The 68,120-nt window shown below is 49.1% G+C and overlaps 10 protein-coding genes across 12 annotated transcripts; 6 read left to right on the top strand and 4 right to left on the bottom strand.

Annotated features, from left to right (window-relative positions):
- Positions 1-1,468: 1,468 nt before the first annotated feature.
- Positions 1,469-3,570, top strand: LOC117863906 (vacuolar iron transporter 1). Its single transcript, XM_034747810.2, has 4 exons — positions 1,469-1,863; positions 2,551-2,636; positions 2,750-2,864; positions 3,154-3,570. The coding sequence occupies exons 1-4, from the start codon at positions 1,484-1,486 to the stop codon at positions 3,452-3,454; spliced, it is 882 nt and encodes a 293-aa protein (XP_034603701.2). The 5' UTR covers positions 1,469-1,483; the 3' UTR covers positions 3,455-3,570.
- On the bottom strand, positions 2,430-6,652 carry LOC117863903 (uncharacterized). Its single transcript, XM_072294838.1, has 2 exons — positions 3,873-6,652; positions 2,430-3,787 (listed from the first exon to the last, which is right to left on the bottom strand). The coding sequence occupies exon 1, from the start codon at positions 6,099-6,101 to the stop codon at positions 4,281-4,283; it is 1,821 nt and encodes a 606-aa protein (XP_072150939.1). The 5' UTR covers positions 6,102-6,652; the 3' UTR covers positions 2,430-3,787; positions 3,873-4,280.
- A 146-nt stretch (positions 6,653-6,798) lies between these two features.
- LOC117863905 (protein FLOURY 1) lies at positions 6,799-8,209 on the bottom strand. Its single transcript, XM_034747809.2, has one exon. The coding sequence runs from the start codon at positions 7,949-7,951 to the stop codon at positions 7,064-7,066; it is 888 nt and encodes a 295-aa protein (XP_034603700.1). The 5' UTR covers positions 7,952-8,209; the 3' UTR covers positions 6,799-7,063.
- A 22,044-nt stretch (positions 8,210-30,253) lies between these two features.
- Positions 30,254-33,002, top strand: LOC117862762 (probable inactive receptor kinase At3g02880). The gene is made up of 2 exons (XM_034746271.2): positions 30,254-31,894; positions 31,986-33,002. The coding sequence occupies exons 1-2, from the start codon at positions 30,538-30,540 to the stop codon at positions 32,648-32,650; spliced, it is 2,022 nt and encodes a 673-aa protein (XP_034602162.1). The 5' UTR covers positions 30,254-30,537; the 3' UTR covers positions 32,651-33,002.
- Positions 33,003-34,858: 1,856 nt separating this feature from the next.
- On the top strand, positions 34,859-36,059 carry LOC117865719 (prohibitin-3, mitochondrial). The gene has a single exon (XM_034749959.2). The coding sequence runs from the start codon at positions 34,966-34,968 to the stop codon at positions 35,818-35,820; it is 855 nt and encodes a 284-aa protein (XP_034605850.1). The 5' UTR covers positions 34,859-34,965; the 3' UTR covers positions 35,821-36,059.
- A 3,246-nt stretch (positions 36,060-39,305) lies between these two features.
- LOC117863409 (uncharacterized) lies at positions 39,306-43,626 on the top strand. Of its 2 annotated transcripts, XM_072295427.1 has the most exons (4): positions 39,306-39,538; positions 39,662-41,288; positions 43,189-43,296; positions 43,381-43,626. In XM_072295427.1, exons 2-4 carry the CDS (start codon positions 40,563-40,565, stop codon positions 43,396-43,398), a joined length of 852 nt encoding a protein of 283 aa, XP_072151528.1. In that variant the 5' UTR covers positions 39,306-39,538; positions 39,662-40,562; the 3' UTR covers positions 43,399-43,626. The 2 variants fall into 2 exon arrangements, with proteins under 2 accessions (XP_072151528.1, XP_034602990.1); XM_034747099.2 differs by having other exon boundaries at positions 39,315-39,538; positions 43,189-43,626.
- Positions 43,627-44,237: 611 nt separating this feature from the next.
- LOC117863410 (14-3-3-like protein GF14-6) lies at positions 44,238-47,600 on the bottom strand. Its single transcript, XM_034747100.2, has 6 exons — positions 47,446-47,600; positions 46,341-46,785; positions 46,183-46,261; positions 45,932-46,054; positions 44,705-44,821; positions 44,238-44,600 (listed from the first exon to the last, which is right to left on the bottom strand). The coding sequence occupies exons 2-6, from the start codon at positions 46,745-46,747 to the stop codon at positions 44,541-44,543; spliced, it is 786 nt and encodes a 261-aa protein (XP_034602991.1). The 5' UTR covers positions 46,748-46,785; positions 47,446-47,600; the 3' UTR covers positions 44,238-44,540.
- A 3,357-nt stretch (positions 47,601-50,957) lies between these two features.
- On the top strand, positions 50,958-53,533 carry LOC117863150 (lysine histidine transporter-like 6). 2 transcript variants are annotated; one of them, XM_034746747.2, is made up of 8 exons: positions 50,958-51,110; positions 51,273-51,403; positions 51,505-52,282; positions 52,445-52,550; positions 52,627-52,718; positions 52,810-52,878; positions 52,998-53,112; positions 53,194-53,533. In XM_034746747.2, the coding sequence occupies exons 1-7, from the start codon at positions 51,081-51,083 to the stop codon at positions 53,094-53,096; spliced, it is 1,305 nt and encodes a 434-aa protein (XP_034602638.1). In that variant the 5' UTR covers positions 50,958-51,080; the 3' UTR covers positions 53,097-53,112; positions 53,194-53,533. The 2 variants fall into 2 exon arrangements, with proteins under 2 accessions (XP_034602638.1, XP_034602637.1); XM_034746746.2 differs by having other exon boundaries at positions 52,998-53,533.
- Positions 53,534-54,454: 921 nt separating this feature from the next.
- On the top strand, positions 54,455-56,413 carry LOC117862739 (uncharacterized). The gene is made up of 5 exons (XM_034746245.2): positions 54,455-55,097; positions 55,313-55,406; positions 55,499-55,536; positions 55,632-55,767; positions 55,866-56,413. The coding sequence occupies exons 1-5, from the start codon at positions 54,768-54,770 to the stop codon at positions 56,273-56,275; spliced, it is 1,008 nt and encodes a 335-aa protein (XP_034602136.1). The 5' UTR covers positions 54,455-54,767; the 3' UTR covers positions 56,276-56,413.
- On the bottom strand, positions 56,379-57,427 carry LOC117862740 (non-specific lipid transfer protein GPI-anchored 15). The gene is made up of 2 exons (XM_072295116.1): positions 56,962-57,427; positions 56,379-56,802 (listed from the first exon to the last, which is right to left on the bottom strand). Exons 1-2 carry the CDS (start codon positions 57,302-57,304, stop codon positions 56,558-56,560), a joined length of 588 nt encoding a protein of 195 aa, XP_072151217.1. The 5' UTR covers positions 57,305-57,427; the 3' UTR covers positions 56,379-56,557.
- Between the last annotated feature and the right edge of the window lie 10,693 nt (positions 57,428-68,120).

The raw sequence follows: 68,120 nt of genomic DNA, 5'->3' as shown, positions 1-68,120 counted from the left end.
ATTGATTTTTTTAGTGTGCCTTATAAATTATGTTTAGAGACTCTACTTAAAATCAGTAAAATAAGAGCATGGCTAATAATTTAGCCAGCCAATGGACAATCGCTCTCAAATCTCATTCGTATAATAATTGGTTATTGATGTATACTACTGCACTATGCACTATGCACTATGCACTATTAGTATACCGAATATGGCTCATCTCATTGTGTTTTAAAGTTTTTTTGAAGCGTGTGTCTCGGTTTCATGTAAATTTGCAGTTTGATTATTCGACACTACTGGCGCCCGGACATCCGATGAGAATTTTCTCATTGGGCGCTCCATCGCAACATCAAAATAAAACAACTTCAACATTGAAAATCTATGGTTGCAACATTGAAAAATATGTGAAAAAATAGCTCAATGTAAACATAATATTCGTGAGGAAAAATTCCCACCACAACATCACACACATGTTTCATACAACATTTCCAAAATAAAATCACCATATGTTAGGTTGAGGTTGAGCTAGTTCGGGAACAAACATTGCAACATGAAAAATCAACAGATGATGAGCTAACCGTTGCAACATCGATACATCTCAGAATCGTGCAACATCACAAGATGCATTCATCTGTAACACACCGCGCATCTATCTATAGCACTTGCAACATCCAAAAATCTCTATTGCAATACCAATATGTACCTATTGCAATATGACCGTCTGCAGGACCCCGCGGCGTGACGACTGCGACAGCGCGCTTGAGGACGGGAATGGTGTCGGCGTGCCGTCCTAGGCCGCAGTGGATGGCTGCTGCGACATGGAGGCTCCTGGCGAGCTCGAGCTCGGTGCCCTCCCCGTGTCGCTCGAGCGCCCAGGCGGCACGCTCGGCGAACTCAAGGGCGCGCGGCGTCGCCGCCCTTGAAGACCATGGCGTCACGCGCCTGCTTGAGGAGGAAGGCCCCAAATTCGGGTTGTCGAGTGACTCGTCCACCCTGAGGGCGCCAGCGAGCGCGGGCTTCCTGGGCTTGGCGTGCGAGGAGGTGGATGGGGACGACGATGGCGGGACTCGCCAGGGCAGCGGCGATGAGAGGCGGCGTGGCGGGCCGCCGCTAGGGGCGAGTTGTAGTTTGTGGTGAGGTCCGGCATGGCAAGCGATGGAGTTAGGTGGGGGAGTAGCTTGGCTAGGTAGTGGAGAGGAGCCGATTTGGAAAGAATGAGTGGTCAAACGTTAGGAATAATATCTGCTGGGCAGATGTGGATGAGGTAGCGTCCAATTTTTTTTCCTTCACCTGGACACCAGTGTCTAAGCATTATCATTGATTATTTTATCTACTCCATCTCAACACTAATATGAGGTATACGTCCTATTACACGATCATGTTCTTTATACTTGTCTCGATCATCAAATGATTCACGATGTGCACACGATGACACGAATGCGTTGTCTGGCCTTGGGCCAATGACACCACGGGCCCGTTTCAGGAGGGAAAAAACCAGGGCTCCATGGACTCCTATAAAAACAGAGGCGGAGATTCGGAATTCACAAACCAGCAGTCCCCCGCACACCCGGACTCTCGAACAAAAGGGCAGAGCCCGTCCGCTGTTCGCCACGCGCGCTTCGTCTCTACCGGCGTCGGGCGATCGATGGACGGCGACGGCGCCTCTCGGGGCCAGCCGATGCTGGAGAAGCGGCCGAGCCACCGGGAGCGTCACTTCACGGCGGGGGAGGTGGTGCGCGACGTCATCATGGGGGTGTCCGACGGCCTCACCGTGCCCTTCGCCCTCGCCGCGGGGCTCTCCGGCGCCAGCGCACCCTCCTCGCTCGTCCTCACCGCCGGCCTCGCCGAGGTCGCCGCCGGCGCCATCTCCATGGGACTCGGAGGGTAACCACCTCATCAGAATGCGTCTCTCTCTTTTCCTCCCTCACATTCATTAGCGCCTGATCTAGCCCAAGTTACCAGCGCCTTCTGTTTTGTCTTTTACGTTGAGTGCCTACGTGGTTTTCAGTTTTTCTGGACAAAGTTTTCAGTTCATGCGTGCATATATTTTAGGTAATTGGTTGGTAGATCGCTTCTTCTTTTGCAAACTAAAAGATGCTTAGTTTGGAGTTGTTTCTTCACCAGTCAACATAAATAGCGTCTTGAATTTTGCGTGCGTCTTTGACTGCAGAATCAGAGACGTGTTGTCTTACTGAGACCTGAGCATAGCACTGGTACCCATAGCATACGAACACTGAACTGAGAAACCATGAGCCTGTAAATCTTTGCATTGTTCAGCAGATATTGACATGTGCTCTAGCACCAACTCAACTTGTGAATTGCCCTCATCCAGACCCAAAAAGGGAATCGTTAGGAGAAAAGCTAGCTCGTGATAGACAAGTGTGCGGCCCCTCTTCGACTTGCTACCAGAGCACACTTTGTGTTATCACAGCTTTTAGGCACAGCAAACAGGAGAACAATAATTTAATCTTCTTTTTCTGAGGAAGACAAACACCACATTGTTTTCAACTCAAAAAGTTTCCACTAACGCATGATTCCGAATTTCTGATCCACGCCGGCGCCATGTGGTAGGTACCTTGCAGCCCAGAGCGAGGCAGATCATTACAAGCGGGAGATGAAGAGGGAGCAGGAGGAGATCATCACCGTCCCGGACACTGGTACATGGATGTCACATGAAAAACACTTCATGAGACATTGTTGCCACATTCATGTGTGTGTATGACTGCCATACTGAACGTTGGTGTTTTTGAATCCTTGATTGATCATCCAGAGGCTGCTGAGATTGGAGAGATCATGTCGCAGTATGGGCTCGAGCCACACGAGTATGGCCCTGTCATAGATGGGCTCAGGAGGAATCCTCAAGCTTGGCTAGAGTTCATGATGAGGTACATCACCGGTTCAACCTTTTGAATAGCCTGCTCACTCATTTTTGTACTTGGAACACAAATGTCCATGAATCCTGATGGATAACTTGGAATGCTTTGACAGAAGCGGAATAGCTTTGCAGTAGTTTATAAGCTGTCAGGAATGAAAATATTTATATTCAAGAAAAGAATGAAAAACATACTACTGTTATAGTCGTTAACCACCCTATGAAAGATGAAGAAGAACTTACAAGTATCATTAATGGATGGTAAATGCTTTTCTCAAGTAACTAGAGCAATATGTATTCAGGTTTGAGCTGGGATTGGAGAAACCAGATCCGAAAAGGGCCCTGCAAAGTGCCTGTACAATCGCACTATCTTATGTGATCGGTGGATTGGTCCCTCTCCTGCCCTACATGTTTATCTCCACAGCTCAAAATGCCATGCTCACATCTGTCGGAGTCACACTGGTAGCGCTGCTTTTTTTTGGCTACATCAAGGGTCGCTTTACTGGGAACCGCCCATTCACCAGCGCTGTCCAGACTGCTATTATTGGAGCGCTTGCTTCAGCTGCAGCATATGGGATGGCAAAGGCTGTTCAAGCTAGATAGTTGTTTGAGGCCTCAAGCACATGGATACCAAAGTTTCAGTAGGATGCAATAAATTAAGCAAAGTTGTAATATTTCTCTTTTGGAACATCTCTTTACATTGTCTAGTTGCAGATGAAGCTGATGATAGTCTACTCTACATTTTATTTAATTATGAATAAATATTGGGGAAGATAACAGTAAACAAAATAACTCTGCGTGGCACTTCAGTCAAGTAAAGATTGAACATGACACCTCACTACATATTCAATCGTGATGACAAGCAAACTTAAATTACCACAGACGCCTACGTGAGCCATGAAACCAAGATGGATGATGATATCACACGTTTAGCTCCTGAAAGGGAAAAAAAATTATTAACCATAAGTAGGTTTAGACAGAGATAGGTACTTCAATAATGTAATAAGAAGAGACACCTTACTTGCAATAATCTCATATCTGCCCACGTTGTGAAAATTGGCTGTGAATTGTGATTTCTACATTTTAAACAGACGCAAATCTGCTACTTGTCATGTTAGCATGACTGCAAAGTAGTTTGAACCCAACAGGAACAAGCACATCCATGCACCAGGTAGACCAGTTGCTTAGACATCTCAGATCTTGGCAAAGTGCCATCAAGATACATTGACTGAACAGAGAATCATGAACGTATTTAGTCCTTGATTTGCCACTTGCCAGAACCTGTTTGCTCATCCCTGACAGCAACCTTCAAGGCTTGGGGTATCTGTACCAAACGATGCAAAGTATATTCATCCTGCATTTTCAATCTTCAATATCTGAGGTTGTTACAGGTAGGGAGGTACAAAATAACTGTATCTACCCAGCAAAACTATCTATTATCATGGTAACTCTTAGTTGGCTTCTTCTTGACAACTTCATTGATTAGTGAAGTATAAGCCCCAAAATCTGAAACCATTCCTTTCGCATTCTTCAGTTCTTCAGCATCTCTAACTTTTCCATACTTGCAATGTCCATCCAAAAGAATGTTGTATGTTATATCATCTGGGGCCACCCCAATATTAAGCATCGCATTCAGAAGCATGTCCGCATTCTTCATCTGGCCCAACCTACAGAGCCCATTCATAACCACATTATATGTCACAACTCCCAGTTTTCGACCCTTATTCTGCATCTCTTTCAGTAGCTTAAAGCCTGTCTTCACATCACTATTCTTACAGAAAGCATCAATCACCATTGTGTAAGTCGTGTTGTCAGGTTCCAAACCAACCTCCATCATCTCGCACAGAACCCTTTCTGCTTCAACAGCACGCCCTGCCTTGCTCAGTCCCGAGATGAGCGCCGTGTAAGTGACCTCGTCCAATGCAACCCCTTCATCCGACATCTCCCGTTTCATCTCCATTGCCATGTCCAACTCCCCCTCCTTGCAGCATCCATCAATGAGAGTGGTGTAAGTCACCTTATCCGGCTTGAGACCCGTATTCCTCATCTCCTCCACAATGTCATTGGCAGCCTTCAAATCCCGCGCTCGACAAAGGCCATTCACCAATGCATTGTATGCCACCAAATCCGTTTGGACACCCCTTGCTGCCATCTCCCGGTACAGCTCCAACCCAGCTGCCACATTTCCCTCCTTGCAATTTGCGTCTATCAATGTCGTGAACACTACAGTGTTGGGGTTCACACCCCTCTCACACATTTCCTCAAACATCTCCAATGCATCTTGTATCCTCCCTGCCATGCACAACCCCTGCATCAAAGCACCGTAGGTGTACACATCTGGCGCGACACCTACCTTCGCCATTAGCCCTCGCAGAGCGTTTGCGCTGTCCAGATTGGCCGCCTTGCATAGTCCTGATATCAAGGTGTTGAAGCTCACAACCGTCGGCCGCACACCCCTCCTCAGCATTTCATCGAACACGTCCCGCGCGCTGGCAAGCTCGCCCGATCTAATCATGTCGCGCATTAGCACGTTGAAGAGCTTGGCCTCTGGGGGCACGCCCGCGTCGAGCAGCTGCAGGTAGAAGGCGTAGGCTTCGGGAGCAGTGGGAAGCCGGCTCATGATGCCAGACCAGGCGGTGACTGGGACACGGACGCCGCTGCGGAGCGCGAGGAGGACGAGGGAGCAGGCGTCAGGCAGGAGGCCCTCGTCAGCATACGCATTGGCGAGCTCCCACACGAGAGGGGCCGGGTCATCGGGGGAGACCGTGGAGAGGAGCTGCGTGAGGAGCCGCTGCGGGGAGTCGCGGCCGAGGCGGGATACGAGCAGACGGAGGAGGGGGAGCGCGAGATGGGGGAGACGGTGGCCGTGGAGGTGGTGGGACACGGAGAGGAAGGAGGCCGGGGTGTGGCGGAAGAGGCCCGGAGGGGAGGCGAGGAGGACGCGGAAGAGGGAGAGGAGCGGCAGCGGCGGGACGGAGAGCGGGTTGCAACGGAGGAGCGAGAGGAAGTGCGCGGAGGTGAAGGCCGGGAGGAGCTGGAGGAGGGGCGCGGGCGCGGCGGCCGGGAGCGGCGCGGGGTGGACGGGGAGGGCGAGCGCGACCTCGGACGCGGCGACGAGGAGGGGATCGGCCTCGCCCGGGGGCGGGAGCGTCGACCGCGGCGCGGCGTACCATGGGGGAGAAACGGGCGGCGGGGGTTCAGCGGCCGGCGGGCGGCGCTGGATGGGGCGGGGGCGGAGGGCTCTGCGCATTGTGGTCGCCTGATCGGTGGGGGAGAGAGAGCGCCAAGTTTAAAGATGTCCTTCAACTTCCACCGTGGTGCAGAAAACAAACCGAAGGTAAATACTGGTTCACTTGGTAAATCTGCAAGGCAATTCAGAATAATTAGCAACTACTGGTTGCTTTCAAGAACAAGGGGCAATTCAGATTTGGCAAAATCATTTAAACACTTCCTCTTAAAAAAACCAAGACAAAATCGAAACTATCTGCATTGATCACTGAAGTTACTGAAGCCTTTGAAGACAACACAGGAGCAGGAATTTTTGCAGTGAACTTTCCACCGCACTGAGGTGCTTGAAGATAGAGGCAATTATACTGTGGCCAATATGCAAACAGATGGCAGAGATAGCTAGTGAAGTTTATGCAAGTTTTTGCAGCATACTGTATTAGAAAACTACAGATTGAGAAAAAAATTGACGGTGCTGCTGCTGTTCATTATGGTTTGCTCAAACACGGTATGACAGGTATCTGACAATCCTAAAGCTGAAACCAAGCATCCAGTATTACCAGTGTAATGATTTATGTTCCAGTATTCTGATATTCAGACTCTATAGTAACAGAACTACAGAATTTTCTTAGTGTTAATTCCACCATCTTACTCCAAAATCTGATAAATACTTCTTCAGAGATCTCAAGAACAACAGACAACAGATGATGTGGCTATGAGCATTTGCAAGGTAGATCGATCTAGTACCGGTTTTTATCATATTAAGTAGCTAAACATCTTGTAAAAGATGGTATATATACAGGTAGATATTACAGATCTCTCAAGAGTTTGGCATAGAGCATCCTCCCTGATTTATCAAAACTTGGCATTATGCCATGTTTGGCTGCTGAAAACTGATCAGAGGACAAAGAACTCAAGCAGGCAATGACTTCCCCAGCACAGTGACTTCCTCACTGTTACATCCAACTACTAAGAACCCGGGGCCAGCTACTTCCTATCTCTGTCATCCTCGCTTGTTTCCGACGCAGCTGGATCAGATGCAGCTTCGGGCTCCCAGCCTTGCATTCCAGATTTCATGATCACCCATTGGAGCGACTCAATCACCTGTCGATCATACAGCTGCTTCTGCTTCGCCATCTCCTGTAACTGCCTCGCCTCCCTCTCCACCAGCGCCTTCTCGCTACGCAGGCAGGCAATCTTGGCCATGGCCTCATCAGCAGCAGATGCCGCCGCCAGCCTCTCCTTCTCTAGCTCTTCGAGCGCAACCTCCTTCAGCAGCCTCTCCTCCTTGAGCCTCCTCCTCAGATACTGCACATTGCCTTCATCTGAATCGCTGCTTTCGCCTGCATTATCCTCTTCATCCTTGTCAGCCTCCTGCTCGAATTCAGCAGCCAACGACCTCGAGATCGGCTTGTCAGGGTAGCCGTTCGAGGAATCCGAGTGGGTACGCTCCGCAACACGGCGGCCTCTCTTCAGGGCCTGAATCTTCGACCCACACACGGCGCACACGACACCCCCCACGCGCAATGCCCGCACCGCAGAGTCCGCGCTGCCGGCGAGCCCCTCCACGGCGGCGCAGCGCTTGCCGAGGCGCCAGACACTGGCGGCTAGGAAGAGAAGCGAGATTGCGATGAGCAGGTGGTGGGCGCCGACCGAGTCCGCCAGTTCAGCAGCCCGCCGAGCAGCCCCCCGCGCCGCGGAAGCCCACTCGCCGCCGGCCCCCTCCGACTCGGATGCGTGGAGCACCGCCACGAAGCCGAGCGCGGAGCCGACGAGGAAGAACACCGCGCCGGCTCCGGGCATACGGGCGGGGGAGACGCCGCCGAGCGGCTTCAGGAACCCGGCACCGGAACCGCCGTTCTTCTTGCGGCCCATTGTGACCAAGCTAGGGCGAAAATCGCTCAAGATTCAGGTGAGACTGCACCCAAAGACGCGAGCATTGGGGGGTCGTGCCGCGGTTTCGACCGATTCGGTTGGAGGTGGAGGAAATATTGGCGATTGATGCGGGTTCAGGAGGGGCGTCGTGGGGGGATTGGAGACGAGGCGCTTGGGTTGGGAAGCTAGGGGAGCAGCAGCCGTAGGGCTTCAGTTGGACTGTTGCCTGTTGGAGCCTTGGGGAGGGGAGGGAGTAAACGAGATTTCCGCGGATAAGTTGCGGGAGGTGTCGCTGGCGTGCGGGTCTGATAAATCTAGTGGGCCTATCTTGTCAGCGTATGGGCTTCGGTTTGTGTGGGCCCGGAGAAAAGGATGGGGCATGGGTAGTCGACAAGTCGTCTCGTCTTTTTTGAAGAAAAAAAAGGGCCCGGGTACTTTGTGGCACTGGATGACAGATGGGGTCATGTTGACGTGGGTCCCTCGTGTACGTGACGTGGTACTAAAGGTATAGCTACCTAGATATCTGTGGGAATACCTGGGCGAGCAGAAAGGCATCGGAAGCAAACGGCCAACGTATTCCGTGGATTTTTGTCTACCTGAAACTGATGGCTTTGTGACTGTGATTTGCGAATAGTCCAAATTGGCACACTGCGGGATAGGAGGTGAAGGGAAGGTTGTTTGAAAAAAAAAAGGAGGTGAAAGGAAGACATTTCCAATTACCAAGTTCCATTGGAATTTCCATGGAACTAATCATCTGAAACTCGATGCAATTTCTGAGATTTCAAGCCGATTTCATATGGTTTTCACAAGTTTTGTGGGTTGCAAGCAAGTTTCGTTCCTTATTTGCATATTTAAACAACTTCCATAGGTTGCAAATATATATAGAGTAAACTGTATCCACCAAACAACAACTTGTTAGGTGGGTGTAGATTGGTCAAACAACTTGTAAACTGTTCAATCTAGTGCAATAACTTGACAGGTGGGTGTAGATTAGTCCAACAACTTGTAAAATGCTCAATTTAGTGCAATAACTCAGCAAATAGGTGCACATATAGTCCAAACATTACATCAATGATGTATTAAACAAAGTAGATGTATGTGCATGTGAATTTTCCTCCAATCAATTATTATTATTTTTTTGTTGATAAATTCATTAATCGTGACCAGTCTGTTACTTCTGAATTGTGTACATAACTTATTTGTTCATTAGTCAAAATTGAATAAAATTTAGAAGGACATCATTGGCATCACTGAGAGACTAAAGTACATACGAGAGATCGTGGGACCTTAGGTTTTCTTCTTTGCTTCTGCTCATGTATTCAACAACTGTAGAGAAAAATATATGTTTCTATTATTTAGCTTATTTTTACTTTCTAGTCAAGTACACGAGGCTCTAAAAAATATTTATATCAAAATTCTAAAAGGTATTGTTAGTATATGTTAACGTATTGGGATTTTTTTAGTTGAAAAAACAAGTAATCAAACATGTAAAAATATTGATGGTGAACTTATTAATATTGAATATGAAATCAAATATTTCTAATTAAAATTAAATCATTGTATAAAATAATTACTACGAAGGCATAACATTAATTCCTAAACATCGGAGGTTCTAGTCCTAACCGAATACGTTACCATTTCGACATGAATATCAATGGTCAAATAATTTTAATAACTTGTCGCGAATATATACTCTGACCTTGCCTTAGCAAATATGTGGCTTGTTATATCACTTTGACTATAGAGCACCAATTTGCCAATTTATTACACTAAATTGAGAATTTTCAAGTTTTTTGGACCAATGTGCACCCCAACTATTAAGTTCTTGTACTAGATTGAGTATTTTACAAGTTTCTGGACCAATATGCACCCACCCAACAAGTTATTGTACTAGATTGAGCATTTTACAAGTTGTTGGATCAATCTGCACCCACAAGTTGTTGTATATTGGGTGCAATCTACTCACCACACACACGCACGCGTGCACACACACACATATCATTGAAAGGATCAGGATGCGGGGTGAATTAGGCTTCTACAAATTTTTGTGGAAATTAAAACCTAACATCAAGCCTAACCACCCCATGTACCTATATCATTAAAGAGTGTCTATTCTAGTCACATAAAAAGTTTGCAACCTAGCTCTAACCCTACTCTAGCATGAAAATTCTAGGAATTGAAATGCAGAAAGTAAAGAGAGGGTTAAAATGCTGATTTTTTTCCCCGAGGTATCGAAGAGTCGGCACTCTCCCCTATTCCTCATTGGAGCACCCGCGCAAGGGTATAGCTCCCCCTTGATCCGCGAAGGGACCAAGTGCTCACTAGTGGTAATCCATTCTCCACTCCGGATCAGCAGATTCCAAACCCAGCACAACACTTCTTGGGGCTTCTCACAAGTTACCTCCTTGAGAACTCACCAAGAAACCCACCACCAAGCTGTCTAGGTGATGCCGATCACCAAGAGTAACAAGCAAAGACCCTCACTTGACCTCCACAAAGCCAAAGAGGTGGATGGATGCGCACTTGCTACTCTTCAAGCACTAATGATGTCCTTAATCTTCTATTAAGAACTTCTCAATTGACTTCTAGTGCTCAACATGCCCTTGACCTCAAATTTATCCTATAAGCTTGACTGAGTGCCAATAGAGTTGAAATGAACCAGCCCAAGAGGTATTTATAGGCCAAGGCAAAGAAACTAGACGTTGCTTTCACGTGCAAAAAAAACCCATCACCGACTGATCCAGTAATGGTCCTAAGGAGGCACCGTATCAATCGGTGCAAGCAGCTAATACAGCTTTACAATGGCTACTAAGAAGTCGCCGACTCATTTGGTGCACAATCACTCTTTCCACTGTATCAATCGCTGCAGCCTTATTTATCATCCAAAACAACCCGATCTGATTTTGAGCCGATCGCAACCCGAGTTGACCGCACCGACTCATTTGGTGGGGCACATGGGCACCCACAGTATCAGTCGGTGGTCACAATGTCTCACAGACAGCGTGTGATCATTTGGTGGAGCACATGGGCACCCACCGTATCAGTCGGGGGTCACAGTGTCTCACAGACAGCGTCTACCTAGCTACTATCCACCGACTCATTCGTTGAGGTATTCCTGTAGCCACTGAATCAATTGGTGGGCCTGTGCATCCCTCTGCATGTGGCTTGCGGTCACCGACTGATTCAGTGACACACTGGGTGATCATCAAATCAGCCGGTGACACCCATTTCTCCAAGTTAACTGTGGTTACTCATCGAATTCAACTTCTTTGAGTTCCACTACTTCTTCATCATATCCCAGGGCTTCAACTGAGCTACATAGTGCCTAGTTTCACAATTGTGCATCCACTCAACTCAAGAACTCACCTAGGTCAAGCTACTACTCTTCACCCCCTTTATAGTACGGCCAACGGAAAATAAAAGACCTATACTAATCCAAGTGTCTCTCAACACCAAACGACACTTGGAAGTTGCTTTTCGTTAGTCTTCACGCTAGTCCTTAGAAATGATACAATTTTAATCACATGATGGGGACCAAGAATACCATGAAAACCCATAACTTATTGAATATCGTTGCAAAACACATGTTAGTCACAATGATCATGTTATCATTAATCGTCAAAATCAAATTAGGGGTCTAGATGCTCCTTCAACCATCCTCAAGCTAAGGATTAACCTATTGAGCCTATTTCAGATTTTAATTAAAAAAGAGAAACCTATTCACATTGTGAACACAGCCTGCCCCCACACTAGCCAAAAAATCTTGGTTTGTGCTCAGCCCATGAACTATTCATGGCGGTTCTCAGGCTTTTTTGGGCCCATGAACTACATAGGTAGGATCCAAAAATTGCTAAAAGTTTCTTCTTTGGCCCAACAAGCATATTTGATCATATTTTTTTTGAAACACAGCAACATACGCTCACATATGATGCACGTTGCCTATGCCCCAGATGAAGAAAGCGGAGGCCTAGGTTTCTCCTGGGGTTTGGCAACTTCGGAGGCGATCGTCACCGACAAAGGTTCTAGCCCTTGTCCCTACACTGCGTCTCCTACTTGTCTTCCTGCTCTGGCTGAACAAGGAGCTGACCGGCTCAACTACCCGGCCTTGGCAGGACACAGCTCTCGGAGCTTGTGGGTGTGTGCAGATTGGTTTTCTTCCCCAGGCTCAAGCTATTTGCAATAGCGGCAGCAGCAAAGGCCAAGCAGGGTGCTTTTGTTGTGAATGAACTCCTCCAGTGAGGGGCGCCACTAGTCCCAATGAGTTGCCTCAGTTGGAATTGTCGTGGACTCGGCAACACCGCGAATATTAAGGAACTTCAAGAGCTGGCGAAGGATGTTGCCCTATCGATGGTCTGTGTTCTTGAGACTCAGGTGCACAAGACACGGGTGGAAGGACTCAAGCAGACTCTTGATTTTGATAATTCCTTTGCTATCAGTAGTTCGAGCCGCAATGGCATATTAGGTATTTTTTGGAATAATAAAATAAGTGTGACTTTATTGCCTTACTCTCAGTACCACATTGATGCATTAGTCTAGGAAGAGGACGGTGACCCGTGGCGCTTGTCTTGTGTTTACGGGGAGGCACAAACAAACGAGAGGCACAAGACCTGGGATATGTTGAAACATATCAAGTCATCATCGCACCTCCCATGGTTGTGTATTGGTGATTTCAATGAAGTGTTACATTGAATGGAACACGCGGGCAAGAGAGAAGCCATGCTTAAATTGCCGAATTCCGTGAGATGGTGGATGTATGTGGCCTAAATGACTTAGGTTATGAAGTTCATAGTTGGACATATAAAAACAAGATAGCTAGGGGCTCCTATTGCTGGGTGCGCTTGGACTGGAGCATGCGTTTCCCTTTGGCAAAGTGCAAGCATGTGTCGGCAGCCGCCTCGGATCATGTGCTGATCTTGCTGAGCTGGAGGTTGGAGGAGCAGCGGCCTCGAGGAAAGAAACGATTCGAGTATAAAGTTATGTGGGAATCCCATGTTGAGTTCTCTAACTCTCTGCTTGAGTCATGCGGGAATTACAGAGCAAACTGAAGAAAGTTTCCAGCCACCTTGTCAGGTGGGATAGGAACACATTTAGGCATGTACGCGAGGGTTGCGCGGGCTGAAACAAGAGCTAGAGCGGCTACAGTCTGACCCATAGAGGATGGGTCTAACTCATGTGGAGCTTAAGATCAAGGAGAAAATTTTGGAACTGAACCATAGGGACGAAATAATGTGGAGGTAATGTTCCAAAATTATGTGGCTTTTTGTAGGTGATAGAAATTCTAGGTTTTTCATATCCGAGCTAGCAAAAGGAGGAGGAGAAATAGGATCACAAGGTTGAAAAAATCGGATGGATAGGTGACAGAAAATGTCCAGGAGATGAGCGGTCTAGCAACTAGCTTGTACAAGGAGTTGTATACTTCTGAGCGCACCAATAACATGGAGGCAGTGTTGAGTACAGTCCTAACAAAGGTTACTGCAGCAATGAACAACAACTTACTTGCAGCCTTTTCAGAGAAGGAAGTCAAATAAGCTTTGTTTCATATGCTTCCGAGAAAGTCCCCGAGGCCTAACGGTTTTCCGGCACACTTCTTTCAGCGGCATTGGGACTTATGTGGAACTAAAGTTACCTCAATAGTGTTGAGGATTTTGAGAGGGGAGGAGGACGCTACATCAATAAACGATACTTTTATTGTTCTAATCCCCAAGGTGACAAATCCAGAGGAGTTGGGCTAGTTTAGACCTATAAGTCTTTGTAACGTTCTGTATAAGATCACCTCGAAAGTTGTTGCAAACAGGCTGAAGCAAATGTTGCTTAAGGTTATATCAAAAGAGCAGTTTGCATTTGTACCTGGGCGTCTTATTACATAGAACATAATCTTAGCATATATATGTCTGCATTTTATGAAGCGGAAAAGGCCTCATGAATTGAGATGTTGTGCTGTGAAGTTGGACATGAGAAAAGCTTATGACCAAGTTGAGTGGGACTATCTGCGAGCGATCATGCTCCGATTGGGCTTCCACCAATGTTGGGTTGAGACAGTGATTCGCCTGGTAACTATTGTCTCTTTTTCAGATCTTTTTAACGATGATAGACTTGACAATTTTGAACCGTCGAGGGGTATCCGACAAGGAGATCCTATCTCTTCCTATCTGTTTCTGCTGGCAGCAGAGGACCCTTCGTGCCTGCTAAAAGATAGGAATCAGTCATTCGTACTCAATGGGATTAAAGTGGCACCGTCGGCTCCGGTGGTGTCTCACTTACTCTTCGCAGATGACAACCTACTATTTTTCAGAGCTCATAGGGAAAGTGCAGAGGAGATCAAGGAGGTACTCAATATTTACTGTTAAGCTTTTGGACAGAGGATTAATATGGGCAAGTCCTCAATTCATTTTGCGAAGGGCTGCAGACAATCTCTTCGTGAGGTAATCAAGGGAGCACTTGATGTTCATAATGAATCTCTGAGTAAAAAATACTTGTGCATGCCGACAGACGTGGGTGTTTCCACTAACAGGGCTTTCAAATACATTAAAGATCATGTGTGGAAAATGGTCTAGGGCTGGCTGGAGCAGTGCTTGTCGTCGGGTGGCAAGGAAGTACTGATTAAATCAGTTGCACATGCTATACCTATTTATTCGATGTGCTGCTTTAAGCTCCTTAGAGATTTATGCCATCACATCAATGGTTTATTGAGGAACTTCTGGTGGGTAGCAAGAATTGAAAAAGGAGAACATGTTGGGTCACTTGGGATGAGATGATCAAACCAAAGTGCATGGGTAGCCTGGGCTTCAAGGATATTGAGTTGTTTAATCTTGCATCCTCATGGATGAGAGCTCGTTAAGTGCGTGAATTTTAAAAGCAGTTTACTTCCCAAATGCGGATTTCTTATATGCTAATATGGGCTCATCTCCCTCTCGGATATGGTGATCCATATTTGATGGCAGGGAAGTTCTGGAGCGGGGATTAATTAGGAGGATCAGAACCGGAGAATCAACACATATATGGAATATGAATTGGATTTTGGGAGTAAATTATCTTCACCCCATTAGGATGGACTTGACAGATCTTCCGCAGATGGTTAGCAAGCTAATAGATCACACGACGGTCTCATGGGACGTCCAAAAGCTTCGTGCTGTTTTCTTTCCGTCTAATGTTGACGCGATTCTAAATATACCCCTCTACACTCGGAAACAAGAGAATTTTTGGGCATGGCACCATGAAAAGAGGGGTATTTTCTCAGTTCGTTCAGCTTACAGGATGTTGGTTGTAAACAAAGAACGAGCTACAGTGTATTTAGAGAATATTGCTGGGAGATCAGATTTAAGGTCTGAGGAAAATGAATGGAAGTCGCTATGGCATGTTAAGGTACCATCAAAGATACATGTGTTCTTTTGGAGGCTTGCTCATCACTCCTTGCCGTCAAGTGATGTATTGCACCATAGGAACATGGCTACTCGAAGCACTTGTTCGATCTGTGGTATGCCTGATTCTTGGAAGCACTCATTGATAGAGTGCAATATGGCGAAAGGTGTGTGGGCTCTGGAACGCGAGGAAATTACACAGCTGATGAGTGAAACTCAGGAGACTGAGCCTAGGGGATGGTTAGCAGCTATTATCGGCTCACTAAAGCATAAGGATCTGATGAGGATGGTGGTCACTCTTAGGGCCATCTGGTACGCTCGCAGGAAGGCGATCCACGAGAGCCTTTTTCAGAGTCATTTATCTACTCACTATTTTGTGAATAATTTTATAGCTAACCTGGAGATGATCAAGATGGTGTAGTCAGCGTCAGTGAGACGTATCCAAGGTGTCCCACCTCAGTGGATCCCTCCACCACTGGACCTTGTTAAAATCAATGTTGATGCAGCCACTTCGAAGAATTCAAGCAAGGCAATGGTGGCTGCCATTGCTAGGGACATTGCAGGAAACGTTCCGGGAGCGTCGACGCTAGTGATTCGTGGACTCTTAGATGTAGAAATCGTTGAGGCTATTGCGTGCAGGGAAGGCCTGGCATTGGCAAGTGACCTCATGGTTCAACACTTCAGGCTAGCCTTAAACAATGTAAATGTGATCGGAGGAATCAAGGAGGGAGAAATGGTCGCTCATGGCCATATCATCAGGGAGATAAATGCTACAGCAACGAAGTTTGGCACTGCTGATTTTGTTCCTAAAAATAAGTGCTCCAATGTGGATTCTCACACCATTGCAAGCAGTGCGATTTATGTTGACTTTGGTAGGCAAGTTTGGTTGTTAAATCCGCCTCAAGGTGTTTGTAACTCTTATAACTCTGTTGATGAATAAAGAGTTTTGCCCCCCTAAAAAAATAGACGCTCACATATACATACGCACACTCAGCCCTATGAATACAAGTGCGCAACCTTACTTATAAAATAAATTTAGAAAAATACGAGTACCCATACCGAATTAAGGACTTGAATCCAGAGTTTGGCATTTTCCACTACAAAGAACCTTCTTACTAACTGAGCTACACTCTGTTTGCATCACTTTAATTACATGGGACATAACCAAATGTCACAAGAATAAATAAAAGTCGATCTGAAGTGTGTGTATTTTTTTTCCTGCGTCAAACACAAACAGTTATATGTGGTATTATTGTGGTCAAAGTTTGAAATGTTGACATGTGGTCAAGTTTTCCAAGATTATCGGAAAGCAGATTACGGTAGCTCATGAGATTGCTCGTCTCGCTAAACATATGGTGCATTATGCTTTTGTGCAGAGATAATTATTCACCTTCTTGTGATCCTTGCTGCTAAAGATGACGAGCACCGGGGTTCAGGCCTTGTTATGAATTGGATCCTTAGAGACGATTGAATGCATCGGTGATCGGAGATACCGACGAGATGGAGAAGGAAGATAAAGACGACAGACAGAAGAAATTTAAGATGGTAATAGAGTTGCAGTCACCACGCTAGCCATCTCAGACCGGCCACCCCCACTACTTCATTGTTCTCCACTGACCACCGGTGGTAGCACTACCACAATGCACACCAGTACAACAGTACAATGACGAAATGACGATATGATCAGATCTGGGTGCCGCCCGAACCTGCGGTGAAAAGCGTCCCAAAAGTAGCTTCAGGACAAGGCACCCGCCGGCATGGGCCTGAGCGCGAGATGCCCCGGCAACAAATTGTGCTGCACAACGCGAGAACGTGCAAGCTGCAAGGTGATCAACTCCCGTACGTCCCGTCGCCACCCTACCTGCCAGTGAGCGATGAAAACGGACGGGAACGGGCAGGAAAACCCCATAACCGTGTCCCGTCCCATATTTTTTCACCGGGAATGGGAACGGGAGCGGGATAGTCGGGAGCGGGACAGGAAGCGGGATAAACGGGTACACGGAAATGAACAAATGTGGGTGATAATATAACGGAAACGGGCAGGAACCGGGACCGTACGTTGGGATGACTTAACACGTTCCAAATCCAGCAGCCACCCAGGCTGATAGACAACATACAACAAGCTAAAGGTTTTAGTTCCTCCACAAATCAGCCACAAATCACAAATGAAGACCACAAGTCCACAAATAGTTTTAATTCTAGTCCACAAATGACAAATCAGCCACAAGATAGTAGACAACTACAAATTTCTTCCAAACTGTCACGGCTCATCCTCTTCATTCATCTCGTCCGGATCACTTTCCATTCCTTATTCCTAAAAGAATCAAGATATAGTATTTAGCAAGCTGAAATAACAGTTCATCACTATGAAGCATTCCAAACATAAATCGGATAAGACATACCTCATCATGCAGGGGGTTCTCAAGTGAGACAGGAGTGGTCTCTGGAGGTTGTAGATCAACCAGAATAGAAGGAATATATTTGGCATCTGAAAAAACACATCACCAATATGAATAGTTCAGTGCATTGCAATTTGAGTAAATAATAGCAATTGTTGCACAATTGAAACTAAAAAGGGGACTACGATCAGTACCTTTTCTTGCTGCATGTATCCAATCTTGGGTGCATATCAAAGCTTGTACCATCTTAGGATCGAGACGATTACGATAAGGATCAACAACTCGACCAGCAGCACTGAATGCAGACTCCGATGCAATTGTTGACACTTGTATGGCCATCGTTTCATGAGCAATTCGTGAGAGAATATGGTACTTATTCATCTCATTCTTCCAGTATGATAAAATATCAAAGGGATTTTGCTTCTAAAGTGATGCTACCATGTACATATCCAACTCATTTGACTCATTTCCATCTTCCCCATTCTCATTGTATAAGAAGTTGTTAAGGTCAGCATCTACATTTGCTTCGAGTGGATCTACTAGGCTGCTAGGATCAGTCTCATTCACAACAATTTTTGCCTTAGAAGATGCAGATTTAGAGCTAGCATAAAACTAAAACAAGTTCCTTACAACACTAAGAAACTCTTCAAGTTGAACCTGATAGTTGTCACCATAGAACCTTCTCATGTAGTACTCTACAAGTTTATACTTATACCTAGGGTCAAGAAAGCAAGCCACTGCAAGAGTAGTACTAGAATTGGTCCAATACTTGTCAAACTTTTCTCTCATAGAAATTGCCATATTTCTAATAGTGAAATCATCACTAACATACCATCTGTCAAGCATATCTTTTATGTCACAGAAACCTTTGTAGAACAAATTCGCAGTAGGATATGAACTACCAGATAGCAACTGAGTAAGATCATAAAACTTTCTCAAGCACTTAAAAACTTTAGTAGCCATGGCCCACTCACCATTAGTAGGAGAAATAGGCATGCACTTACGGCGATTTGAGGTTTTCAGCCTCATGAAAGCAGGCTTGTAGTGCAAGACATCCCTGAACATCATATAGGTGGAGTTCTACCTAGTTGAAACATCAAGTTGAATACTGTTGGTGCTAGAAATCGGTCAACCGAATCCCCAGCGTCTGACACACGACCCGGATAGATTGGATATGAATCTTCTGATGAAATTCACCTTGCCGATTAAAGACTGCAATTCAGTTTTATTCTGCGGGGCCACGACTTTGTTGATAGCCGCTATAGTCTTTTGATTGATTTCTATTCCCCGCTCGTGCACCATGAATCCTAAGAACTGTCCGGCGGACACGCCGAAGGCACATTTATTGGGGTTCATCTTCAGCCCATGTTTCTTGGTGCACTCCAGCACTCTTCGCAAATCGGCCAGATGCTCTTCGTGACCTTTGGACTTGACTACGACGTCGTCGATGTAGATCTCTACCAGAATGCCAATGAGTTTGTGAAATATGTAATTCATGGCTCTCTGATACGTAGCGCCAGCGTTCTTCAAGCCAAAAGTCATCACCACCCACTCGAATAAACCAAGGTGGCCTGGGCATCTGAAGGCCGTTTTGGGTATGTCCTCTTCGGCCATAAGTATTTGATTGTACCCAGCGTTTCCGTCCATGAAGCTAATAATCTTGTGTCCCGCGGCCGCGTCTATTAGCACATCAGCCATCGGCATGGGGTATCCGTCCATCGGTGTGGCCTGATTAAGATTCCTGAAGTCAACGCATACGCGTAACTTTCCGTTCTTTTTGTACACCGGTACAATGTTGGAGATCCATTCGGCATAACGGCATTGCCGAATAAATTTTGCTTCGATTAGCCGAGTTATTTTGGCTTTTATGTCTGGTAGAATTTTAGGATTGCAGCGCCGTGCGGGCTGTTGGTACGGCCGATACCCTGGTTTTATAGGTAGTCGATGTTCAACAATAGATCGATCTAAACCGGGCATCTCATGATACTCCCAAGCAAAACAATCCTTGAATTCTCTTAACAAGTTTGTCAATTTACATTTGTATTCTGGGTCTAAATTTGCACTAATATAAGTCGGCCTTGGTTTGGTACCATCGCCTAAGTCTATCATCTCTAGTGAATCGGCCGACGTGAACCCGTGCCCTAGCTTCCCATCTTCTCGAGCGAACTGATCCATCTATTCTGAGTCTTCGGAGCCGACTGCTCGGATCGGCTACAGGCCAAAATCGGTGACCTTCAGGAAATCGGTCTCCCATACTCTGCCGGATATGCACCTGACGGTTTCGCAGCTCCACTGCTACGTGTCGGCTGCCGCGATGCTGTATGCGGAATCGGCGTTGACTACCTCGATGTTGTCGCCGACCCATTGTACAAGACATTGATGCATTGTTGATGGGATGCAGCAATTTGCGTGTATCCAGTCCCGGCCGAGTAGCATGTTGTAGGATCCCTTGCCATTAATAATAAAGAAGGTGGTGGGAAGGGTCTTACTGCCGATGGTGAGGTCGACGCAGAGAGCGCCGCGAGCGTTTGACACGTTGCCTTCGAAGTCTTTGAGCATCATGTCTGTCTTGGTCAAGTCATCATCGCTCTTCCTAAGCTTCCGGAGCACGGCATATGGCATGATATTGACTGCACCTCCTCCATCTACCATTAATCTGGTGAGGGGGCGACCGTTGACATGCCCTTTGAGGAACAAAGCTTTCAGGTGTTGTCGTTTGTCATCCTCGGGCTTCTCGAACGTGGCTATCATTGGCTCCAAAGCCAACTGTGCCATCTGCTCTTCTATCGTCGACATATCCTGTCGATCGGCAGGAGTCATGAATTCCATCGGCAGTATGAAAACCATGCCGATATCAGCTGCCGATTCATCACCCGTCGATTCGTCGTCCCCTTTATCGTTTCGTTTGGGGCGCCATACCCGAGGCCTTCCTTGCTTCTTGTTCGTCGTGCTCTGTTCTTCCTGCTGTTCCCATTGGTGGAGACGTTGGATTCTTCGTTTTTGAGATTTGGTCAATCCATCGGGACACCACCTGGGGTTTATTGGTTTGGCTCCTGACCTGGCGCGTTCCCACTCCGGTTCGCGTCCTAAAGGGTTTTCGTCTGTCACCCGAGCATCGGCCATCTCTTCAAGCCGACTGTGAACGTTGGCCCTGTTTTCTGACCGGTCATGTCGATCAGTCCTGCCCCCCTGCCTGTCATAGCGTCTATCTTCCGACCGATCATATCGGTCACTTCTGCCCCCCAGCCGATCACGCACGGGAGGGCGCTGGTCATCTTGGTCGCGCCAATTCCTGCTGATCGGTTCTGGTCTTCCGTCTCTGAAGCGAGACCTGTTGAACGGTCGATTGCCACGATACGGGCCGTTGCATTCTGGGCAATTATCGGCCGAAGGTAGTCTGAGGTTGCTTTCCCAACAGTGGATGAAGAACGGGCACCTCCAGTGATCTTCGTGCCGTCGCATCGCTTCTTCCCGGGATCTTGAGCGTTCATGCTGACGCTGATATTTCTGGAGCAGGAACTGGGAAGTAATGCGTGGCTCTTCCGATTCGCCATCGTCGTCCTCCATCCGCCGCTTTCCTTTGACATCTTCAGGCGTAGCTTGATTTCTGAGGTCTACGGCGCCACTCTTTTTAGCCGATTCGGACGTCAGCACCTTCGTTTGGAGCGAATTCTTCCCTGTATCAACCATGTTGGTGGGGAAGGGGTGTTGATCAATCTTCATCGGCTTGGCCGATTTTGCTGGTACTTCAAACTTAAGTCTGCCCTGCTCAATGATCGACTGTATCTGCTGCCTGAAGATTTTGCACTCATTAGTGTCATGGGATGTGGCGTTGTGCCACTTGCAATATTTCATCTTTTTTAGTTGTTCGGCAGAAGATATTGTATGATATGGCGAGAGCTTGATCTGCCCTTCCTGGAGGAGAAGGTCGAAGATTTTATCGGCCTTCGTTGTGTCGAAACCGAACGCCTCTGGCTCCTTTTTGCCGAACGGGCATGACATCGGCTTCTTTCCCTTGACCCACTCCGCAAGTCCGACCTCAACGTCTTCCTCATCCTCCACCTCTTCCAGGAACGCCACTTTCTTCTGGAAATTCCTCCGTGGATCGAAAGAACGTACCTCCTGTCCACACAATCGGTGGACGATTTGACTTAAGCTCTCAAACTCCTGTGATGCGTATTTTTCTTTGATGTGGGGCAGGAGACCTTCAAAGGCTATATCAGCCAGCTGTGCGTCGTTTAGAGCCAAAGAGTAACATTTGTTCCGGATTTCCCGAAACCTCTGAACATACGAGGATATCGGCTCGTCGCTTCTCTGCCTAAGGCTGGTCAAATCGGACAGCTTCATCTCATGCACCCCGACGTAGAAGTATTTGTGGAACTGTCTTTCTAAATCGGCCCACGTGATAATCGAGTTTGGCGGCAATGTCGTGAACCACTGAAAGGCCGAGCCAGACAAAGATGACGAGAACAACCGCACCCGTAGAGCATCTTGCGTAGCTGCCTCTCCGCATTGGATGATGAATCTATTCACGTGCTCCACGGTTGAAGTATCATCCATCCCCGAGAACTTGGTGAAATCAGGAACTTTATACCGATGGGGAAACGGCAGTAGGTCATATGTAGACGGGTATGGTGTCCTATAGGTGTAAGTTTGTACCTTCGGCTTTAAGCCGAATTGTTCCTGAATCACCTCCGCAATACGTGCCGACCAATCTGGCTGTTGCTGGTGAACCGTTGGCTGAGGTATTGGCACGTGCTGGTATACCGGAGGTGGAATGGCCTGATGCTGAGTGAAAGCAGGTGGCATCTGAGTGAAAGCCGGCTGTGAATTAAAGGTCGGCTGTTTGAATGAGCCACTTGTTTCATCATACAGTACGAGCTCTGCTGTTTTGTTCATCTCTGGTGCGACAGGCTGGTATGGCGGCATGGTCGGCCGAGTGGCCGCTCAGAAAGATGCCTGGAATTGTGGGCTTCACTGACTGGCCGATTGATTCTGACCGGCCGTGGCTGATGGTGCCCCCCAAGGCGATGGGCTAACCGGAGGGAATGGCGCAGAGGACAGCTGGATGGAGTTATACCCCATAGGAACTGATGATGAGGAAGCGCCCGAACCTCCAACAGAAAATTGGATCGGCTGAGAAACCGAATTCAAGTAACCCTGGTTTGGTGGAATCGGCTGAGTATATGCCGGTCCCCTGTATCCTTGAGGTATCCCACCAGCGAAAGAGTGAACAACGGCGTTGTACACCGTATTTGCAAGCACCGGGGATTGATCAATGAAGGCGTGATAAACAGACTGTTGGACCATATCGTCCATCTTGTCCGAGTCCTCAGAGATTGTGATCTGGCGGGGAGCTGGAAACGGAGTCTTCTTGATAGTCTCCCCGCTTCTGGAGCGACTGAAAGATTGTAGGCAAGCTTTCCGGAACTGTATCGTATGCTTATCCAGTTCTTCCTTCTGGTCGTCCTTTAGATCTGCTTCCGTCACCTCGATGACGTTATCTTCGGAGACTTCGGCAGCTTTCGACATGGCGGCAGTTGTATTGGTCCCACCGGGCGTGCCAAAAGTGTGTTGGCGCTAGAAATCGGTCAACCGAATCCCCAGCGTCTGACACACGACCCGGGAGAATCTGCTTAACTCCTGTTCGGGTGATTGCCCTGGTGCGGTTCGCGCGGCGTGCCAGCCAATCTGACCTGTTGATTGGCAAGGAAGAATATGTGTCAGGTCCAGAAATCACGATCGGCTAAGTTTCCGATCTCGAGAGAGCTTATCAGCGAATCGGCCGATTTGCCGTAATAAAGAAATCGGCTATAAAGCAGCCGATTACTGTAGCCTTGTAGACAGAAAACTACTGGAGTAATCGATACAATGCTATAATAACAACACTAGGAATAGATCTAATCGGCAATAAGCGAATTTAATAGCAAAATGTAAAGAAAGCCGAAGCCACCGATTCCTAGCTGGATAACTGATGATAAAACTAGAAAGACAGGTAAAACCTATGATTCTAGTAAATATCGATAACTAGTGAATAAATCTAAACGAAACAACAGCGATGCGCCCGAAGTTAAAGCTTAGAATTTACTCGGTAAACGGAACTTACAAGATCGGCCGGAGATCAAGTTGATGCAGCCCTGCCAACCTGTACGAACTCGTGAAAAAGGAGAAAGTATTTGGCGAAGTCGCCTGCTTGAAAGTAAGTACGAGGAAAAAGTAGTTGATTGTATTGATTTATTGATGATTACAGATTTACAAAGGTAGCTATTTATAGCCCCGTACAGATGACTCCTTAACTGACTAGAATTCTATCCCTAATTCAAATAGAAAACGAATATTTACAAGCACGATTCGTGCTAGGTTGGTTATTATACGCTTCATGGGCCGATCTCCCCCTTATTCTTTTCTAAGCCCATACCGGCCCAATTATCCCAACCTCCTAATCGGCCGATTTCTTATCGGCAAAAGGTAACCGATCGGGAACCCGGCGTGTTCGATCCGAACCCCAAGGGTTAAGCGAGGCAGAAGTTATCGGCCGATCCTGTACTGTAGCATTGGCCGATCTTGGACTGTGGCGCCAACCAACCGATCTCAAACTATAGCGCCATTCGGCCGATTCCCAACTGTACTTTTCCAATTTCCTCTTTTCTTGGCGCCGATTCTACTGGTGACGAAATCTGGCGTCAACACATACCCTTTGATGTATCCAACCCACACTCACTAGCACTCTTCATGAGTGCCTCCCATTGCAAGGGAGATCCCTTCACAGTTAGTGCAAGTGCTTTGATCTTTTCAAGTGAATGAGAAATAACTTCAAGGCCATCTCTTGCAACCAGATTCAGGATATGGCATGCACATCTAATATGGAAAAATATGCCATCACAAATCAGGGAAGCATTCCCATTCTCCTTAAGATCTTTAATGATATCTGTGACTACCACCTGGTTAGCTGCAATGTTGTCTGGAGTTAAAGCAACTAACCTCTTCTCAACAAACCAATTGATCATGACTTCAGTAAATGACTCAGCCAACTTATGACCAGTGTGCCCTCCTTCTACATGAAACCCCCCCCCCCACACAATCCTCTTCTAAATACAGCACTCATCATCTATCCAATGCAAGGTAACACACATGTACCCTTTGTTCTGACATGAGGTCCACATAGCCATTGTTGCACTTAAATGACTAGGAACAGTTTTGAGATATGCATACAATTTGTCCTTTTCTTCTACATATATGTCCATTATCTCATTCCTAGCAGTGACCCTAGACTTGAATGGGAAACTAGGGCGCAAGGACTTAATGAATTCGATAAAGTAGTCATGCTCAACAATATTGAAAGGATACTCATGCATGATTATTGCCAAATATATTTTCTTAACACTAGCCTCTTAATCATACCTGTAAGGCTGAACATTACTAACATCTTTCCCATGATCCTTCTTTGTCTTGAGCTGCAGTTGCCCTTTGACAACGCTATGTGCTGACTTCAAATGATTCCGAAATCCAGTTGTTCCATAGTTGCACTTAGCTCGATATCTCTGCTTGCAATTTGGGAAGTTGCAGTATTCCCACAGCTGCTCATATTTCTTTCCATTGACCTCTACTATCTCTGTTTTCTTGGTAAAATACTTCCACACAATAGATGTGCACTTCTTTTGTCTCTTTGTTGTCCCTGTCTCAACAACTTCTGCTTCCTTCTCACCATCAAGAACAACTACATCTGCAGTGGCCATAGTCCCAGGTCCTTGAGTTTGTGTCTCGCTAGGTCCCTCTCCCTCAACTTGAATTTGTCCCTGTGTAGCCGGTGCCGGTGTGTCACTGAAAATGCCAACTACTTGATTTGCATCTACACTTGGTTCAGTTGGTGCTGAAGATGATCCATGAGGTGTACTCTGACTACCACCATCACATGCCTTTCTCTTGGCTCCTGGAAAATAATCAACAAAGAGAGCAAGTTAATATATAATTTCCATGTTGGCTCAGAATTGACATTAGTAATTTAGTATATAGATAACATGTGCTCTAAATAAACTTCAGCTCAACAAATCTATAGTGCATCTGCTGCAATAAAAATACTGACAGAAGTACGATCATGCAAAAACATCAACAAAATGACTTGATACTAACACCGAATTACAAACATCACATTGTAATCTGAAACTAAAATTCAATGTTCACTGTTCAGGACAGTCACATTGTAATCAGCTTATCAGCAGCCATGCTTTCTACAATCAAACTTGCTACTTGCAGTCATGCGTCATAACAGAACAATCAAATTGTGCTAGTTCATACCTGAAACGGATCCGTTGATAGAAGAGTGAGATGACGAGATGCATGGCTTCGACAGTATTCCTGGCAGCAACCAGTCCAAGCCTAAGTGCTTCTCCGGCACCGGCGTTGTGGAGGCAGAAGGTCGGGAACGACCGCTTCGTCCTCCTTCTCCACTGCGCGGCATCCTTCTCCACTCCTTCTCCTTCGGTCGGGAACGGCACGCGGCAGGCCGACAAGGGGCCAAGGGCCAGCGGCGGCAGGGCCAGGGGCGTGCCGCGTGCGCCGGCGCCCGGCGGTGCGGGCATGCGGGGGCTGAGGCCTGGGGGCAGGCCGGCGGCCGGTGGGCGCACGCGCACGCGGCAGGGGCCGGCGGCGGGATGGGTGGGTGGCGACTGGCGACTGGCGTCCGACGTCTTGGTGAGATGCGAGACAGCGAGAGCGAGATGCCGATGCGAGGGGCTAGGGGGCAACCCTAGCTAGAGCTAGGGTTGATTGTTGGGCCTGGGTCGATTGGGGTTGGGCCGTTGGGGGTGAGGATTGTCTGATTGAGGTAGACAGGTAGTGGCTATCCCGGTTAATTGGAAACGGGATGATACGGGACCATCCGGTTGAAAACGGGATCCGCAAATACGGGTGGGATATCTCTCAACCGTATACCGTACCGTTATCAGGTACCCTTGTCCCGTTTCCGGTACCGTTACCGAACTTTACCGTCCTATTTCTGTTTATCTCCGAATATGGGACAAATACGGTAAAACGGAAGGGCGGTAACGGGATTTCGACCGTCCGCTTTCATTGCTACCGCCAGTTCGGGGGCGCCGTCTCTTCAATCCGGCACGCCGCGCCGGCACCGCGCGAAAGCTCCCCTCTCGTCGCGCCGCAAACGACAAGACTGACCGTCCCGGGCTCCGAGCGCGGTGGCCGCCTGGCCGGTGGCAAACGTGAAAACGTCAAACGATCCCTGTGCCGAGCGATCCATCCGGAACCCGCTGGCTGCTGGTCCATGTTTGCCAGCCGCGCGCCTGGGTCGCGGCGACGGCCCCCCGCCGGCCCGCCCCCGCCCTTGTTTCCGCGGTGGCGAGCGGACCCGGGCTCTCCGCCACCGAACGTGTTGGACTCTGGAGATTTAGCTAGAGGGCTCCGGTTTTTCCCACCGAGCAGCGAGCCCGGGGCACACAGACACAGTCGCATATGTTAAGGTGGGTATACGAAGCCGTACATACGGTACGGGACATGTTTTGGTCACTTATAGAAAGGCTTGCCGTAGTTGCTACTCCTAACTCCTCCTACCTGTCCTGAGTCCTGACTACCTCTTCCATCCACTGACGGACAACTACAGCCAAGTTGGGTCGTTTTCGCAAGTACACCGATCATCATCATCTGGCGATCCAAGATCCAGCATTCAAAACGTTTCCGGATAAAGGTCCCTTTCCAACTCCGTTTAGACATACCTTCTCGTTTAGGAGTAGCTGCCAGCGCTGCTAGGATCTCATCTGCCAATCAATGCTCTACTGATTAATTGGACCGGCTGGGGCTCATCTCATGGGCACTTGAATGCCGATGCATGCTGCCGCCAACCTGCAAGAATAGAACATTCAATCATGAACAGAAACAGAGGAAACTTAAGCCAACTCTGAATACATCGCATCCCAAGCTGATCCATGGAGCTCGCGGAGCCTTCGCTTACCACGCAAACAAAAGGGCACGTACGGGAGCGCTCCAGCGAATTTCCTTGGAGTAGGAATATGCACCGGTGGTGTGTACAGTTGGGCTACTGACGCTTGAAACCGCGTACAGACGATGCCATGCCAGCGTAAGCGCAACCGCTTTCTGTTTGGCGCAAAAAGAAAAGCTCGGCGGGTGAGGTTGGAGTTGAAGGCGCCCCACCAACAGTTTTCATACGCCGAAGTCAACGTCTCCGCGGCCGTATTCGCGCAGGACCAAAGTCTTTTGCGAGCTCCCTCTGGCAAGCACTCTCCGGGTGATCTGCGATGCTGCACGGCTCGTGGCGTGCACACCACATACGCGTCGAGGGCCAGCCGAGCTGAAAGCTACCACCGCTTGCGCGAAAGGCGTGGCGCATAGCCGCGAAGTTATCGGCATCGGGCCGGACGGTTGGCTCTTTTTTCAGGATGTTGGTTCCACCTGGTTAGTAACTTTTAGTTACTAAACTGCCAAACATCCTTGCTAAAATTTGCTAAAGTTGAGTTGCTAAAGTTTAGCATTTTAGCAAGTTTTTGGTTGTTAAAACTTGCTACAAGGTGGGCTGGACAACCTATACCCCTCATTTATTGCTTGTCTCCCCCTCCTGCGCACCTTTAATAAGGGTAGATAGGTCTTTTACAGCTCATTAAATGCCTTTTAGCAAGAGTATCCAAATAGCTTTTGCTAAAGTTTAGCAAATTTTAGCTGCTAAACTTTAGCAAGAGTAACCAAAAAGGGTTAGTCCCGTAGAATTTCACTTCACCTGTGCCTGGGCTTCTGATAGCAACAGAAGGGTGCGTGCGGAAGAGTGAAACATAGCCCTGTTTGGCAGAGCTCCAGCTCTAACTAAAAAAACAGCTCCAGATCCATAGATCCAGCTAGCTTCACCATATACCTGCTCCACCATGGATCTAAGATCTCAAAAAGCGTTTGGTACAGCTCCACTCTTGTCTTTGTCTCACTGAGAATTTGGACCCATGCATCAGAAAAAAAATGTCTCCTTCCTCATCGCCGCGAGTGTGACCTCGCGCGCCGGCGGCAGGGGCAGACGGAGCTCCGGCGGGCGGAGCGAGCGGGGCGAGTAGAGGCGAGTAGGGGCGGCGCTCGTTGATGCCGAACAGCCCGCCGCCGCTGGGGCCACGGGCGGCGCCGACATCCGCCCGCCGGCAGCTCACCTGGTGCCGGTACCCGATGCACGAGTTCACGCTCAGGTTCAGGCCCTGGACGTCGCCGCCCATGCCGGGCTTCCTGCCGCCGCCGGCTGCGCCAGCAAGCTTGCTGTCCTTGTGCGTCTGCGGTGGCGGCGCCCTCCTGTCGGCGAACGCCAGCTCCGAGGCCAAGGGCGCGGGGGCGGGCTTGGCCGCGGGTCGCCGGATCTGCCAGACCGGGCTGGACCAGCCCACCGGCACGCCGGTGGCGGCACGGCCGGGGCTCGCCGCCCACCGCCAGGGTGGACCGGCCTCGCCGCGGGAGTTGCTGCGCGAGCATGGCGCGCTGCTGACCTTCCGCGCGAGCGGCCGTGGCTTCGACGACCCGGACCCGCCGCCGACCGAGCGGCTCCGGGAGAAGGGCCAGATGTTGATGTTCAGCTCCGAGCCCCCGCCGGCGTGCGCCGCCTGCTTCCGGCGGCAAGCGCGATAGGGCTTTGGCAGGCGGAGCGAGCGGGGCGGGCGGGGCAAGCAGAGGCGAGCAGGGGCGGCGCTCCAGCGGTAGGGGCGGGCGGGGCTCTGGCGGGCAGGGACGAGCAAGGGCGGGCGATGCTCCGGCGTGCAGGGGCAAATGGCGGCGTAGCAGAGGAAGAGAAGGACGACATCGTTTTGCACGGAGAAGAAGAAAAAGAAATAGAACGAACCGGTCATTTTCCACTAATGAGTGGTAGTGGTAGGTAATTTTCTCCAACTCCACCAAATTTGATTTCGTGGAGCACCCCTGAGGAGCTCCACCAAAACTATGGATTTGGGGGTAGATCCACCATTTTCGTGGAGCGGATCTGCGGTGGAGTTGCTAGAGCTAAAACCGTTTGGCTGGAAAAATTAGGAGCGGAGCTGTTTTTTAGATCTGAAACTGCGTGGAGCTCTGCCAAACAGGCCAGAGCATGTCCCGTCGGTATCCGAGTGTCCGGCCGGTGTTCAAGGTCGCTTGGTTCGTCCGTGCCACGGCACGGCTCCTAACTGAAAGGCGGCTTATTACGTTGCTAGCTTTCGGAGTCAATGGTGACGGTCCAAACTTTCCCAGCGATTACATTCCACCGTGATGGCATTTACTGGCCACCAATGCAGACGCAAGCGGCGGCCTCTGACGGTTACGGCTCCAGGACCCGGTCGCGCTCGTCCGCTCGCGCGCCCGTTTACCTTGTCGTGCCGTGCCAATGCCAACGCCAACGGAAACTCTGCGTCTCGCCGCAATGCATCCAGGTTTACGCCATCCACAGGACGCATAATTGCACAAAGCATAACCATGTATTCCAAAATCAGATGCTACAAACCAAACAATCAGCACGTAGGAGTTCAGAAAGAAACAGAATATTTACATATGTAGTAATTTTTTTCTCCGCGCCAAAGACTTGATCAGGGCCATAGAACGTTCCACCGGGCAGTGTAGAAGCCGTCCAAATCTCACCGTGCATCACATACCGTTACGGCGGCGCCCCCTCTCCCCGCTGCCAGCTGCCGCTAGACAACGCAGCAGTGGAAGAAAGCTTCTTTCCAATATTCCCCCGCCTTGTTCCCATTCTTCCCTCCTCTTTCCACCCCTGCAGCTGCTCTGCTCCCCGCATGGTGTGAATTGTGATCTGCCCGCCCCCGGGGGAAGAAAAAAAAAAGAAGGAAAGGCGCGACGCTGCTAGCTAGCCATGCCCCCGCCGCGCGCCGCCGCCGCCGTGCCGGTGGCGCTGCTGATCCTGGCCCTGGCGGCCGGTGCGGCCCGGGCCGCCGACGACCTGGCCTCGGACGCCGCGGCGCTGCAGGCCTTCCTGGCGCCGTTCGGGTCCGCGACCGTGTCGTGGAACGTGTCCCGGCCGGCCTGCTCCTGGACGGGCGTCGTCTGCACGGGCGGCCGCGTCACGGAGATCCACCTGCCCGGGGACGGTCTCCGGGGCGCGCTCCCCGTCGGCGTGCTCGGCGGGCTCACGAAGCTCGCCGTGCTGTCGCTGCGGTACAACGCGCTCTCCGGCCCGCTGCCGCCGGACCTCGCCTCCTGCGTCGAGCTCCGGGTGATCAACCTGCAGTCCAACCTCCTCTCCGGCGAGCTCCCGGCGGCGGTGCTGGCGCTCCCGGCGCTGACGCAGCTCAACCTCGCGGAGAACCGCTTCTCCGGGAGGATACCGCCGAGCATTGCCAAGAACGGGCGGCTGCAAGTTCTCTACCTCGACGGCAACCGCCTCACGGGGGTGCTGCCGAACGTCAGCATGCCGTCGCTCACCATGTTAAACGTCTCCTTCAACAACCTCACCGGCGAGGTGCCTAAGGGCCTCAGCGGCATGCCGGCGACGTCTTTCCTCGGCATGCCGTTGTGCGGCAAGCCCCTCCCGCCGTGCCGGGTGCCAAGTACGCCGGAATCACCGACGCGGCCTCCCGCGCTCGCGCCCGAAGCACCGGCGGCCTCGCCAGACAACCGCGGACGAGGCAGGCACCACCTCGCCGGTGGCGCCATCGCAGGCATTGTGATTGGCTGTGCGTTCGGCTTCTTGCTCATCGCGGCCGTTCTCGTCCTCGTGTGTGGCGCGCTAAGGCGCGAGCCAAGATCAACCTACCGCAGCCATGACGCCGTCGCGGCAGAGCTGGCGCTGCACAGCAAAGAGGCAATGAGCCCCAACGGCTACACTCCGCGGGTCTCCGACGCGAGGCCGCCGCCTTCGGTGCCGCCTGCCGTCGCCGCCGCATCCGTGGGGAAGAAGAAGCTTTTCTTCTTCGGGAGGATCCCTCGGCCCTACGACCTCGAGGACCTGCTGCGCGCGTCCGCCGAGGTTCTCGGCAAGGGCACGTACGGCACCACGTACAAGGCCGCGATTGAGTCCGGGCCGGTCATGGCGGTGAAGCGCCTCAAGGAGACCTCGCTGCCGGAGCGCGAGTTCCGGGACAAGGTCGCGGCGATCGGCGGCATCGACCACCCCAACGTCGTGTCCCTGCAGGCCTATTACTTCAGCAAGGACGAGAAGCTCATGGTGTACGAGTTCGTGGCCATGGGCAGCCTCTCCTCCATGCTTCACGGTACGTGCCCTGTCCTTCTCAAGCAACCCCCTCTCTGTTTTTGACGATCAAATCGAACGAGATTTTCTGATGGGGTTGGTAGTAACTGCAGGCAACCGCGGCTCCGGCCGGTCGCCGCTGAGCTGGGAGTCGAGGAGGCGCATTGCGCTGGCCTCTGCGCGCGGCCTCGAGTACATCCACGCCACGGGCTCCATGGTGACGCACGGCAACATCAGGTCCTCCAACATCCTCCTCAGCCGGTCGGTGGACGCGCGCGTGGCCGACCACGGCCTGGCGCACCTCGTCGGCCCCGCGGGCGCGCCAGCGGCGACCCGCGTCGCGGGGTACCGCGCGCCGGAGGTCGTGGCGGACCCGCGCCGGGTGTCGCAGAAGGCCGACGTGTACAGCTTCGGCGTGCTGCTCCTGGAGATGCTGACGGGGAAGGCGCCGACGCACGCCGTGCTGCACGACGAGGGCGTGGACCTCCCGCGGTGGGCGCGCTCCGTGGTGAAGGAGGAGTGGACGGCCGAGGTGTTCGACACGGAGCTGCTCAGGCACCCCGGCGCCGAGGAGCAGATGGTGGAGATGCTGCGGCTGGCCATGGACTGCACCGTGCCCGCACCGGACCAGCGGCCGGCGATGCCAGAGATCGTGGCGCGCATCGAGGAGATCGGCACCGCCGGGTCGGCGTCGACGGCGAGGTCCGGACGGAGCGCGTCCATGGACGAGGCCGACGACCGGCCGCTGAGGCCCACCGGATCGATCCGTCAGAGCTAAGGTCCGTCCCTCCGTTCGGTTACTCGTGTTCTGATGTCAGGGTGCAGCGTAGTGATCATTCGGTAACTCATGGAAGGTTCGGAAGGAAAAAAAAGGATCTTTTTGTTCTGTCTTCTTGCGCTTGTCGTAGAGCGTTGCCCGTGTGCTGTTTATTCTTTGATGAAGTTTCATGAATCTCTTGATGCTTCTCCCTCCCGAATTCTTTCGTTTAGCAGCATGTGTGTGTGTTTGTGTGCAGATGGTGGTCAAGTTGGTGATAGGAGAAGCCCTGATGCAATCACGCAATGTGTAATTACTTCTAGTACCTGATTAATGTTCAATGGAAAAGTTTTAGGCTCGAGCCCATTGCAAATTTGCAAATTGCAATGCAATCATCTCAGCTGATCTCATGTCTGATCGTGCGTGCGTGCCATGTCTCGCCAGCTAACAACTCGCACTACGAAAGCAGAGTTGCTTTCTTGCTTCTGCGCCAGTACGGAGTACCACTAGCTGCTGCATTGACCGAGCGCTCTGAACCGGCCAGTAACTGTCTGAGATCAGCAGCTGGAAACTGTTGCACTGCAGTGAGGGACGGCGTCGTCACATCGCCGGTAATCTTCAGAGGTCAGAGGACCTGATCCTGAACACGCGACCGGGTCGAACAGCGACGACGACAACAACCGGACACGAACTGACTGACGTAATCCCAGTTTGGCGTTTGTACACTGCAAAACACTGGTGAGATCGCCGAGCAAGCAACACGAACATGGCCGTTGGTTGGCGGCATATCAGACTGTCCCCGGGATACGAACTGCCCCGCGGCTCCAACGGCAGCACCGCGTCGACGAGAGGTTGTCGTATCCTTCTGGCTCTCGGGCCGTAGTTGCCGACCACGAACTCCCGGGCATCCATCCACCCCTGCTGAATCCTCGAACGGAAAATTATGCAAGAACTGGGATGCCGCCGGGGAGCTGGATAGATCATGCACGCCCTGTCATGTTCGTTGCCAGCCAGGCTTTTTTAAAAAGAAGAAGGCGGATCCATCGAGCCGCGTCGCTTCCTCACTACGAGTCCGCAGCAATCAGTGGGCGATCACCCCAGGCAATAATGCTCGCCGCCGCATTATTGCTGGCTCCGCCGGGTCGCCGTGCGCTCGCAATTCGCATCGCCTTTCGGGAGGCACAACGCAACGCCGACGCAGAGCGGCGAAGACGCTTTGAGGCTGCCGATGTGATGCGTCGCGTCGTGCAGGGAACAGTGCTAGCAGCGGTGTACCGGCGGCTTTGCGAGCTGGTAGCGCCGGGGAGGTACGCGAGGAGGACACGACGCGTCGGAGGAACTGGTGTGCACGGCAAGGCAGGCAGGCAAAGGCGTCGTGGGGAGCAGTAACTGATGCCGGCTTCGGAACGATGCGAATGAGAGCAACCCGGGGTGCGCGCCCGCACGGCCCGATCGGTCGATTCCATCGATCGCCTTTTCGGTGCGCCGGGTCCCCGCTTGGCGGCCGGGGTTGGGACTAGCACGTCAGATCAGCGCCGTCCGTCGTGGGGAGAGTTGGGACGGGCGGGTGGGTGGGCGCCGGCGGGCCGCCCGGCCGGACGGAGGGGGTGGACGGTGGAGCCCCGTCCAGCCTCAGCAGCTGCACTTGGCGAGTGCGTGCCACCACGTGCCGGGCGGCGAGGGGTGTCCCCTCCGGAACAGCGCCGCGTCGCATCCGTTGTCGTGCGCCATTGCCCATTGAAGCGCGACGGTGCGCTGCGCTCACCTGCGCCGGCCGGCCCCACCTCCGTCCTCCGACGTGGTGCGCTCGTACGCGTGCGCTCCCGGCACCACGGCGTCGGGGTTTAACACTTTGCGGTTTTTTTTTTTTGCACGAATCCTGCCCGTTGCAACTAGCAAATATGGCCGCACGGGGCCCACGACTGCACGTTGGGCCACTGGCGACCGGCCCATTTACGAAGTTGGTTGGGTGTCAGGCCCATCTGGCGGCACGGCGTGGGCTTTGGCGCATCCCTCACGGCAACACAAAATTCAAACGAGTTTTCTTTCTTGTTTCCCAATCCAAAAACCGGCTACGGGTCCTTCCAACAAAAAGAAAACCGCCTCCGGGCCCACGCGCCATGACACAGACCGCCGCTTCGGACCTTCTTATCTCGCAAGAAATGGGCGGACCCAATGCGCACGCAATAAACCCCCGCAAAACCACTAAAAGCCACACTCAGATCCGCACAGCGCCGCCGCCCCCCAAACCGAATCCCCCTCCTTCCCCTCGCTAGGGTTTTACCCCCCGCGCCGCCGCACCCCCCGAAATCCCCCCAACCCCCGAGAGAGGCGCCATGGCCGGCGGTCCCGCTGCGGTGTCGTTCCTGACCAACATCGCGAAGGCGGCGGCGGGTCTCGGCGCCGCGGCCTCCCTCCTCTCCGCGTCGCTCTTCACCGTCGACGGCGGCGAGCGCGCCGTCATCTTCGACCGGTTCCGCGGCGTGCTGCCCCAGACCGTCAGCGAGGGCACCCACTTCATCGTGCCCTGGCTCCAGAAGCCCTACATCTTCGACATCCGCACGCGCCCGCACAACTTCTCCTCCAACTCGGGCACCAAGGACCTGCAGATGGTCAACCTCACGCTCCGCCTCCTCTCCCGCCCCGACGTCGAACACCTCCCCACCATCTTCACCTCCCTCGGCCTCGAGTACGACGACAAGGTGCTCCCCTCCATCGGCAACGAGGTGCTCAAGGCCGTCGTCGCCCAGTTCAACGCCGACCAGCTCCTCACCGACCGCCCCCACGTCTCCGCCCTCGTCCGCGACGCCCTCATCCGCCGCGCCCGCGAGTTCAACATCATCCTCGACGACGTCGCGATCACCCACCTCTCCTACGGTATCGAGTTCTCCCAGGCCGTCGAGAAGAAGCAGGTCGCGCAGCAGGAGGCCGAGCGCTCCAAGTTCCTCGTCGCCAAGGCCGAGCAGGAGAGGCGCGCGGCCATCGTGCGTGCTGAGGGAGAGAGTGAGTCCGCGCGCCTCATCTCTGAGGCCACGGCAATGGCTGGGACTGGGCTGATTGAGCTCAGGAGGATCGAGGCGGCCAAGGAGATAGCCGCGGAGCTGTCTCGCTCGCCGAACGTGGCATACATTCCTGCTGGTGACAATGGCAAAATGCTGCTTGGTCTCAATGCTTCTGGATTTGGCCGGTGATTCACTAGTCTGTTTTTAAGTAAGCCTTTTGGTGCTTGAGCATCTGCCTGCTTGTGCTATGCTATGCATGACTAAAACTGTGGCTTCAAAGACAGTGATATCAACTCTCGCTTAAATTTCAGTTGTCTCGGAACGAAATGTGTTCGTCTTGTGCTACAAATAAGATCTGGGTCTAAAGTCTGAACGCATTTGTGATTTGTCTGGTTAATGCGACAAATAGATGAATTGTTGAATCTGCATTCTAATTCTTCAGCTGCAAATGCTCTTGTTGATTTCGTTGCTATCTAATTTTGCAGGAATTGGAAATCTGTTGTGGCAGCCATCTGATACTTTTTATGCATTATGATTTGCATTGGTTAATGTCCTCCTATGTGGTTGAATCTTCATCCTAAGTTATTAGTGTGTTGCTGAGTTTGCAGTTAGTTTAACCTTGTGTGATGCTACTTACTTACCTTTGTTCAAAAGGGCTCTAGTTAGGTCGGTTTGTGTATAAAACTCCTGTGTCATCTTGAATAAGGTCCTCACAAAACCTAAATGCTTTGCTGATTCCTCATCGGTTGATTATTTTCTAATTGTGCTAGAAGGATATTCTCTTCCTTAGGTGATTGTTATGTTATCATGTTACTTTGGAGTTCGCTAGTGATAGAACTTACCAGGGCCTTCTTGATATGATGCTGCATCAGGTTTATTTGGAGTCTAAGCAATATGGTTTATCTTGGATTGTAGCTTCAGAATTTGACTTTGTGACGGATGTGTTGGTCTTGGTGCATTGATATTGGATAGTTAGATGTTCACTGGCATATGCTTACTCAGACCTGTGACATCTTGAATAGCCCTCAAATTTGAATGTGTGTCGTGATGCTATCTTGGGTTGATCATATACCTTTTCTGGTGATAGGTTTGGGTGTCTGTCAGTTCATTAACTGTTCATTTTTCTTTTTCTTTTTTTTTTGGGGGGGGGGGGGGGGGGGGGGGGTTGTATGTCTTTTCCTTAAGAAACTGGTATCAGGTTTAACGAACTGTTTGTTAGGTACTTTATTTCTCTATAGGGGGTCTGTATATCTTTTCCTTGTGAAGCTGTTATCAGGTTGATGAACTGTTTATGTGTTAGATACTTTATTCTCTTCATTTTGGAAGCTGCTATAATATCAGGTTAATTTGGAGTTGTCTCTTGTGAGAAGGACACTAGGATTTGAGCACTCTAGCTGGGTCTTGTCATTGTTGGATTTTAGCTTCACAATTTGCTAGATGAGTGCTCTTGGTGTCTGGTCTGGTAGTTTGATTGTTCATGACTTTGGCCTGTAGCCTTGTTATGAGTTCCTGGTTCAAGTTTGTTTTTTTAGGGAAACCTGAATGGCACTGTTTAGCCCTCTTGGTACCTGGCTTCGATTGTAGGCTTGGGTGCTACTGACTATTGAGTACTGAGCTGTGTATATTATCTTAATTTCCAGTTTCTTGCATAACTTGTGTTGGATTCTATAGCTGTAACCTATACTAATCTCGGATGCCCAAACTATTCTGTCATTTGCATCTATTGCGTTTGTGTCACGATTTTTATGTTGCAGATTTGTTGCCCAACCTTCTGTTGTTGAAACTGGAATCTATTTGTTGCCCAACCTTCTGTGGTCGATACTGGAATTTATAACTGCGTTTTGTGAACGGTGGTGACTGTTCAGATTGCGCTCTGTAGTCCTGATTCGTGAATAGCAGAATTCTACACCCGATGCAGATTTTGTTGCTTTTGCCTCTTGCACGTTTTCTGTTGGTTTAGACAAACATCATGGATTTTGTATGGCCCGTTTCTGGCGAGTTTGGTGACTTGGTCATGCTAGGAGGGCGAACGCACTGTTGGTTTATGCTTTGTTCCCTGTTGCAGACTCGCAGGTAAGATCTGTCATTCTGTGATGCTACCAAGCATTTATATTGGTTGTGGCTCCTGTGATTGCACTATTATCTGGAAAGCGTGGTTGATCCATTTAAGCGGTCGTACCTGAACAGAAAAAAAAGAGTAAAAATATATTAAAAAGGGTTCCATTTTCCTTCTAAAAAATACCATTTCCTTTTTAAAAAACCGGTTCCATTTTCTAGAGTTCCATGTACGGTAATGCTAAGACACAGGTGTCCGGACGGGGAAGAAAGATCGGATGCTCCGATAAATGTTACGATAGTTAAGTATTGATGTTGTAACTATTATTTTTTCATGTTTTACGGTGGGAATTTTCTATCCCGAAAACGAACGACATATTTATTTGTTTCAATATTGCAACTATATATTTTTGATGTTGCAGATGTTGTATTTTGATGTTGCAACGGAGCGTCCATCGGACATCCGAGCTCTAGTAGCGCCAATTTATAGCGTGTTTGGTTTGTATCGTCGTACCGTCCGGAACCATCCGACCCAAACTAAGCCTAATCACGTCGTTTGGTCTGAGGCACGGCATCGAACAATCCGTCACCAAGCTATTCATACCGCAGGCAGTAATCTACAATACAGTATCGGATGACCTCGTTCGGAACCATCTAAACCTAGGGGAAAATGATCTTGTGAAGAAGCAAATGGTCCTGGACGGAGCCGCTCCTCAACCCAAACAAGTTGTTAGTCACTCAGGTGCTTTTTTGTTCCCGACGTTCCTTCTTTCCCTTCTGCTTGAGCGGCGGGTGCAAAGGGGTTCCTATCTAGCTTCTGTGTGCCACGTATGGAGGATGGATTAGGCCTGTCAAGCCCATGACCACCTTCTTCTACCTTGCGCCCAGCGGCTGCAGCCTCGGCCAGCGGCCGCCGCGCCGATCGCCCACCAACCGCTGCCGCCCGGCTACCCCGCCCTTCCTAACCTAGTGGCCTTCCTCACAACCGCCGCTGGTCATCGGCCCACCGGCCATCCAGTCCCGCCCGGAGCACCACCTCACCTCCGCTACTGGCCAACCCGCCACCACATTGAGCCTTCAGGCTACCCCTGACCCCCCTCTTCTATGGCCGCCGGCAATTGGAGCTCCCACCCAGCAATCTCAAATCCTAACCCTAACCCTGTCACTGTCTCCACCACCACCCCAGCCAACGCGCGACTCGCCGCCGGCCACTCCCCCACCTCTCGCTCGCTCCACCGGGCTTGAATTCCTCGGCGGCGTGGGGGAGTCAGCGGCGGCACGAGAGGGGAGGAAGAGGAAGGCGATCAAACGGCCAATGAGTCGTACACGAATCTTAAAACAACTAAGCCAAGTACTATGGTAGTGATTGGTAGGCTGCACTAGCTCCTAGCCAGACTAACTCTAACTCAGGCTAATTTTGACCAGATTAAACCAATGCAATTTGTTTGTGTGTTAGTCTAACTCAGGCCAATTTTGACCAGATTAAACCAATGCAATTTGTTTGTGTTTAGTTAGGTGGCTAAAGATAAACTAATTTGCTATACTCATGTTTGGTACGATGCACACTATAATAAAAATGACCCTATATTTCTACCGCCCATCATCTCCCCCCTTCTCTCCTCTCCCGCAATCCGTGTCGCTCGCCGCCGTTGGCTCCGATTTGCACCGCTGCAGCACCAGCAGCCATGCGCGATGAGCACCGCATGCTCTCGTCCTCCTCCTCGAACTCGTCGTCGTCCACGGCAGGTGGGAGGTGAGGAACGAGGCAGGTTGACCACGGCAGCGAATAAGCACCATACGAGGCGGCAAGCAGCTTCCTTTCCTCCGGCGATGGCGACGCAGGATCCGAAAGGTGACCAGTCCATCGCTTCTACTCCTAATCATCTCTTGTGGCCTCGTCAAATCATCTCCTATCAATTTTCTCCACACCGAATGGTAGCCAATCGCTCATCTTATCCCCTGTTGCTGTCCCCAGATGCTGCTCCGACAGAGGAGGCCCCCGTCGCGGCCGGGCCGGCGGCGCCAACGGCGAGGGTGAAGGTGCTCTTCTTCGCCCGCGCGCGGGACCGGACGGGCGTGTCGTAGTCGTTGGTGGAGGTGCCGGCGGGAGGCACCGCGGGGGAGTGCCTCGCCTGGACCGCGGCGGCAACCACCCGGTGGGGTGAGAAAAGAAAGCACGGAGGCAAAGGAGAGGTGAAGCGACTCACCCAAAAAACCACCGACAGCTTAAGCTAGCCTGCATAGCTGGAAACGCAACTCATTTGCGTTCCCGGTAAGCCATGCTAGGAGCCTCCTTTTGCACCACACAAGCCTGGCTAACACCCCAGGTTACCAAACGCTGGCTAGGTGCATTACACAAGGACTATGCACCCTACGAATCACATCCTATTCCGGAAGTCAGATAGGAATGGCGGGTGCTAACGGCCCCCTGGAAAGTGGAAACTGGCCCGGCAACTCGGCCCATCTCGCTCGGCAGGTTTTTGCGCGCGGTCCGCCAAAAGAAAGAGGCGTGGTGGTGGGGTTCTTCCGTTCTTGGATCCGCGGGAGATGCGGGCGGCGGGGCCGGTGGGCAGCGACGGCGCGACGCGGGAGCGGGTGGTGGTCGCCTGTCGCCTCGCCCGGCCCCCGACAGTTTGTCAAACGCCCATGGCAGATCAAACGGATAGTCAGGTGCTGCGGGGACCACACGTGCCCGCTGGCCTTCTGTCTCCTTGCTAGTCATGGAGAGACTTGCTCTGGGCATCTCGTGCCACGCCGCCTGGCCACCACCAAAGCCACAGACCACGATCACTCTCCTGCCGATCAGACTGTGAATGCTGGGATAAAAATACATCCATCAAAGATCCTGGCGTGCGTGTGAGAAAACAGCAAAGCGAATGCATCCGATCCAAACCCCAACGCAAGCGGCTCCAAAGCAAACAGCAGAAACAAGCTCGTTTTGCGGAAGCAAACCGACGCCTCGGTCTCAAAAGCTGCTCCCACGAATTCCAGGAGCAGCAACCCAAAACTCGCCTCGGCCTCGCACCCCGACTCGCCAAACCCCAAGGAAAAACCCAGCCGACCACCGCTCCCCCGGGACAGATCGCCTCGGCATCTCCCATCTCCCCCCAAGCCCCGCGCGGTCACCATGTCCCCTTGCCACCGCCGCTGTCGCTGCTGCTGAGTGCTCACCGCTAGTGCTGTGCTGGGTGTTGAGGATCCGTCCGCAGGCGGCAGGCTCGCTGACCATGGACCCGGCCTCCGAGGAGCTCGAGCGCCGCAGCCGCTACCTCAGCGCGCTCGTCCGCCGCACCAGGCTCGCCGACCCGCCCCAGCCGGAGCCGGAGGAGGAGGAGGTCGCGGAGGGGAAGGTGGATGTCGTGGAGCCGGTGCTGCTGAAGGCGGCGCCGCGCGTTCTCGAGGAGGGGAAGGGAGGGAAGGAGGACACCAAGGCGAAGGAGAGAGCGGCGGCGGAGGCGAAGGGGGAGGGGAAGGTGGCGGTGTGCGTGCGGGCGGCGGACATGCCCCTGCCGCTGCAGCGGCGCGCCGTCCGGATCGCCGTCGAGGCTGTCGCCGCCATGCCGCGGCTCCAGAGCAAGCGCCTCGCGCTCGCGCTCAAGAAGGTACACTGTACAGAAAGATTGTTTCTACTGTTCTTTTGCCTGTTTATTTTTGGATTTATGGTCACCTAAACAAATCTCTCAATTGTTAAGCCAAACATCAAGCATGTTGGTTTCACCCATTGCTGTGTGCGGACAGAAATCAAAGACAAATGCATAGTTAACTCGATTTGGAGTAAGATCTAGAGCCCACTTTACCTTCTTAGAGTACTGGAAATACCTTGGCAAGCTGCCATGTTTTTGGAGTAGGGGAGAGTTTGATGCAAATGCTACTTTGGCCAAATTTGAATGGGAGGCTGAGACAGTGCCAGATCAGATAGTTCAAAATTTCCATTTATGAGAGATGGTCCACTGCGCTCCTGAAACAAAACTCGATTTATGAGTTATGTAGTACTCAGGATGTGCAAGAGTAGTTAATACATTTGCCGTATAGATGGTTACTAGTTTCATGTCACAATCATATTTGGAGGTGAACATGGGAAACTGGCCCGCCAACAAAGGGCTGTCGCCTGTCAGCCTCTAGTTTCCTTGTTGCACAAAACAAGGAAATGTGAGGCAATAGGGAGAAGAGGTGGGAGGGGACTAAGGTAAGACAATAGAGAAAATGTGAGGATGGGTGACAGCTTGCTGAGTGCTGACATAGAGACATGTATCGCACAGCTCAGATAGTCAGATCAACTTTGGATGGGAAGTTCTCAATTTCTCATGGTTGAGCAATGCTTGATCTCAGCTGTTGATTCCAGGATCTAATGGATTCTTAGCATCTTTTATGGCTGAAAGTTACTCCATCTCCATGCTTTTTTGGTGGCTAAGTTGGCACGAGGAGATGCAGCTGTGCATGGTATGGCTTATGTTGATCTGATCAAAATGGTGGTGATGAACTTCAATTTTCTTGTCAGTTGAACCAGAAATTGAGATATTGGCATAATTGATGCACTTAGAATTACTATATTAGATTTGCACATGTTTTTCACTTGGTTACTGCCTGTATACGTTGATAACTTGACATGACCTCCTTGTTCCTAACGTGCACCATTTGTGGTTTAAGTTATCTACTTGGCTATAAGTCATTATACTAGCTAAGAATCTAAGACTTGGTTTGTTCAGCCACGATATTGAACAAAGATGTCACTATTTATGTTCTTTTGGTCCCTTCCTTCCCCCTTTAAGCTTTGTGTCTCTTAATTGCTAATTCATGAAAAGTATTGTTATGATTGGGGGATCAACTTTGATTCCTCTATGGTATTCTTGAATTTAGGAAATTTCTTAGATTTCCACACAAAGAAAATGCATGATGTGCATACTATCTATGCATGTGACCGTGTGGATTGATGTATCGCCTGCTTTTACTTGCATAGTGTTACAGTTTGACAATTTTCTACAAATATATTTAGTAAAATAGGCAACCTTTTTCCACGGACATTCAAATATTCTTTGATGTGATGCAAGTGCAAACTGTCTTGGTGCATTACTTTGGTACTTTCTCAGTTTGAACAGTCTCATGCAATTCAATTACACAATACACTTTCTGGAGATTCATCTCTTCCACTTTCTTTGTCATTTATGAAATAAAGAACAGCAGCTACTTAGGAACTACAAAATCTGATTACCAAATACCAATTGATATTTTAGTGGAATTGCCAGTTTGTTTCCTGTGGCAGAGTATAACACCTTATTGTAGAATTCAATCTGTTCTCTAAAATTCTTTAGCTCATGTTAGCATCCACAGAAACCTGCCTTTGACTGATTGAATTGTGATGATTGGATAACTTGGTGTGATATGCTTGATGGCTTCCTGTTGTGTTTGTTTCAAGTATTGAAGATTTAGTTCCATCCTTTTGTTCTTCCATTCTCACTTTTCTTGATATCTGGTGACTGATTCTCTCTCTCGCTATTTTTAAAGGATTTTGATACAACATATGGGCCTGCTTGGCACTGCATTGTCGGCACAAGCTTTGGTTCCTATGTCACTCACTCCTTGGGAGGTTTCTTGTACTTCTCCGTTGATAAGGTCTACATTCTTCTCTTCAGAACTGCCGTTGAGCCACTTGCCCATCCAGAATGAGACCTAAAATCTGTTTACTCACAAGTGTAGATGCAGTGCAAATTGTAATTTTGAACAGAAGTTGTACTAGATGACCCTCAGCGCTCCATGCTTCGTTGGTACTAGAGGTAAATTTATCTGCCCACAAATTGTAGAACAGCCAAAGCCTCTGTAGCTTCTACTTTGTACCAACGCAACGGGCTGCTGTGCAACCATTGCTGTACTTTGTGATCTGGAGTTACAAAGCTGTAGCCTGACTTACATCTCAATATGAAGGTTTACCTCGGTTTCCAATAATGCTCTGGTTGTGACATTCGAGCTAGTGGGACTCCTGATGGATGGTTTCTTGTCTGTCCAATTTTAGACTGACGATTGTTGTATGGCCTGATTCCAGACGTGAACATGAATGTTAGCAGAACCGCACTGAAATTGCATTTGCAGACAAGAACCCTGTGAATGCTCGCTGCAGATCAGGCCGAGACGCACACGTAGCAGAACGTGATCCCAGGTGGTGTCGGCAGAACAATGGAGTGCCCAGAAAAGAAAGGAGAATGATGACTGGTGGCGACGTAATATCTGAGTTCTGGAGAGCCCGCGCGTCATAGATTGCTCGCAACACGCAGACCCAGAAAAGAGAGGAGAATGATGAATGGGGTGCGATTGCGAAGCCTTTGCTTGGAAGAAAGAATCAATGTTTTGAGCTTTCCTGGCAGCAGATTTGCTAGATCGTTTTTTTTCCTGGATCTTGAATTCTAATCCAAAGTTTAGGACAGATGGTATAGAGATCTACCGATTGCCTTAGAAGGAGAGACATCCTATCCGACCAGAACAAAACATCTCATCAAGAGATGGGTCGGGGGAAAATTTGTGAATACACTACTTTAAAGAAGCCCAAAAAGAGACAGCAATTGACGCAGGACCACTCACAATAAACTGCGATGAAAAGGTAAAATACAAAGTAACACCAACAGTTTTAAAAGGGCTTCCCAACCCAACCAAACCTGGCTCCAGTGACCCCCACCAACAAGTGGGACGCACCCGAGGCCTTGCCCGGCAACATCTCATATGGGGAGCCCACAGATTTTCCCGACAATAATCATAGCACGGCTACAGCGTCGCACCAAAGAAACCAGGGTCCAGATCACATTGCATAGTGTCATTAGACAGCAGCAAACACTAGCGACTAGTTTCTAGGGCACGTAAATCCGTCTTTACTGCCCCTCGCTCGAGTCGTGCTTGGGTGCCTCCCTGATCTCTTCCGCAGGGTCCTCCTGCAGCCAAGGAAAACGAATAAATTGTTCAGAATCTGAGTGATATCAGGAGGATACAAGGAAGGAGTGTCAGAACGTTATATTTGGGAAATACTAGGTCTTACCGAGATGTCGGAAGTCCATAGGGTCAAGTTATCACGAAGGAGTTGCATGATCAAAGTGCTGTCCTTGTAGGACTCCTCGCTCAGGGTGTCGAGCTCCGAGATGGCCTCATCAAAAGCCTGCAATTGCAAAGGAGGGAGCATCAGCATGATGTCTGTCACATGTCAGTGGTTTCAATAAAGAAACAGACTCTAAATAACCAAAATCTCCAGTCTTCTTTGACTCGCAGAAGACTTCAGAACACCAGACAGGATTAGAAATATTCAAAGGCATGACCTATTTTCGACAAGGTCACATGCATTGCAGTTTAGTAACATCACAAGCCACACTAAGTTTACTCTCACAAACAAAGAATTGACCAGGTATATATACCCATAAAAAGCAGAATACCAATATTGCTAAATACCAATCTTTGCACCAGGGTGAAGAAGCAATTGTGATGTCTATGGGCGACTGAGGATACCTAAACCCAAAACCTTTTAAGAAGCAATATGAACGACTACAAAAGATAACCTAATATTTGTTCTCCTAAAGTCAATTTGATGCAGATCCAAAGAATTTGCATAACAAACTCAAGGACAATTTGAAATTGATGACACCTAATAGCCATACTAAGTATAGGTCAACTTTTAAGGCAGATAATGATTAAAGGTTAGGTACACCAATAGGATCCTTTTTCTCGTGGGCACACTCAGCAGAACAGTTGACAAGCAATTAAAAGATGTTGTCTCCCATCATACTAATTCCATGAAATTTCCATTAAGTCAACTACGGAATAGTAAGGAACCAAAATGTTCGGTTTCCCGTCCATATCAGAAAGTGTGCACCTTGCATAAAAAGTGCACATGTTTATGACTGCAGGTATGACCCAAAAGCAAATAGTATTATATATTAATGCAGTTCTAATATACAATAGGCTTCACGCACCAGAAAAGGTAACATAAAAGTGTCACCAAAGTAAAAGGATGAGCAGTATGGAGTCTAGAAATGCAAAAAAAGGAGAAAAAGGTAACAACGTAGTACATATGGTCCTCTAGTGTGAAAATATGGTGACACTAATGTCCTATGCCCATGTTTTTCCTTACCGCACAATTAACAATGGTCTTATGGCAAATGATCATACAATTGCAGCATATCATCGACAACAGACCAGCAATTCCATACACAAACATTCCAGATCCACAAAGAAAATATACTAACCAAACATCAAATTGTGCAGAAAAACAAACCTGCTTTGCAAGACTGCATGCGCGATCAGGTGAGTTCAGAATCTCATAGTAGAACACTGAGAAGTTAAGTGCCAGACCAAGCCTAATAGGGTGAGTTGGAGGCAGCTCAGCCAAAGCAATGTCCTGATTGCAGCACAAACCAAGATGCTTTCAGTAAACTATCTATACATGTAGTAAGAAGAACACAAGCATGATGCTTCACCAACAAACTTGGACATTGGTTAACAAATGAAACAAAAAAAAATGTTGACCTGGGCAGCCTTGTATGCCACCATGGTATTCTCAGCAGCGTCCTTTCTCTCAGCCCCAGTCTTGAACTCAGCAAGGTATCTAATCATCACGATTCAATCAGTCAAATGAAAACACAATCCCATAACAAATGTGAAAGTCTTACTGGGCATCACATTACCTGTAGTAGTCACCCTTCATCTTGAGGTAGAAGACCTTGGACTCGGGGGCAGTGGAAGAGGGGACAAGGTGGGACTCGAGCAGCTTGAGGATGCCATCACAGATCTTGGTGAGCTCAGTCTCAATCTTACCACGGTAGTCCTTGATGAGTGTTACACGGTCCTCATTGCCTCGGCCTTCCTCCTTCTGCTCGATGGAGGAGATGATGCGCCATGAGGCACGACGGGCTCCAATGACATTCTTGTATGCAACAGAAAGGAGGTTGCGCTCCTCCACGGTGAGCTCCTCCGAGTCCACGGTCTTGGCTACCTTCTCCATGAACTCAACCATCTCCTCGTACCTCTCAGCCTGCTCGGCGAGCTTGGCCATGTACACATTCTCCTCACGGGAAAGCTCCGCTGATGCCATCTTATGGTTCAGTTCCTAAAACTTGCAGTGTGCCAAATCTGCAGAATTGTGGGAAGCAGTGAGCCAATCCGTTCCTCTAAGATTTAAGATACATGAATACAGGAGTGAGCAGACATCTGTGGAACTGATACCCATTCCCTTGTGGCTCAAAATTCAGAGGGGGAATTCTAGAATAAAAATCGTGGGCAACCCCTACCAATTCCCGTAATTTAACAGTAAAAGTAAGTGCTAGTGTATTTGCTTCGATAATTTTGCCTGCACATAAACATCAACTAAACTTGATGCTGGATTATTTTGAAAGCTTGTGTACTAGAAACTTAGATGTCCCCAAGCTTGACACCTCGCTTAACCTAGTGAAGCGCCAGATCTGAGAAACGACGATCACGAACAAGCAGGGGAAATACAAATTTCCATGCCTGTCAGCATGCACACACACCAGAACCAGTTGATTCAAGATTTGACCGTTTCGCATGCTAATCCCGTCGGATCAACAGGACATGGATCACCTAACTCGCCTACTCGATGCAAAGGGAGCCAAACCTACAGTAAACGCGCCGCGAGTCCATGCGGAAACGAGAGGTTTGGGAGAAAAAATCCAGCGAAAATACGAGCCAAACATCGGGAACAAAGGGGATCGAAGCGGTAGTGACCCAACCAAGAGACGATGAGAGCCGGAGGAGCGGGGAGCGGAGCGGTACCTCTGCGTGCGTCTTCCTCGCGCTCCGGCGTTCGAATGGGGGGGGGTTTGCGACGAGGCGGCGCTTCCCCGGGGGCCTAGAAAAGGGCTGCCTCCGAGTCCCTCCGCCCAATCACGCCGCGACGCGTGTCCACGCCACCGTGGCAGCCCTAAGCCCGCGCGGCGCATGTGGTCATCCGACCCCACCAGGCAGACGGTCAGGCGGAGGAGCGGAGCCATCAAGGCCGTCACGACGTGTGGGGACCGGACAGCCTGGTCCACATGTCAGGGTGCCTGCTGCTGGTGGTGGTGGTGGGCCCGGGGCGCCCTGGTGATAAGCTCGTCGGGGCCTCCGGCCCCACGCAGCGACAGCCTGGACGCGCTGGACCGGGGGGAAGGCGGCGGCGCGGGGGCAAAAGAAAAGGGATTCTCCCTCTCGCACACTCGCACGGGGCGCAAGCTGGTCGAGGCACTGGTACGTGGGCCCGATCGGCTCGCTGGCCACGTGACGCGCCCCTCCGTGAGCCGGGTGCGGGTAAAAACTGGCGTGCGAGGTGGGCTTGTTCGGCGTCGACGCGCAGGGCGGCGGCCGGGCGGAGCGTGGGCGAGAGGGAGAAGAAGACGTGGCGCTGAGGAGGCCGTGGGGCCCTGCGCGAGCGTCGCGTGACGCGGTGTGGAGGCGTCGCGCCCACGGCGGCGGCTGCGAGCGGTTCGGCCGCGCGACAACCAGCCGCCCACCATCATCTGCGCGGCCCGGTCGCGGCCGTTGACGCCGTGTTAGTGTGGTCTGTGGTGTGCCATTTTCTGTGGAAACTGCCTCGGTTCCTCCGGACTCCGGTCACGGTGCTTTGTTCTCCTACGCACCTCGATGCTGTTCGTATTTGGCGAAATTGAAAAGCAAAAACTATATCCAATTTTTATGTTAAGAAATATGCATGTAACCGAACACGGAAAAAATAACGATGGTATAAGGGTGTTTGGATATGTAGACTAAAAACAGGTCACATCAGATATTTGATACTAATTAGAAGGACTAAACGTGAATTAATTATAAAATTAAGCTAATTCGCTAGACGAATCTATTAAGCCTAATTAATCCATGATTGGCTAGCATCACATGGTCAAATCATGGACTAATTAAGCTTAATAAATTTGTCTCGCGAATTAGCCTTTATTTATACAATTAGTTTTGTAATTAATCTATATTTAATACTTCTAATTAGTATCTAAATATTCGATGTGGCATGTGTCTCCAAACGGGATGATAGGTGTTCAAAAGGTTCTCTAGGGACCCGCCAAAAATACTATTGAGAAGCTGAATGAAAAATGGCAAGTTGGCTGGTAGAAAATTCAGCAATTGGTAGCCGGTCCCTGTCATATAGTGTCATTGTCCCTTGTCTGGCTGAGATGCCATTGCCCAGTCTCCGTTTCACAAAAAAAAGAACCAACCAAGTCTGAATATAATCTACTTTTACTTCTGGTCTAATTTTACGGCTAATGATGTCACGCACTCATGCGCATCATTTCCTTTCCTCCGCTTGCACACTATATAATCACACATGCCATCAATTGTCTTATTCCATTGAGTCATAGTCCTGCTGCCCAATTTGGTGTTACAATGGCTATGTTGAGGCAGCGCAACATGCATAGACCCTTTCCCCGTTAGCTGAGACGGCGTCTATGTTGGACTGCATGCCACAAGCCCACACAACAATACTAGAGTCATTTCAAAATAGCATAGTGCCACCAAGCGCAGTAGATCAGTCTGTCACTCTATTGGGGGTTGGACATTGAGCGCATCTGATCTCCTATATCGGTGTGTTATGTTACCCTCGTCTACTTGATCCATCACACAATCCTTGATGTGGAAATGTATCGTTAACAAGTTGATTTAACACTGGGAAAAAGTGAAACAGCTTAACTATTTTGCATATATGAATTGAAAAACTGAAGTGAGGTGATAGGAACCGAAAGCAGCATAAATATTTTCTTTTTCTGCAGGCTGCAAGCTTTAGTCTAGTGCTACAGGACCACGCAGTGCCTTGGTTAGTACTGCTTGGAGCGGTAGGGAGTGCCGTGGAGAACGACGTCTATATATCCGGGTTCAAACATACGCTAGCTGATACGCATTCATTTCATTCTTAAGTGAACGCCGGGAACCTGACACAGTTTTAGAACAAGGAAAAGCCTCCAATCCAGAAAAGTACAAACATGCATATGTACTCCACATCTTGATCCAGTCATCCAGTGAGACACGAGGAGAGAACCTAGTATTTGCTTTTTGAGGACTGGAAAGAACCAAATTTGGAAAATGGCAAAATGCCCGACGTTCACACAATCACACTTCACACAGTTTGCAATCTCGTCCAAGTGACGGAACCACATTTCAGGCCCATTTATTTTTCAGGCCCAGCAGCATGTTAGCCATTTCGATGTCAAAACCAAAGGGGCAGCATCAATAATTTTAGTCGCTTTTTAAAGGGTGCTTGTTTAGCTTTTCCCTTTCTAAAAGGGAAAAAAGGAATGAAAAAAAGAGTAAATTTTGTTACCACTCATAGTACTAGGGATTTGTCCATGGCTAACTCAGTAAATCCTCAGCTTTTTCCGATGATTTTGCTAGTGCATTGAGAATCTTTTCAGCAGTAAAAGGGTCACTGGTCTAATCTTATTTTCTGCTAATGTTTCGGTGACACGCAGCATGCATGAGAGTACCCTGTGTGCACCCTTTGTTTTTGTCCTTTAGAAACGGTAAAGAATTCCTCTGTTCGATCTCTTTCTCCGCGTAGAACCTCGTTCATCCGATAGCTGCACGTGTCTCTTGCCGATCCCAAATCAACTTTCTCATGGCACTAACATCTGCCGCTTTCCGCCGCACCTTTCTCATCAGAGGCTGCAGAAACCATCAGTACACACTACGACACACCCATGCACTTTCGAGTTTCCACTGAGAACTTTGTACCTGTATACACGACCATTAATTCAAACGTTGAGAGTTCCTAATGAAGCCAATTAGTACTCCTGTCAGTCCTGCCTCCTCTTTAGGTGTTTCACCTAACCAAAAAAAACCGTACGGCCATTTCGCTTTGCCTTTGCACTCGCCACTGCATTCAGCTATCATGTTCGTCGCCAGAATTCCCGTGTATCTGGACGGCATAAAGCTCCAGGTTATTCAAGCATAAGCTGCTCTTTTTCCGATACATATCCTCTAGAAGCTTTACTCGTTCCGTGGAGCATACATGGGCGAAGAAATAAAAGAATCCCATTAGTAAGAGCGAGATCGCTCAAAATCGATCGCGGATGGATTATGCACGAGCTTGACGGGGCAAAGATTCCCTGGGATCTATTCGACGCAACACGTCTTTCCAACCGATAAGTTTTCATAATTCATGGATGAACCGAGGCCGCTCCTTTTGTTTCGGCACCTAATCATTTCTTACCGACAACGCTAATGATCTACACCGGCCTTTTCATTTCTGCAGTGCGGGTACCTAAATTCCGGGACTCTTTTTCCCGGGAAAAAATGAGCTAGCTATGATGCCCATTATCGGTAACGAGCTGCTATAAGTACGAGGCCTGCGATGCGGCCGAATTGGTATCCTGTGCTGATCAGCTGGTGCGTTCAGTGCAGTGCAGCAGCAACCCTGACGAGGACTGGCCATGGTCTCCCCTTCGTCAGTTCTTCCCAAGGTCTGGGAGTGCCCCTTGGTGTCTTGGACATATCGATGACTTAGCTTGCATGCAGTAAAATTTGGGAGTGTTGACGGATAGATGCCTGCTGCCTGCTAATTGTTCGTGAACGTCCTGGCCGATGCTGGTTTTGATCGAGATAATGTTGTTTTTATCTTCCAGGTCGTCGATGACGCGACCGATCAGGCCACCCCTCGGCGCGGCAAGTGGTGGTACGTGACGTTCCACAACGTCACTGCCATGGTCGGCGCCGGCGTGCTCAGCCTCCCGTACGCCATGGCTCACCTAGGATGGTAAGCACCAACCCACGCGCCACGGCCCAAGAGCCCCTGATCTCTCGCGCGCCATGACCGGCTGCTGGCTCACTCGACAACCTGTTCCTCCTCTTCTCCAGGGGCCCCGGGGTGCTGGCGCTGCTGGCGTCGTGGGGGATCACGCTGTACACGCTGCGGCTGCTGATCGAGCTCCACGAGTGCGTCCCCGGCGTGCGGTTCGACCGGCTCCGCGACCTCGGCGCGCACGCGCTGGGCCCGCGCCTGGGGCCCTGGCTGGTCGTGCCGCAGCAGCTCATCGTGCAGCTCGGCTGCGACATGGTGTACATGGTCACGGGCGGCAAGTGCCTCCAGAAGTTCGCCGAGTCTGTCTGCCCGACTTGCGCGCCGCTGCACCAGTCCTACTGGATCTGCATCTTCGGCTCCTTCCAGTTCCTCCTCTCCCAGCTCCCAAATCTCGACGCCATCACCGCCGTCTCCTTCCTCGCCGCCGCCATGTCGCTCAGCTACTCGACCATCTCGTGGGCGGCGTGCGTGGCGCGCGGGCCGGTGACCGGGGTGAGCTACGCGTACAGGGACGGGCCGGCGGCGGACTCGGCGTTTCGGGTGTTCGGCGCGCTGGGGCAGGTGGCGTTCGCGTACGCGGGGCACGGCGTGGTGCTGGAGATCCAGGCCACGATCCCGTCCACGCCCACCAAGCCGTCCGGGGCGACCATGTGGAAGGGCACCGTCGCCGCGTACATGGTCACCGCGGCGTGCTACTTCCCCGTCGCGATCGCCGGGTACTGGGCGTTCGGCCGCGACGTCGGCGACAACGTCCTCGTCGCGCTGCAGCGGCCTCCATGGCTCGTCGCCGCCGCCAACATGATGGTCGTCATCCATGTCGTCGGAAGCTATCAGGTGATCAAGTACTGTATATATTGATAGAATGTGTTTGTTCATTTGCACATGTAATGGCACGTCGAGCCATGTATGTCAGTGAAGACGAAAGGCGCATGCATGGTTCACACCTGAGCTACAACCGAACTAAAAAAAAAAGCTCTGAATCTGCGACTTTGGCAGGTGTATGCGATGCCGATATTCGAATCCATTGAGACGATTCTGATCACGAGATTCAGGGTGCCTCAAGGATTGCTGCTCCGTCTCGTGGCTCGATCAGCTTACGTTGGTAAGAACTGAGACACTGAAACCTTCCATTTACGTTTGTGAATCTGAATCATGGATGGCCGCGGACATCGTTGCAGCATTCACGCTGTTCATCGCGGTGACGTTCCCGTTCTTCGGCGACCTCCTCGGTTTCTTGGGAGGGTTTGGGTTTACCCCGACATCCTACTTCGTAAGCTGCCTCCACATGCCCAAAATGGCAAAATTTCTCGTGTCTAACTAGGTTACCAGCAGTGATCAAACTTGTTCGGTGATCTTTGCAGCTCCCCTGCATTCTGTGGCTAAAGATCAAGAAGCCGCCGAGGTTCAGCGCGTCGTGGTTTGCCAACTGGGTAGGCGATAACAGCTCTTCTGTGCCACTCTGATCTGAACTCTCGTAAACTGGGAGAGTTCAGACTTCTGGGACAGGTATTTGACTGTTCACCTGTTTGGTATGATTTTGTTTTGTCAGGGCTGCATCGTCGTCGGAGTGCTGCTGATGCTCACGTCCACCATCGGCGGGCTACGGAGCATCATCCAGGACGCGTCGACATTCCAGTTCTACTCCTGAACCCTGACGCCTGCTCGTACGTGACACCATCCCAACAGATTGTCACCCTCGTGCACGCGGTTCTACCTTCTCTTACAAGCTTGGGGTGTGGCTGCAGTCTGTCTGCCGAAATACAGAGGACGATGCAACAAGCTGCCGAAGCTAGCCAAGGCGTTGTGTTTCTACGGATGATAGTAGAAGACGGCGCTTCGCTACAGATGGTAGTAGAAAGTTGCCTTGCTTCAAACGTCGCGGCTTGGCCGAAAAATGGACGCAAAAGAATCGGCGTGCGGTTAATTCAGCGATGGGGGCTTTTTGCGGTGCTCTGAATTTGAATAAACTGTCGGAACATCTGCAAGTTGTGTAGTTGCAGCATGCAGATGAGACGAATAATGTTAGCTATATAGTGACATGTGATTATGTGAATCAAAGATGTGTGCGCCATGGATCTATCCTTAGTTCGTTACGGGAATTTTTGAGATGGACGATGTTCCTGCTACCTGCTAGGTAGTACAGAATTTCACCATGGCCATCAAGATGGTACTCGGCTGACTGAATTCTGTGCCTCGGCACCATTTTCTGCAAGACCGTTTCCTTTCAGTAATGCTTGTTTCGACGAGAACTATGTGACACAAATGCAAGGAAAGAGAAATTTTATTTTCTGACTGAATAACCGGGATGAACATAGTACTAGTTTCAACTGCTAATCTCTGTACCAAACCAGAAGACAACAAAGTTTCGCCACGGCTCGATTCTAATTGTTTGATTTGACGAATGCGATTCATCGCTAGTAAAAATACGCCAAACCCATCGAGATCTGGCACGCAATGCCGTCCATCTTCGGGATCATCTGCGTTGCGGCGATCATCGCCCGCCGCCTCTGGCCGTCGCGCGCTCTCGACGACGCGCCGCCGCAGCCGGCCGGGCCGCATCTCCGTCGGATGGGAGGAACGATATGCGCCGGGCGAGCGGATCGGCCCCGCGGTTGGGCCGCGTACCTGACGAAGGCAAGGGCGAGATGCGCGGAGGCGGAGCGTGCGGAGGTCGGCGGCAACAGCGCGACCTCACCGGCGGCGTGTCGCCGGACGGACATTTTACATATAGAACCCTGATTTGGATCGCGATTAATAATCGCGATCCGATTTTTTTGCAAAAATCTCCCCAGAATTTTCATTTACACTCCTGATTTGGATCGCGATTAATAATCGCGATTCCGTTTATTTGCATTTAGGACCCTATTTTGGTTCTGAATATTTCCATAGAACCCCCCTAGTTTTGATGGGCTCCTCCTCCCGCCCGCCGCCGACGTCCTCCCCGCCGGAATCGCTCGGCCCCGTGCCACTCATCTCCCACTCAAGCCCTTGCAAGTAGCACCAATCAGCGCCCGATTCTCATCTGACTCCCACAGCAAGGACCCGAGTACAAGGCCGGCGCGAGCTCGATTCGCCGGTCGCCGCGCTGGAGCGAGCAGCCGCGCGCCCTCCAGCTCACGCGGGCCGGCGGCCGGCCAGCCGGGTATATGGCAGCTTGACCCTAAGCACGGTGGCAAGGTCAGATCTGACGGCCCAAAGTAGCCGCGGCGCAAGGCGCGACCGTCAAAGTGATAGCGTTGCCTTGCTGGCTTGTCAGCCCACCAGCCACCAAGTCGCGCTTATCCCTGCTCCGCTCCCGCTTGGCCGCGAATCCGCGACCATGGCGGCGCCACCGCCACCCATCTCCGCCCTCTGCAGCGCCTCTCCCTGTCTTGTCGCCACCCGCACCCGCCTCGCCCCTCCGGTCTTGCGGACCAGTGCCGCAGCGTGGCCACTGGTCTTGCACGGCGGCTGCCGCGGCGCACAAGGCTTCCCCGGGCCGGGGCGCTTGGTGGCTCGGCCCCCCGTGCCGTGCGCGGCGAAGCGCGGCAGCGGCCGCGGCGAGGTGGCCGCAGAAGATGGAGATGGCACGCGCTCGCGGCTCCAGGCGGCGCTCTGGGGCGCCGAGGCTGCCTACATACTCTGGCTCTTCCTCCTCCCTTATGCACCGGTCCGTTAGTGAGCTCCAAACACGATTCTCTAATTTCGTTTGAGTTTTTTTTTTCTGTCCCCAAATCGTTCTGCATTTGCCTTCAGGTGTGAATTCTTGATACGAACAATGCAAATATTATGAGCTCAAACACTGCTCATTTTGATGCAATCGTGTCCAGGGAGATGAAATCTTGCAGAGAAGGGTAGTCTGTAACTTTGATCATTATCATGCAGGGTGACCCGGTGTGGGCAATCTCCCAGGCTACCATCAGCGACCTCATCGGCCTCTCGCTCAACTTCTTCTTCATCCTTCCTCTGCTCAACTCTGGTAAGCACAATTTCCATGTAGTTGTATCCACCCAAGTTCATTTACCAACGTTGTGGGCCTAATTCCGTTGGTGAGTTTGCTGGGCAGTGTAGCTGGCGTTCAACTGCTGGAATCGCCAGTGCTTCACCCTGTAAGTAACCGATTATTCAAATTTGTTGCAAGACAGTAATGCGCAGTTGCACATACATTCTTGCACTGATCAATGCTGTGCCTTCTCCCCACCAGATGGCAGAAGGATTGTTTAACTTTGTGATCGCTTGGACGCTGATGTTTGCGCCACTGCTGTTCACGGATTCTAGGAGGGACCGGTACCAGGGATCGCTCGATGTCTTGTGGGGTTTTCAGATGTTCCTCACAAACAGTATGCTCTCATAATCTCACATTCTCATTGGCAACAGCCCATGGATGTAACATTTCAGGTTGTCTAAACAACATTTCTTTTGTATCTCTTCTCTTCAGCTTTCTTGATTCCTTACATGGCAATCCGACTGAATGCCCCGGATACCGACCAGTCCCCGTCACCAAGGTCACAATTGGGTTCAGTTATGGTTAAAGGTGCACAGGTTGTGGGCACCGTCGGTGGGGCTGTCTGCATTTTGTCCATTGTTTGGGCTCTCTTTGGCCGTGCAGATGCTGGTTTTGGCGACTTCGTGGAACGGTGGCAGTATGCACAGAGCTATGTGGTTTCGGAGCGGCTCGCTTACGCATTCCTCTGGGACATATTGCTGTACTCAATTTTCCAGCCATGGTTGATCGGTGACAACATTCAGAACGTGAAGGCAGATGCTACTGAGTTCGTGAATGTAGTGAGGTTTATCCCGGTTGTAGGCCTAGTTGCCTACCTCCTCTGCTTAGAGAAAGAGGACTAGCTGCTACCTGTGTTTTTGTAAATTTTTGTGGTCATTTAGATAAGCAATCGAGTGAATCATGTACTTGGTGGCGGCATTTTCTGGAAGAACTTTCTTTCAGGGATGCTTTTTGAACGAGAATTCATTCAGTGACACAAATGCAATTGAACAGGACAACTTTTTTTCTGACCTAACAACCTGGAGGGGCAGACAGTACTTCCCTTGGATTGCTAATCTCTCTACGACACAATTCTAATTGTCTGACGAAATGCCACCCATCGCTGTAGGCTGTGGCCGAATGCTTCAGAAAGCTAGGACTGACACCAACGCCACCAAACCAAGTGCGACCGAAAAGCCATCGACAATCACCTTGGAACCCCTGCTGTATCGTGGCATCGGGCCGCTCACCCACGGTGACTGTGTCACCTGTGGCGTCGTCGGCCTCTGCCTCGCCGGCGTGAGGGTCGATGGAACGGTGGAGGTCGCGCTTGGGCGTGGAGGGATCGCCGGCGGTGGCGGTGACGGTCCATGGGGAAGAAGCCCTGCAACTGCAATAAGAGAGATCATCATCAAAGACAAACTTATCATTGAGTATAGCAAATCCCTGGCACGAAGGAGAGAAGCAATCTGCATGCACGTAATGGAGATCCACGCGTACGAGTACGACAGAAAAGAGAGACACGACGCTGGAACGGCAGGGCGCTCACCTGCGCAGGCGCCAGCGGCGGACGGGAGGTCGAGGCGGCAGAGGCCGGGCATCCCCATCACGCGCGTCATGTTGACGGCGACGGGGGCCGTGCTGGGGTTGCTGAGAGCCTGGCAGAGGCACTGCGGCTCGTCGTGCACCATGCTGCCCAGGTTGGCGCAGCAGGTGTCCGCCGGCGCGGCGGCGGTGCCGTCGATGAAGGGCAGGCAGGGGAGGAGGCGGAAGAGGTCGGTGCTGCAAGTGGAGGTGCTGCTGCTCTCGCCTGCCTGGGGCACCGCGTGGACGCCGGCGACGGAAACCACCAGCAGCAGCAGCGCGACGCAGAACGAAGGAGCCAGCGCCATTGCTGCTCGGTTACGTTGCTGATCCTTCTTGGAAACTGGAGGCGAAGGTTTTTTTCTTGATTGGTTCTTGGAGGTGGTTTGTGGTTGGTTGCGTTGGGTTTATAGCATCGGAGCGACGGCGGTGCACGGCAATGGTGTGTCCCTGAGGCCGCGGTTGCTGTGAGCTGGGACCTGGCATGCATGGCGGGTCGGCAGATTTGCGTGAAGCCCTGCATGGAGGGTGGAGAGTTTCGTGTGAGCTGCTGCAACGTTGGGATTCGATCGGCGGAGTAAGCAATGGCCAACGGGCATGCAGAGAACATTAGCGCAGGGATGGTGTGACGGTACGTCGCCGGGTCGTGTTCCATGTGAACTGGTGCCCGGTACTTTTTTTTTTCGAGGGGACGGTAACTGGTGTCCGTTACTGGCAACTGGCATGTTGAAACTGCTGAATGCTGAGCACTCAGTCGGGGTTTCAAAGCTGTATGGTTAATTTGTGCCAGAAGAAATCACATGACAGATTGAAAGTCAGGATAAAAATCGGCATGGCAATTGGCAAAGCTTAAGTGAGGCCAGGTTTTACCCGACGTTAGCTTCAACACAAACTAGATTGCGAGGTTAGGTAAGGTATCTTGACAAATTTTGGCAAATCTGTGTCGAAACTCTTTGCAAAGACAAACTTTTTTTTTTTTGAAGTAGGCAAAGACGAACTTTTGGCACTCCATCATGATATGAGTGTCGTTTCTCACCTCCTTTTCATCACGACGGAGATGTTGCTGGGCTCCAATTCTCTTTTCACAGCGATATGATCACTGGGCTCTTCATGTTTGGTTGAAAGCCCATGAACGGAGCATTGCTTGTTGGGCCTCAACGAGCTCTGCTTAACTTCTTCACTCGATTCTCTGAACAGAGCAGAGCCTGGCCATGTTTACGCTTATGCAGAGTCTGTGATCAAAGAGCAAACGCTAATGTGAAGCCATGTTAGACAGTCTCGTACTAGTTAGGATCGATTAATGTGTGATTTAATATGCTCCTCATCTCATCATGGTCGCCAACGTGATCCACCACCGAAGTCAACACGGCACTACGGGGAGATGATGATCTTTGCTCTGCACAGTACTGTACCTGTCCTCAGAACTGTTGCTTTCACCCTCTTTTCCAGAGAGGACTGTACTACTGCTTCTCACGATCAGATCACCGGAGGGCGGTAGATCGTACACTCGGTGTCCCTGGACTACTGGAACCGAGCCTTGGCAATCTGTACCCGTAATTTCATTTTTTTCATAACACTCGACGCGTTCGAAAGACGGATTTCCTCAACATGCAGCGTGTAATACCCCAACATGCAGTAGGAAAATGGATCTCATCATGGGATTTGGAAGGGCAAGTGAATACTGAAGACCATGAGTCCATGACCATACACTGATACACGTACAGTCAGGTGGATCCGGAGAAATCAGCAAACTCAGTCACCAAGTCTTCTCCGTTTGCCATTCCACGCTCAGCTGCGCCAATCAAGCCGGCAGACCGCCGGGGGATTGCCAAGGCTGATAGCCTGATAGGATCTTGCCTGCAAAACGCAAGGCTTTCAATGGCAATCAATGCCGAGGGCGGGTTTGGCAACCCACCAAATCACGCAGCAAATGCTTGTTGCTGATGATGCTGTCACCATTGATGGGAGTATCAGGAGAGATCGTCGTGGAGGACGTCCTCGTCGTTTCACACAGCGCAAAGCCGAGCGTCGGTTTGATTATGAATTTACGATGCAGCGACCCCTTGTACACACGTCTTTCCTCACATCTATACTATTAATTGATGTCAATTCCCACCTAGAGTTATACCCATAGAGGACCCACTGTTCAAGTGTCTCCCTACAGAAGATTACGACGAGGGGGGATTCATTTCGTCGTAATCCGCCGTTCTAAATCCCGCCCACGCCCATTTTTTTTTGACACCGTGCCCTTTTTTTTTGTTTTTCTACCCGCTAGCAACCGCGTGGTGGTGTTGTATGGAAACTAATAATTACCTACCAGCAACCGCGTGGTTTATCAATCAATTGTTTCCTTCCAGATTCCCTCAATCACAAATTTTTGAATTTCCCATTTCGTTTTTTGGCACGATCAACGCGCGTTTCCTTTTTTTTATCACCGTTGTAGCTATATAAATCTATACTGATATGATCTCGCGTCCAAGAAACCACAATCAATGTACTATTTTTGGCTCCACGGCTTGTTGGCGGCACACTAGGTCGTTAGGTCTACATTACCAGGTCGCGAGACGCAGGTGAGTATATGAAACATGGTTTGTCTAATCCGCACATGCTTCACATGGTTTCTCTAACCCGCGTCGTCACCGCAGATTTGTTACAATGAGCGAATGAATTCCATTCCAGGACGTTACGAACACCACATCTCGTCGTGCACATCGCAACAGTAAAAGGCGATTTGACGATTTGAACAATAATGGTATTAAGATGAAGCTTGTTTTACGTTTCTCTTTATGTTTCTGTGGTTGAGCTTGTTTGTTTCGTTTAAGATCTTGTTTGTTTCGTTTAAGATCTTATTTGTTCCGTTTAAGATGCAGGCAGTGATGCTATATCTGAGGCGGAACTTAAAAGGCAAAAATGACGTGAGAGCTATGCAAACTTGCCATCTGAGGTGAGAGCTGAGATTAATGCAAAACGGAGAATGCTGAGAAATTGGTAGCAGTTATAAATGCTCGTGGAGATCTTCCACATCAGGATTCTCATCGGGGCAACCTGCAGCAATCTGTAGTGATTACAACAGAAGTCGGTTTGACAAAACGAACACGGAATCCATGTATAATATGTAGTGTTTACATTTCTTAATCGCGTATAATTGCTTAAATCTTGGAATTTCATAATTGGAGGTTATCCTGCTATTTCCGGATTGGCAAACCTAACTCCTTCCAGAGCCGTGCAATCGTTGATCAATCAATCAATTGTTTCCGTCCAGAGCCCCTCAATCACTGTTGTTTCCAGATTGGCGAACCCAACTCCTGATCCAGGTTCTATATTTTCAAGACTTTTTATGTATTGTATATTTTCAAGACTTTTTATGTATTATTTTTATATTAATTCCATTCTTTTTTGTAAATTATTTGTCTATCTATAGTCGCAATGTCCACTGGAACACCGCTCTCAGGTTATTTTTTTCGATGTGTTTTTTTCTTGCAAACACCTAGGTACACTTTGTTTAATCACGTATAATCTTGAGACAAACTTCCTTATATCTTGGAATTTTATAATTGTAGGTTGTCCTGCTATTTTCAGATTGGCAAACCCAACTCCTTCCAGAGCCGCTCAATCGTTGATCAATCAATCAATTGTTTCCTTGCAGAGCCCCTCAATCACCGCTGTTTCCAGATTGGCAAACCTAACTCCTTATCCAGGTTGTGTAAATTACATTCTTCTTTGTAAATTGTTTATCTATCTGTAGTTGGAATGTCTATTGGCACACCATTCTCAGGTTATTTTTTTTGATGTCTTTTTTTTTTGCAAACACCTGGGTGCACTTTGTTCTATTTTATCAGGTATTTTGGTTGAAGGTAGCAATGGTGATGAGGATGATCAAGACGAGTGGCTCCATCGGAATGATACATATGCGTACAAGAGAAGTGCAGCTGTAGATCGTGGGTGTGATGAATCGGCTTTTTTGGAAATATCATTGTTAGGAACAGGTAAACACGACAGTCATATCGGTGCCATGATTTGTAGTGGATTATAGTGAAATATTTCATGTTTATTATCAGGCGCTTCAGGTGTAATGTCGCGTGAGGATCATCAGAAGGAGAAGGATAGGCTAAAAAATAAGAGGAAATATGGATCGTACCTGAAGAAAGAAATTTAAAATGGGCAAATCAGAGGGAAAACGGTCGCCTTAAGATCGATCTCCGTGCCAACATTGTCTTTCATACTCCTGGTGTGTCTGTGTGCAAATATTGTGGTCAAGTTATTGTAGTGTCGCATGTTCGTTATTCCTATGGGCCTCATACAGCTGCATGCATGAAACAAATAGGGAGCAAAGCATCGACCTTGATCCCCGGCTCATGTCTTGATTCTTTGATTGGTATGTTGCTTTCACGAGTGGTAGGGTCCTAATGCATGCCTATTGTGCTCTCCTCACGTTATCTCTAGACATTGCATCGTTTATATGGTCGTGTTTTAATTGCAGGTGAGAACGTCCAGTCAACGCCAACAACAACTGTGCACCCTGTTTTCAATGATCCTGATAATATGCATACACAAGGTGATGAGCCAGATCCATCTAGGATATGGAAACCAGATGATCCCTTGCATGGTGTAGAAGGTACATTTTAAACCTCTGTACGACATCCATTCTCTACATCTATATAATTATTGCCTAGCTAGAATTAATTCACTGTAATTTCTTCTTCATTGTCCTAGAAAATGATTTAGATCAGATGGATCCTGGACTAGGTGATGAGATGTTAGAAGATGATGAAGCTAGAGTATTTTACCAGCGAGGTATGTGTTATATAAGTACTGATATATTTTTCTGAATGTTTCAATTACCCGATCATAAGAAATTTAATTTACATTATTTATCATCCTCTTAAGATATCCATTATGAGTATTGTAAAGATCTGGAAATGGCTTCCAACCTCGCTGACCCATTTGATGGAGTGTACAAGGAGCTTCCTAAAAAGTGTCACGCTTTGAGGAAGGTAAAATTTTGTGAGTTTTGCAATGCGAAAAAAATTCCCCGATGAAGGTCGTTCTTTTTGTTGCAGGCAATGGAAGGTCCACATATGTATCCTGGAAGTGCCGCACGAGCTGAGCCGGTTGTTTACTAGTCAAACCGATAGGGATGCAAAATATTTTAGGAAACACATATGGTACTTCAACTCACATTTCTCTTTCACTAGCTTTGGGGTTTCCATTGATCAGCGTTTAGCAAATGTAAAGGGTTCTGGTGTGTATTGTTTTAAGGCGCATGGGCAGCTTTACCATAAACTTGATCCACTCACGCCAAGTGGTAAAGGTCCACGACATATGCAGCTCTACTTTTACGACACGGATGATAGTATTGCTCACTGTGCAAAGAGATCACCTAATGTTGATGAAAATTTGATTCGCTTGATAAGAGGACTTCTTCTTCGGCTTAATCCGTATGTGCACTTGTTCACAAGTCTAGGTACTATTAAAAATATTCAGGAGTACACTATTGAACTGAACACCAGCATTGGTGTTGATTAGAGGAGGTATAATGCACCTGCAATGGACCAGGTTGCAGCTATCTGGTTAGGTGGAAATGACCCACAATAAAGGTTTGATCACAGTATTGTTATATATGGGAAGTCAAATGACGCACACTATATTAGGGCATACCATGGTTGTATGATCCATTAGCATATCCGTTGTTTTTTCTTGGTGGTGAGACCAGTTGGGAGGGTAAGTAGATACAGTACAGAGTTCCTCCACCCTCAAAACCAAAGCGGAAGTATGTAAAGCGCAAGAGAAAAGGTTTGGCTATTTAACCTTTGTTGAACTTCTTATATCACATAGTTCTTTGTTTCTGGCACATGAAAATTGATAGTTATTCTCGTGATATAGATGGATCTGATGGTGAAAATGGTGAACCTGCAAACGATGATCAAATAGGCGTTGGTAGACGTAAGAAGCGGACCAATCATGGTATTACTAATTATGATTCCATTTCTCTCATATGACAACTTATCACTGACTTTATTTTATTTATATTTATAAATTTATAAATTATAATATTAAAAATTCCAACGTTGTAGACTCTCATGTTGCTGAAGAAGAAGATGATGCGTGTGGAATTTTGAGAACAAATGAAGGTACAATAAATTAGTGCTACTTTTCTGCTAAACTCATTCTAATCTTTTAACATTTAGATTCCACTTTGTAGACCCTCATGTTGCTCGCTATTTTAATACTTATTTAATGTGTACAAGATTTTGTAGGTTCTGATCATGAAAGTGATCCAGATGAAAATATGTATGGTGACGTGGAAGGGCTAGGTAACATTTTTACAATTTAGATTAGATAAGTTTACTGGAACCATGAAATATCTGTTTACATATCATGGTGTTTTATTATATTCGTCTCAGAAACTGGAGGTTGACCCCGATGGGTCAGCGCGAAAGAGTACAAGTGTTACAAGCTTCAGATACGGGAAGGCTAGTTCAACGTGTTCTTTCATGCTGGACGTCTGTTCCAACAATTATTGGTTGATTGGTATGTTAAAGTCGAGTCAATGCGCTTAGACTGGTACTCGAAGCCGGCACACTAGGCCCTGATTCGTGCAGATCTCTACCAGGTCTGAATTAATTACTTGCCTTCATTTGTGCTGCTATTCGAATATCTAAAAGACTTTTGGATAATACATTTTGAACATGGACTTCTTGACACTCTCGCTACTGGGGAGGCTGATGCTTCCAAGGCAGGGCTTAAGACTGTCCTCACTAAACAGTTTCCGGGGAGTGTTTGTGATGTTCAGTCACAGTTCATGGATGCTATGACTTTGGTGACACGGTATGGCAAGCCTAATTATTTTGTGACTATGACATGCAATCCATATTGGGATGAAATTGTGGGAGAGTTGTTGCCTGGACGGACGCCACAAGACCGTCCTGATGTTGTTGTGCGGATTTACCATGCTAAGCTCCTGGATCTCCATGATTTCTTGATAAAAAAGGGTCATCTTGGTACTGAAGCTGCATGGGCACATGTGACAGAGTTCCAGAAGAGGGGTCTTCCACACGAGCACTTTCTTTTGGTTTTGGAGTCTGGAAGCAAGTTAAAGAGCCCTGATGATTATGATAAGTATATATCAGCAGAGATTCCTGATCCGAACAAATACCCGTGGTTTCATGAGCTTGTTGTTAAGCATATGATGCATGGTCCTTGTGGTACCCTCAATAAAGATTGCCATTGCATGGTTGACGGTTAGTGTTGTTTCCACTATCCTCGGCAGTTTAGTGAAACAACCAAACAAGGCAAGGACATGTACCCAATATATAAAAGAAGGGAAGATGGGCAGAAAGTCAAGGTTAGAGGAGAAGAATTGGATAATAGGTGGGTGGTACCTTATAATCCAGTGCTTCTTATGAGGTATAACTGCCATATCAATGTTGAGATTTGTAGTAGCATCAAGTTAGTTAAATATCTTTACAAATACATATATAAAGGCCATGATCGAACTTCATTCTCTGTTGATGAAAAAGGAAATGAGCGTAGGGTAATAAATGAGATCAAGCAATACTGTGATGCAAGAATGATTATAGTTATATAAGCGGTTTACAGGTTGCTTGGTTTCAAGTTGTATTCAATGTGGCCGCCTATCCTGCAGATTTTTGCCACATTTTTGCTAGTTGTTTGGTTTCAAGCGGTACACCTTGCTAGTTGCCACATTTTTGCCTACAAGGCAACAGATAATCTTCAACATGTTGTGGACCTTGCTAAGTCCCAAAGGTCAATGCTAACTGAGTACTTCAAGATGAACGAAAAAAGTGCTAAGGCTCACAAATACATGTACAAAGAGTTTCCAGAGTACTTCACGTGGAACAAATCTGGAAAATACTGGAAACCTAGTGTTGTAAAAAAAAGGCTACAGATTGGTAGATTGTTGTACGTAAATCCCAATGAAGGTGATAGATATTACCTTCGGGTTCAGCTGAACCATGTTAGGGGTGCAACCTCATATGATATCTTGAAAACATGGCGTGGTATTACATATGACACTTTTAGGGAAGCCGCAGAAGCGATGGGGTTTGTAGACACTAATAAGTCATTAGATGACTATCTGATTGAATGTGCCATGGTCAGGTTTCCTTCTTCTCTCCGAAGGCTTTTTGCCACTATTATGGTTTTTTGTGAGTGCGCAAACATACGCCATCTTTGGGAGAAGCATTATGAATCATTGGCTGAGGATTTCTGTCGTACTAATGACAACAACACTATCATAGAGCAGTTAGTACTACGTGATATATCATTTCATCTAAAATCCATGGGAAAAGATATCAGACACTATGGTCTTCCAGAGCTGCATGAGTCAGGTAAGATTGTTATCGAAATATGGTTATAATTGGCTATTGGTTAAATTTTTCCTATAACATTCCATATTTTCCTTGTGTGCAGATGAACTACGTACTAGAGACCACTATAGAGAACTCACTGAGGAGCAGAATCTCAGTTATGAAGATGAACACTTGGCAATCATAGATACACTAAATGCAGAGCAGAGGGCAGGTTTCGAGGAGATATTTGACCATGTTATGAAGGGCAAGGGTCATGGCTTTTTTGTGGATGGTCCTGGCAGCACCGGTAAGACATATCTATATAAAGCATTGCTTGCAAAGGTGCGCTCTATGGATCTTATCACCGTTGCTACGACAACCTTTGGTATAGCAGCATCCATCATGCCTGATGGACGCACTGCCCACCCTAGGTTCAAGATTCCAATCAAGTTGGACGATAGCACTATGTGTAGTTTTACAAAGCAGAGTCGTACAGCCGAATTGCTTAGGAGAGCATCTCTCATTATTTGGGATGAGGTTGTGATGACCAAGCGACAGTGCGTTGAGGTGCTAGATAGGTCATTGCAAGATATAATGGATTTCACGCAACCATTTGGCGGTAAGGTCATGTTGTTTGGAGGCGATTTCAGACAGGTTCTTCCTATTGTGGCCCGTGGTACAAGAGCACAGATAACTGATACTACTTTGCTCAAGTCATACATATGGGAATGTGTTCGGCGCATCCGGATGACCTAAAACATGAGAGCACAGTCCGACACGTGGTTTGCAGATTATCTGTTGAGGATTGGTAACGGCACTGAGGAAACATTTGGCAATGAGTATGTGCTATTGCCTGATGACATTTATATTGATAGAGCCCTTCAGAAGATATTTGTATAGATATGCTCATTGACCATGTATTCCCAAACCTGCCCGATAATTGTAGATCAGCATCCTACATGCGCGAGCGTGCTATCCTTTCAACTAGGAATGAGCACGTTGATGCGGTCAATGCACTGATGATTGATAGGTTTCCGGGTACTTAGCAGGTGTATTACAGCTTTGATTCGGCAGAGGATGACATGCGGAATAATTATCCCCTTGATTTTCTGAATTCAATAACACCAAATCGGTTGCCTCCACATGAGCTGATGATAAAGAATAATTGTCCTGTTATCCTCTTACGTAGTATAGATCCTCACAACGGCCTCTGTAATGGCACCCGACTGATCATTAGAGGATTCCAAAAAGATTCTATTGATGCTGAGATTGTCAATGGACAATATGCTGGAAAGAGGGTATTCATACTAAGGATACCAATATCACCTTCAGAAGATTTATCTCTTCCTTTCAAGTTCAAGCGCAACTAATTTCCCGTCCGCTTGAGCTTCGCCATGACCATTAACAAAGCGCAGGGCCAGACAATACCCAATGTTGGTATCTACCTCCCCGAGCCTATCTTTGCACATGGACAGCTATACGTTGCACTATTTAGAGGTGTTTCTCGTGAGACGACGTGAGTTCTTGCTAGAAAGAACAAGGATATGGATCCCACTAGAAGAGGAACAAAGAACATTGTCTATAGAGCTGTCTTGGAGATTTAAGGTGTGTTATTTTAAATAATTCAAAATTATTTATGTTCCAATTCCAATGTGCATTGTTGTAAGTGTAGGTATTGTTCATGCAGGTTTGCATGCTTCATTCTACGTGATGATCAGCTTATTATGCTACAGGATGTGTCTCTATCAATGCAGGAAACGACTACCTTATGTGTCTTTGTGATCCGTTAAGCTTTGCCTCATGTATGATTGATTATTTTTGGTTTCAGGTACTAGCTGTGTATACAGGAATTTTTTGTTCACGCTTGTATCGATTCATTTGTTTGCAATCATCGTGAAATATTTAGTTAACAAGCAAAGTCAATTTTCCCAACGACATAATAAGAACTGCCTCGGGTCCCCTTCCATACTGGGGAAGAAGATTGTTGAACAATCTAGGATATATATTGGGCCATCGACATGTGCTGTAATAATATTTTACCTTTCGACTTTGAAATGGTTGTAATGAGCTGTCGTTTATGTGTTTAAGTCCGTCGGATAAAAGTTGGCCCATGGTTTATCAAAAAAAATCACTAGCCCAGGCACAAAGAACATTGTCTATAGAGATGTGTTGGAGACTTAAGGTGTGTTATTTTTAAAAATTAAAAAAAAATATGTTCCAATTCCAATGTGCACTGTTGTAAATGCAGGTATTGTTCATGCAGGTTTGCATGCTTCCATCTACGTGATGATCAGCTTATTATGCTACAAGTAGTGTCTCTGTCAATGCAGGAAACGACTACCTTATGTGTCTTTGTGATCTGTTAACCTTCGCCTTATGTATGATTGATTATTTTTGGTTTCAGGGTACCAGCTGTGTATACAGGAATTTTTTGTTCACCCTTATATCAATTCATTTGTTTGCAATCGTTTATCAGAAAGCTGTGTATAATGTCGCTCCCTTCCCTTTGTCCCTGCTACGATCCAAACAGGGCCCAATCATAGCAGTTCAAAATATATAGCACATCCCAATTCATAGGATCCAAATAGGGCCCAAAGTGATTCCATACGCACGTGCACATCCACTACATCAACATTTGTTATATATTTATTTAGAACAATTCTGGTGATTTCATGAATCTAGCGACTGCGATGGCTCTACCTCATGGGACTGAGGTGGATTGTAGTCGCGGTGGCAGCATTTGTTGGTCCAATGGACTACAAATTACTTCATCCATATGGAGCAAGGGAGATCTGTTTGGCGGACACAAAGT

Source organism: Setaria viridis, chromosome 7 (assembly GCF_005286985.2).
Source record: "Setaria viridis chromosome 7, Setaria_viridis_v4.0, whole genome shotgun sequence".
In the NCBI taxonomy this organism is placed as follows: Eukaryota; Viridiplantae; Streptophyta; class Magnoliopsida; order Poales; family Poaceae; genus Setaria; species Setaria viridis.
Note: the sequence above shows the minus strand (reverse complement) of the source record. Positions and strands in the feature narration are given on the sequence as shown.

Coding starts and splice junctions, on each gene's coding strand:
- LOC117862740 (XM_072295116.1), bottom strand. CDS start 57,304: ATGGCGCTGGCTCCTTCGTTCTGCGTCGCGCTGCTGCTGCTGGTGGTT. Junction 56,803..56,961: donor CGCCGCTGGCGCCTGCGCAG/GTGAGCGCCCTG, acceptor CTCTTATTGCAG/TTGCAGGGCTTCTTCCCCAT.
- LOC117862739 (XM_034746245.2), top strand. CDS start 54,768: ATGGCGGCGCCACCGCCACCCATCTCCGCCCTCTGCAGCGCCTCTCCC. Junction 55,407..55,498: donor CCTTCCTCTGCTCAACTCTG/GTAAGCACAATT, acceptor TGGGCAGTGTAG/CTGGCGTTCAACTGCTGGAA. Junction 55,768..55,865: donor TCAGATGTTCCTCACAAACA/GTATGCTCTCAT, acceptor TCTTCTCTTCAG/CTTTCTTGATTCCTTACATG.
- LOC117863903 (XM_072294838.1), bottom strand. CDS start 6,101: ATGCGCAGAGCCCTCCGCCCCCGCCCCATCCAGCGCCGCCCGCCGGCC.
- LOC117862762 (XM_034746271.2), top strand. CDS start 30,538: ATGCCCCCGCCGCGCGCCGCCGCCGCCGTGCCGGTGGCGCTGCTGATC. Junction 31,895..31,985: donor CCTCTCCTCCATGCTTCACG/GTACGTGCCCTG, acceptor TAGTAACTGCAG/GCAACCGCGGCTCCGGCCGG.
- LOC117863409 (XM_034747099.2), top strand. CDS start 40,563: ATGCATCCGATCCAAACCCCAACGCAAGCGGCTCCAAAGCAAACAGCA. Junction 41,289..43,188: donor TCGCGCTCGCGCTCAAGAAG/GTACACTGTACA, acceptor CTATTTTTAAAG/GATTTTGATACAACATATGG.
- LOC117863150 (XM_034746747.2), top strand. CDS start 51,081: ATGGTCTCCCCTTCGTCAGTTCTTCCCAAG. Junction 51,111..51,272: donor CTTCGTCAGTTCTTCCCAAG/GTCTGGGAGTGC, acceptor TTTATCTTCCAG/GTCGTCGATGACGCGACCGA. Junction 52,551..52,626: donor GGCTCGATCAGCTTACGTTG/GTAAGAACTGAG, acceptor ACATCGTTGCAG/CATTCACGCTGTTCATCGCG.
- LOC117865719 (XM_034749959.2), top strand. CDS start 34,966: ATGGCCGGCGGTCCCGCTGCGGTGTCGTTCCTGACCAACATCGCGAAG.
- LOC117863906 (XM_034747810.2), top strand. CDS start 1,484: ATGGACTCCTATAAAAACAGAGGCGGAGATTCGGAATTCACAAACCAG. Junction 2,637..2,749: donor CATCACCGTCCCGGACACTG/GTACATGGATGT, acceptor TTGATCATCCAG/AGGCTGCTGAGATTGGAGAG. Junction 2,865..3,153: donor TGGCTAGAGTTCATGATGAG/GTACATCACCGG, acceptor ATATGTATTCAG/GTTTGAGCTGGGATTGGAGA.
- LOC117863905 (XM_034747809.2), bottom strand. CDS start 7,951: ATGGGCCGCAAGAAGAACGGCGGTTCCGGTGCCGGGTTCCTGAAGCCG.
- LOC117863410 (XM_034747100.2), bottom strand. CDS start 46,747: ATGGCATCAGCGGAGCTTTCCCGTGAGGAGAATGTGTACATGGCCAAG. Junction 46,262..46,340: donor ATGAAGGGTGACTACTACAG/GTAATGTGATGC, acceptor CGTGATGATTAG/ATACCTTGCTGAGTTCAAGA. Junction 46,055..46,182: donor TGGCATACAAGGCTGCCCAG/GTCAACATTTTT, acceptor TGCTGCAATCAG/GACATTGCTTTGGCTGAGCT.